Source organism: Trachinotus anak, unplaced genomic scaffold (assembly GCF_046630095.1).
Source record: "Trachinotus anak isolate AG129_WGS33_773 ecotype Australia unplaced genomic scaffold, CSIRO_AGI_Tana_v1 ptg000020l, whole genome shotgun sequence".
NCBI classification, from domain to species: Eukaryota; Metazoa; Chordata; class Actinopteri; order Carangiformes; family Carangidae; genus Trachinotus; species Trachinotus anak.
In genome coordinates, this window is record NW_027273871.1 from 2808947 (window position 1) to 2870561 (window position 61615).

At 39.9% G+C, this 61615-nt stretch overlaps 1 long non-coding RNA gene across 1 annotated transcript; it reads left to right on the top strand.

Annotated features, from left to right (window-relative positions):
- Positions 1–864: 864 nt before the first annotated feature.
- Positions 865–27640, top strand: LOC139637365 (uncharacterized). Its single transcript, XR_011694589.1, has 3 exons — positions 865–1001; positions 26915–27104; positions 27531–27640. It is a non-coding gene; the product is annotated as an uncharacterized lncRNA (long non-coding RNA).
- The last annotated feature ends 33975 nt before the right edge of the window (positions 27641–61615 follow it).

Sequence of the window (61615 nt, forward strand, 5' to 3'; positions counted from 1 at the left end):
GGCACTCTCAGCCACCTTGGCTGCTCTGTGTTTGCAGAGGATTAATGTAGACATTATGAGGTACAGTGTGCGTTACATTATTTCCAGGCAGAGCTGTGTTGTCCTGGTGTCTTATGATGTGCAGGGTTGTTGAGGCTGAGCTGCGTTGGCATTTGATGGAATGAAGATGCTGCTGGTTTAGCCAAGCTGTTGTTTTGGTGCAGTGTAGCGTCATCTGATCAAACTCTGTTAATGGCGGATCTGGAGCAACAATTATGTCAGCAAATTAATGAGAAGGGTTTATAAACTGTAACTAACGGTTAATGTAATCAATGGTTGATTCATCATTTAATATAAGGGTGGTCATAAGCCATTAATAACATCAGGCTGTTTGGCTTCTGTTAACACCCTTATAAATATTTACAACTGCACACTTGATGGATTAGTATTAACACCCCTTGTTAATGACCTATTAACATTTATCAGTGCAGATGCCTCGTTACCTTTTACTGAACGTGTTAAAGCTGTGACCCTTTACTGATCATATCATTAACATTTGTAACATCAGATTTGATCTTATTGTGAGAAACTCATGATTCTTTATTAAAGATTTTACTCTATTAATGACTTGATTTATGCTTCACATGCAAGAGATTTTGCACAACCTGGCGAACCACTGTTGTTCTCATTAAGAGCTTACACCTGATTTAAAAAGCATTAGTAAATATTTTTATACCATTAATAAAGCCATGAGTTGCCATTAGTTAGAGCTTAACTAAAGTAATGGTTAATAGATAAATTAATAACATGAAATCCCAAATCCCACAGGTTACTTCTCAGATGGTCATGATAATCTGAGTCTCTGCCTTGATGGATGGTTGGATAGCTTTGGGAAACCCCTCCCTCCACACCTTTATGCCATCGGATTAGAGGCACCTGTGTCCAACCATTTCTGCAATCCTCCAAAACCAACAGCCGGCGCTTATACCCGCTTCACACAGTGATTGGTCAGCTGTGCAGAGGTGAGAAAAAGGTGCTAGCTCTGTTTTCTCTTTTGTGTCCTTGAACAACTGAGTGCAGTATGAATGTCTTCCTAGAGAGACTGAACGCATTATCCCTGTTTTTAAATGATACCGTGCGTTCTCCTGTATATCGCAGCTTTTCACGTGTGGCGTTAAAGTGTGGCAGCTTGGAACAACAGCAAACACTTTGATTTCAATGTGGTCGACATTATATGAACCAGTGTTGATAGGATATAACTCAGTCTTTAGTTAACTGTGCAACTGGGCATGAAATGGTTTAGAGTGAACATCCCATAGTGCCAGACATGACCTGTGCTCATACACTGACAATTTCTAATTTGAACAAATGATTACAGATCAAATTTTATATTTTCCCTAGATCACTCTTCAAATAAAAAGTGATCGCCCCACTGTGCGTCAAAAACTCCCACAAAACTACATCCTCAGGACAAACATATTAAGGCTCTTACAACAGCAAAATCAGCAGTAACACTTTTATACTGTGGAATACAACAAACATCTTCAGCCTTGTCAACAAAGTTTTTAGTCTTGTGTCATAGAAAACTCAAACGGTTCTCAGAAGAATAGAGGTACACTAACACAAAGAGACCTTGCTAACAGTTTGTCAGAAGGAGGTTTTTGCCTAATTCGCGAGTGTTTGTAGTTTCCTAACATCAGAGAGAGAGACAGAGATAGAGAGAGGAGGCTACAGTGTGTAATGATAATGCAAGTGGAGATACATGTACACCACATCAAAGCAGTGGATTAGTGTGGATCAGCTGCAGACAAACTCTGTGGTAATGAGAGCTAAGTCAGAACTGCAGGGCAGCGTTTGCGCTCGACACATTAACGTCAGTGCAATCCTCACTTTAGTCAGCACTTCTTAAGCTCTCTGACTGCAGAAACCACTTTTTACTGATTCAGGCAACACAAACATGTTTGCAGGGAAAACAACTAGTAGCATTACAGTGCTAGAAGTTTATTTATACAGCCCCTTTCAAAGCATGGACTTGACAACATGCTGCCCCTGAAAGCTCTTGAGGACTGTGAGGACTGTGTGGGTATATACAGACATTTCTAGCTTGTTTGGATGGGTTGAATTAATTTGCAGCAATTTTGATATTGATTATTTCCTTCATTAAAAGAAACCACTAGTATCAGCTTGTCAAATGTGAATATAGTTTCCCAGTTTTCTGTGATAGTAAACCTGAACGTCTTTGGGTTTTTGTTTTTCAGTCAGACAAAACAAGCTATTTCAATATGTTTAACTGGGCTTTAGGTCATTTTTCACTGTTTACTGACATTTTATAGACTGAATAATCTATTAAAGAAGATGGCAGATGTGATGATAATGAAGATAACTGTTGGTGGCAGCTTTACAGTATTTCTATGAAGGAATAAAGCTACACTGAGGTTTTCTGTGTGATGACCGTGATATAAGCAAAAAACATTCAGGTCTTAACATCAGATTTTGACACAGAAGGACTGGTCGTACTTAAAGTCATACTGCAGTGGTGCAAATTTGTGATTAATCAAATTATGTAGACCCAAAGCAGCTGCTTGCTTTGTCCGGTCGGTTATCCAGCCTTGTCTTGTAGTGCAGTTTCAACTTTTAGTGGCCACAGTATTATTATAATTGCTTATGGTCATATTGATTCACTGGTAGCACTTGGTTAAGTCCATGGAAAGATTGTTGTCTGGTTTAATGCACAATGACTTAAGACACGTGTTGATTCACATTCAACTAAAACCACAGTCTTTGTGTAACCTTCACAAAAGTGCTTTTGCTGCATAAATCTAACCAGGGACAGTGAATGTAAACTCCAGGCTCTGGTGTGACAGTCGTGCGCTTTGTACGCCCACCATCTACCCCAACCATCTTAATTCAGAAATAAAAAGGCCTCTACATGTAATCCTGTCAGCGATTATGGTTGCCACCACAATGTAATTGGGAACACTTAAATATGAATGTAATTTCTAGGAGACAGGGTTGAAAAAATTATGGAAATGATGTTAAACCTCACCACTGAGATTCAAACGTAATCATATCTTCACGGAAAATACACGGCTACAGCTAAAGAGCTTGATCTGGTTGCCAGGACAAGGAAACAGTTCGGCACATAAGCCACTGTGAAACAACCAAATGTTTTTGTACATATGAAAAGGGAACTGCACCGATTTTACACGTTAAGGTCTGTTTACAGGTTTTGCAGTACGACTGCAAAACTGCGAAGTTGGCTAATAAAAATAATCTGGGAGTGTGGAGTTAGAAAGAAGCAAACTGAAGCGACTTCTGTAGCCCCCCTCCTCATCTCTGCTAGGGGCTAACACAAGGATGTATTATAACACCTGTGCACTTTAAAATTGCTTTTCTATGCTCTAGGCTAGGCTGGGAAAGTTTTACAAATATAAAGCCTTCATGGCTTAAAATTTCACAATACGAAGAGTGATGAGTTGTTTGTAGTTGTCCTGTCAACAGCTTTACAGATGTCTCTTTTATAATGGTGGTTTATTGGACCACAGAGGATTTTTTTCTGCAAGTACTGTGAGTGGCTTCAAATTGAGTCACAGCGTCATATCCAGCTCTCTTAATGCAACTATTTTTAAGTTTTTCTGTAGCTACATGACCAATGTTCGCATTAACAGTGGTTTACTTACCAGACCAGAAGAAATGTTGTGTGTACTGCGTCAAACTTTATTCCTTTACTCACCAAGTGCTGTCTCCAGCAGTGGAAAGAAACATCAAGATTAACTCTTGTCTCTATCACACCTTTTCTTCTACTGAAGTTAGCATGCTAACCAGCTAGCCTGTCTTATCACTTTCCAATAGGAACCCACTATAGCTTGTTAATGCAATGATGGCAAGAAACAACATCTGGTGGCCTAGAAAACTTACAAATGGCCCCTTTAATACATCCACGGGCTCATCGTTTCAAGATGTGTTAGTCACTAGTAGGTGGGTGGTAGGTAGGTGATTTTGTTACTGCTGGATAAAACCAGACTAGCTGTTTCTCCTTGTTTGCTGTTTCTGTGCTAAGCTAGGCTAACCAGCTACTAACTGTAGCTTTACCAATGAGGGTGGTATCAGTCTCCTTGTCTACCTCTCAAGAGAGAATAAATGTATTTGAACTTAAAGGAGTCCTTTAATATAAGCTGTTTTCCTGTTTCCTGTTTCACCCCAAGTTCCTTAATGTGTGAGTCTGTCAATTAAAAATAAATCACAGATAATAATCAATTCAGAGCCTTTTCAAGACAACCATGCTTCCTTGTTTGATTTTCTCACAAGAAAGCACATGAATGCAGAGCTGTTCATCGGTCACATTTCAGATGTCAGAACTTGTCACAAGCTCTTAAACACTCTGAGGACTGACTTCAGAACAGTTTTACCACAAACAAAATGCAGATGATGGATGATTGATACCCTATCTTAACCAAGTTTAAGTGTCTTCAAACTGATTTTTGGAATGAGCAGAAACCTGGAAGACTGGAGATCAGTCCACACACTTTGAAGTTAATGAGCTAGAACATGAAAAAGGACAAGGACTGTTGGTCCTTTAAGGGTTAACACAGTTAAGATGATTTCTTCAATGATTTGAAATATTTCTGTGAGGTTAAAACATGAGCTTTAGAATAATTTAAACAGCTGTCGAATGTGAGGGCGAAGCGTGGGTGGAGCCTCAGTAACACATGTCAGATGTCACTTTAATATAGTGGCAGTAATGACATTTCAGTTCACAGAGCTCAACCAGCTCACTTCCTCTCCTCCCTACAGCTTCTTCACATCTCTCCTGTGACCTTTCGCTGAGGAGGCAGTCTATAGATGAAATGCATGCTGGGTAAACTAAAACTAAAAGGAATGACATACAGGTACGGCAAAGGTTTGGGCTGTCTTCCATCGCCAACCAAGCTTGATGGGGAGGTATCACTGATACTAAGCCAACTGCTGCAAATGGCAAAGGACAAATGCAAACTGTATTTGAAGGGTAAACCTGTACTTACAGATTTTTTTGGCCACTTGGGGGCAGTGGAAATAAGCATTGACATATCATCACCTTATTGGTGAACATTGTTGTCAGATTGGATGGTTTTTCATTAATTTAGCTGCTTTTTATTTAATTGAGCAGGTAGAAATTGTTTTGAGAGGGTTAGGAAATCATCTCCTGTCTCTCATCTGAGTTCAGTAGACTCAGCTCAACGTGCAACCAAATGCCATGTCAAGTTCAAACCTTATTTCCTATTCCAGTTGTTATTCTTTAATGTACTAAAAGCATACATCTGTTCAAATGATTGGAAACTTTAATGCAACATTATCTAAAAGACATTTCATTTTCTTTATTTCATAACTGGGTTATGTTTTTGTCAGTCCAGTTTGAAAAAACTGATGTTGAAGTTGTTCGCAAAACATTACGCACCAGCATTATCGTTCATTTAGTGTCGTGTGTCCACCTGATGATGAAAGTCCGGTATTCACATTGGTGCTGAACTGGCAGTGTACAGTGACTTTTTAAAGCTTTTATGTTTGAAACAGCTGGGAACAATCTGAGAGAGGAAAGAGCAGAGAAGGTCATTTTGTGTCTCTTTATGGTCATTTTGCGTCTGTTCATAGTCATTTTGTATTTCTTTGTAGAAGTTTCGTCTTTTATGTCTCTTGATGGTTTCACTGACTTTCTAACGAGAAATGTTCAAAGTCACTTCAAACAGGGGCTCTGGGCCACGGCTCCAACAACCTCTTGGGCCACTTACCATTTAGTAATCCTTCTGTGGCTGAGACTGAACTGAAGCAGTAAAACTGTGAGCTAAAAGATGCCATCAAGCTTTGTCATTTTAGCTTATTGTTTTGGTTTTATGTCCCACAGCTGTTTTTGGATCATCAGCACCATTTCCAGCAGACACAGGCAGCTTTTTTTCACCAAACAAACCCCACTGTACACCACCTGCCCAGCATTTCACAGCAGACAGACAAAGTTAGTGACTAATGAGAGAACATAGTGGAGCGTGTAGCAGTTAAAGAACCAGATATATTGTTGTTTTAGAGCAATATAGTGTGAAAAAGAGGGTGAATATCAGATTTGCACCGGTGAGATGGACAAAAATATTCCAAATGGCCTAAAAAATCAGCTAACATAGGTTTAAAGTTTGTGTGTGTGTGTTTGTGACAGAGAGAGATTGATGATACTGTGCGACCTGTCTTTGCAGTTCAGCTCTTTTTATTCACCACAGCCGACAAAAGCTTGAACCAGAGGCTGTGTTTCGCTCTCAAAGATCCATCAACAAAGTCACTGCTATGACAGTGTTTCAGTGGGAAATTTCACCTTGGGGAGATTGTCTGGGGGTGAGCTGCAGTAACTGTTCCAGGCAGTGAAACAGTGCCTTGAATCGACCATGTGAAGGTGCTAGTGGGCAACATAATTTCATTTCTTTACCTTCAGTTGACTGCACCAGCCTGCTGTACCTGCAGCACATGTGAAAAGCCAGAAATATGGGAACGAGTCTGCAGTCCAATAGTTTTACACACTGTTTGCTTTGACAGTGCTGTTTTCTATCAGCATTTAAACAGACACATACAGACACACATACTTTATATAATGGTAATCCGCTCGTTTTTAACGGTCTCTTCAGAATGCAGGGAAATGCCTTGTTTTCCAAGAAAATCAATTTTCCTGTTTTCCAACACAATCATTATCATGCCAAGAAATGAGGATATTCCACCATAGATTTCATATTTGCAGCTCTAATTATGTTAAATTCATCAGTGCTGTCTTATTGATTAAGCACAGGCGGCTGCAGCCGTTCCAAGCACTCTGGGGCTCTCATGCAGATATAATTTTATACAGCAGTACGAAGCAGCAAATTCATGAATCAAACTGTGTGTATATCAAAGAGTCAGCAGCACTGTGGGCTGATTTACACATCAATATATGAGTCCAAATGGGCTGGTCTGTGAGTCAGGGGCCATGCCATGATTTCATAAATAAAGCAGATACATGTGAGCTGTTCATTCACTGAGGCATGTCCTTGTTCTCTAATTTGTTTCTCCTTTAGAATTGGTTCTGACGTGCTCCCAGCTAAATGAGGAGTACAGCTCAACACTGGACAATGAACTGAATTTGTTGAATTTCCAACATTAAGACATTTGAAAATTGAATCCTCAATGTTCAAGAGATTTTCAATAAATAACTGGTCTGAGTCTTGTGCTTTTAAACTAAGGTTAGCTCCAACGTTCAGTGACAGCCACACAGAAGTCAACTAGTGCTGAGACCATTAATCAAATAAATCAATTTAGTCAGCTGACAGGAAATTAATCATCATCAACTATGATATTCAGTCAGTTATTGTAGTCATTTACAGTATCAAGGAAAAATACCAAATACAACATTTGCTGGTTGCTAGGAATCGTTCTCTCATAATTTCACTCTTTTCTGACATTTTATAAATAAACAATTAATCAGACAAATTCAAACTCAGTTCAAACTAAATAACATGTTTTTTCTAAATAAGATTTTGTCACATTAATCTTGTTGAGGTTAACGTGAGAATTTATTGTGATACAGGTTTTAGGTCAGCCTGAGTTAAACATCACTACAAATGAGAGGTCACACAATACTGTATTTTGTATTCATCTTCAGGTTATTTAAAGTTCATATCACACAAAGAGTCTCTGCATATAAACATCTGATGCACAACTGTGAGACCTTGCAGGTTCAAATACACCCACAGATAGAATAACTAACATGCAGGTGTGAATGTTAATGAACAACAGGATCAGATTTGAAGATTTAAAGGTTCAGAAAACAAAAATAACAGAACTGAAGCAAGTTGTTATCAAAGTAGTTAAATGTTTACCAGCCTAACCAGTGAAACTAGAGTATATAGTATTTGGTCACCTGAGATGCTCACTTGTACTCCCACAAGAAGCTTCTGTACTAGAGATTAAATTCTACTTCACATTGTGGGAGTATGAAGATGCTCAGTAGATTTCATGGTGATCTCTTCACAGCAGCAGCAGCAGCAGCATCATCAGTCATCTGCATCTTTTAATTCCCAAGACTTGCTTATCCACAAACTGCTCCAATCATTTAAATCTCTCCCACTTGCCCACCAGCCATCCTCAGTTTTGCCAGTTCACCAAGGGTTTGTTCCAGTACCCACACTTGTGCTATTTGCAAGCAGTTATGTGCCTACTCGTGTGACATATTGCCAGTTATTGCCACATTGCCTGAGGGGCTGTTAGACCACGAGTATGTGGTTGTTTATCACTGCTCACTGGGACACACTTGATTAAAAAGGACATCCCGTCACTCCCATAAATACAAATACTGTTCATGGCGTAATGGAGCTCAGGTGGTTTGTTGAGACAAATAACTAAGATTAACCAAACGGAATTACAGTTACAGTCAGAGCTGAGAGGAGGGACGCAATCAATAAAGACATTAAATCAAGCTAACTAGAAGCATGTAGTTACTGTATATAAAGAATACATGACATTTTTTAAGGATGGATTAAATTCTTCAAAATCTTTGAGAGGAAATGATATTTGATAATTATCTTGATGGTGTCAGATTTGCGATATAAAGACAAACAGGTTGTTGATGTCACATGAACAGTAATAGTCAGTAGTTGTAGACTGTTGTGATCTTAATATTACTTAACTGCATTAAGTGGGGGTTAAGTGTACTGTGTGTTGGCATTTTTGACACACTTGTCAACTACCTATAATCTTAAATGCTGTAGATAGCCCCTCCCCCCCTTCCAAGATTTCCATTAACTCAAGTGTATGCCTGTTCTTTAGTTCGTTGCCAGATTGTCTGTTGGGGTCCACAGCCTCCACTGATCCTATCATAACTTTTTTGATGACCTGTTGCCTGTTATTGGACTTTTGCCTGGTTTCCTTTGCCCCTTGGGCTTGTTGGCCATCATCCTGCCCAAGTCCATCCTGTTTCAGTTCAACTAAACCTGTCTGTTCAGTCTGTGTCTGCTCCCTGAATATCAAAGTTGTTACAGATAGAGACATTGTGTTTTCAAATGTGACATTCTGTCAAAAAAGGCAAGTTGAAAGATTGTCCAAAAAAGAGCTGTTTGAGTCGATAGTTGATAGAAAATGAATTTGCAACTACTTTGGTTTTCAATGAATTGTTTTAGTCAGTCACCAATTCCAGCTTCTCAAATGTGAGTATTCAGTGCTTTTCTTCGTCAGTTATAAGGGTAAAATATCTCTGAGTTATAGCTTGTAGAATAAAACAAGTTATTTTGTTATTGTAGTTCTAGTCCAAAATACAAAGAGTTCTTCCACTGGGGAACATGAATGTCTTGTGTAGAAGTGGAAATTTTGCGATGATGATGCTGAAAATCTGGCCACTGGTTTTTGAGATGTCACAAATAGGTACAGAACATATGTTGGTTCAGAGCAATTTTGGCCTGATGGTGATTCTGGAGCAAAGGTTGGGGGTCACCAAAATCATTAGGATCCATCCTCTCAGGACCATGAATATCCATACTTCCATGGTAATAAAGCCAGTGGATTATCACCATATCTTTGCTGTGTTAGACTGATTTATAAATTGACCAACTGACTGCGATCCTTGTGGCTCCTGTGCAGCTTCAGTATCATCATCAGCAGCAGCAGTAATTTACAGTTCATCACTAAGTCTGTAAAGGTCACAACCTCATGAATGTGACTAATGAAGTCCTGCATTCTCTTGGACACATGGAGATGCTGGACAATAACCCCTAATAGCCCCACTAATAATACATGTCACCCTGTATGATTCATGGAGGAATGATTGAAAGACCTGCAGTGATTCGCTCTGTGTGTGTGTTTGCAGGTTGCTGCTGGTACATTGACAGCAACTTCCTAACTTGAAGCGTCTGCAGTGTGTGCATTGATCTGCCCTTAAGGTTCTGTTCTCGCCCTGATGTGCTCTTGCTCTTGCTATTAGAGTGAATATCAGGTGTGGTGTTTTGGCAGAAAAAGTGGAAAGGAAATCACAGTGTTCCAGGTCTGCCATAAAAATTCTCTTTGATCCGCTCCTTGTTATGTTGCACTTCTCCTCCTCCTCCCCGTTCACGAACACACCATCCATTCGTATTCTCTCCACCAGTCTGTGTCTCTTATCCTCGTTGCCCTCCCACTCTTCCTCGCCTCCTTTACTTCCCCTCCTTTTCTCATTCTGTCATCGTCTTATACCTTTTTTTACCAAACACTCCTTCCTCTTCCTCTCTGTCTCTGATTAAGCTTGCTGGTGCATTAATAAAGTGCAGCTCCCCCTCCCGCCCTCCTCCAGTGGGATTAGGCAGAGCACTAATTCCTTCTCCAGTCCTGGCCGCTTTGAAGTCGACTGCCAGGGAAACCGCCAGCTTCTTCAATTTGCCATTTGCATAATCCCACCACTGCACTCATGTATGCTCATCAGAGTGGAGGATGAGCTAATATGCCGACTAGAGCTGCATATTGGCATTATAATAATCCAGTCGTTTCTAGTAGCATCGCTTTATTCATCAGTGACACTATCAGGGATCAATGGATCACTGTCGTTATCGCCATCACAATGTCATCTTTGCTACGACCCACTTCCTCATTACTCCTGGTTAATTTCGCTGTCCTTATCATAATTTGTAATTAGCATGTGCAAATGCTAATTTTTGCTCATTGGCAGCAGCTGATTGTATTTGTGTGTTGCATTATCTTCCGAGCAGTACCGTGTGGGTAATTCCCACGTCTGTGGCGAGGCGCTGCAGTGATCCAAGAGGAGTGCCTGTGTACTCTCAAACAACACAGCAGAACTAATGTGTGAAAACAGAGCAGCTGTAAATGTATGAATAATCATCTTAGAAACCTTCCCTGTGCGGAGTAAAATGAGACGGGCAGAAAGGAAGACACTGAAGGTTCCATTTGCCTCAATGTTTCCCTAATCCATGAGTCAGCAACCTATGGTCAGCACCCATGACACTAATTTAGGGACAGCAAGCATATCCTATTAATTTTCCAAACAGCATATGATTACTTAAGTCCTCCATGCACAGGGCTAGTCTTAGTTGGGGACCTGATGCGATTTGTAATAACTGCAGTGGTAATTTGTGGAAAAAAATACCTTCCACATTTCACCAAGCGTCTACATAGTCACAGTAGTATCATTTAGCATCTCGTACTATCAACAGAACAAAAAACAAAGCAGCTGATCCTGGATGATTCTGCAAAACCCTGGTTTATGTTAGTTAACATTCAATTCTTGATTGATGTTTTTAAAAGTTATTTCTTGTAATTTCTCTGATTTGGCTCCGTTCCTATGCTGGTGGAGATTATTGAAGGTGGAAACAACAATCAAAATAGTAGCATTTGACATATTTTGGGGTTTAGTAAAGCAACCTCTGTTTGAAAAAAACAGTAAACACCATTATTTAGGGTGTTAATGCTATATAATGGTATATATATATGGAAATTATTAATGAGAGCTCTGATGCCATTTTGGATGTATTGGATATTCAGGAAGCCAATGTAAGTACACAGCATGTGTACTGTGTAATGTGCCTCAATCATACCCACAGATAATCTTTGGGATTTGATCAGGACATCTGAGTGAAACAGACTTTATTTATCCAGTGAGAGTGCATCCCACCAAACACAAACATGAGAGGTACATTTCTAAATCACATGAGGTCCCAAGGTGGTGACTAGCACTGAGAATAGATAGATTAAGCGTTAAGTATTCCAGTAGCAGCTTCTTATCTAAGTTTTGATGCTAAAGCCTTGTCTTTTGAGACAGTGAAGTAGCATTCACGCCCTTAAGAAGAGAACACATGAGCTGCTGCCTGAAAGCTGCAGGAGAAGGGTGCTATCAGTAGAGCCACAACCAGGTAGGAGGCTTTAGTGCTGAGACATCACATAAAATACTGTAATCCCACCACCCAGCAAGCACTGCTTTCTTCAAAGCAGGAGAGACACAAATGCTGAGTCAGCTTTGTTGATGTCTGGCAGGTGAAGGTACAAAGCCACAGCAGTGACCAGAGTTACACAAGACATTATGTTGATTGCTTAACTACCACCACAGGTCTCCATGGTGTATCTTATTCTAAGGGGAGGACAGGATGGTGGAGGGTGGAGGTTAAAGATGTGCAGGATGAGTGTCGGAGAAAAGGGTGATTTAATCAGCCAAGTAGTTTTTAGCCATGCTAGCTGCGTGGCTCAAGGATGACAATGTCAGTCTATCTCAACAACTGCTGGATGGATTGCCATGAAAATCTGTGCAGACATTCATGGTCCCTGTTTGGTTAGAATATTGCCATATGGCATTGATGCTCAAAGTCTGGACTCTGATCCGGATCTTGACCTGGACCCAATGGCAAGTCAATCCGGACCCAGCCCACACGTTATATTAGGAATGCATTGGTACGATACAATAAAGTGTAAGTTTACTACACTCAAAAAATGTTTTATTTTTATCAATAAATTGTTCGTTTTGTAAAATATAACAGATATTAGATATTTATGGTGATCCTGGCCCGAGATTAAGATGTAACCATGGCAACGTTGACAGCCGGCGCACATGTGATGCAATGTTGATGTGCTTCAGTTATCAGGCTTCATGTCAACATTAGCATTTGTTTAATATGTTTATTCTTGTGTGAAAACAAAGTAACTTTATTTGTTGACGCAAGAAAAGTAATTAAGTTTATAAAGTTAAAATTAAAATTTTAAGGTTTGGACCTTTGAATATCAAGTTTGAGAGCCCCTGACATATGTTGAAAAAAGCTGAGTTTGTCCCATACTTTGACCCATGACCTACAAAATAAATGTCGTTCCCATCAGCCTCAGCTGTACTTGTTGTTGAGACGTAATAGCAAGTGGTAGCATGCTAACATGATAATCTAAGAACGTAAACATGCTAACATCAGCAGGTTTGGATTGTAATTGTGAAGATGTTAGCATGCTGTTGTTAGCCAAAGTACAGCCTCACAGAGCTGCATAGCTGCTTTAGTTTTAGTATTAGGAAATAAATGATTCAGTGATTTAAAAATCATAAATTAATTACATACATTCTAGAAAAGGTAAAACTCCATTATACAATAGGTAAAATAAATGTATAAATATAAAAGACTTCAAAGATACAATAGACCTGAAACTGAGAGATATCACGATAATGACATGTGGGGCTGAGGGACCATGAGGTCTTAAGCTAACTGTAAAATTTAAAAATTGAAAACTTTTCAGATTGACCCCCTGAAGGCAACCTCAGCAGACACTTTTCCACACTGGAAAATGTAATTGATGCACTAGTCTTTAATTTGGACTTTGACAAAAGGGCTTTAAATGGAACAGGGAGCAGCTGGCTGGTTGGGACACATTAAGATTCAGGAGACACAGAATGAGCTTTAATCAAGTAAAAAGCCAAGGAAAGGCAGGTAAAGGTAAGACTGCAATGAGTGAAACGGAAGCAGTGCATTGTGGCGCGTGTGGCTGTGTTTGGTTTGGATGCTATCAGCGGTTACGCAAGAAATGACTATATTATCTTAATATATTAAAGGATGAACAAACATTTCTAATTTTAATGTAATGTATTTAAATCTTTTAGGTTGTCAAATAGACACATAATAATATGATAAAAGAATTAATTTATGTAAATGCAGATTGAAAGTTTTGGCTGTCTAGCAATTTGGTTGATCATTTAGTTGATCTGAGAGTGAGGCAAAATTATCAATATCAATGTTATGCTGTTGTGTAAAAAGTTGGAGTAAGGTTGAAGTAAAAACTTGAACTGGAGTAAGCTCAACAAGCTAACTACTAACTTCTGTGTATTAAGTACAGCACTACCTGATAAAATGATCAACAGAAATGATGAGAGAACAAAGTAGAATTACAAAAGAAGGTGCTTGTTGCTTCTGACACCTGTCCAGAGTCAAACAACCTGTACCAGCAAAGAGGAGCGCTAACATAACTGAACACTAATTCAATGGTTGCTCAATTAATGGTGATGTCCAGATAAATATCAATAATCACACATATATTTAAGCATGATTTCCATTTTGTCTGTGCACACAGAGATTTTAGAACAGTTAATGTTTTCTAACAACGCCCCTTAGCTCTTCTGAAAACACTGTAAACCACAGCCTCCTGGGGCTTATTGCTTTAGTCTATCACCCACATTGTCACAACATCTGTCAGGGTATTCTGATAATACTAATTTCTGTAGCTCAGTGTTTGATGTAGGCCAAAAAATGCTGTACCTGCACTAGAGCGCTCAAAGCAATAACTCAGCTGCACAGAGGAGCTGTCAGCTTCCTGACATCATGTCCAGGACTCCCAAAGCTCTCTTCCCCTCTGACTGATGAAAATGCATAAACACCCTTCCCTTTGTAATCAGGCAACAAACTTGAATGTACTGGTAACATAACGCAAATGGTAAGTGTTCAGGAAGAAGGTATGAAGGGAGCGGAGTCAGAAGAAATTAGCTTTTGATTGTCTCCAGGCTGCACTTTAACTCTCAGTGAAGCCAAGTGTGTTTAGATGGGGCAGGCAGACAAAAATGTGATTCCTGATCCTGTGGCTGTTGCCAGTGCTTTCTGCTGTGAACAATCTATTTTGGTGTTAATATCAGGACACAACACAAGCTGAGGCCAAGCTGACCCCAAGTCTTTCATGTGATCCTCCATGGTTATGAGTCAGTGTCAGTGATGAACAAGATGGGGTTCATGGTAGTTTGAAGCTAGAAGAAAAACAGATCACAAGGCCTGTGTCCACAGGCAGCTGTTTTTGCACTAGCGGCGTCTATTTTCGATACAAATCCTATTAAGTTCAGCATTGACGGTGCTCAATGTCCTTGGCGCAAAAACACCATCCGCATATGTCCTTTTTTTCCACTGTGCTCACGGCGCTTTCAGTTGAGAATAGTTAAACCTCTGGAACAACAATGAGTCCGTTAATAGAGTGCAACAGGGATGGCGTATTTTTGTAGGCCAACCTGGAAATTGGCATCAACCTGGTTCCCTTGATTAAAAAGTGAATGGCATTCTTACATTGGCTTTTGGATTGTTAAGAAAATAAGTAACAAATGTTTATGATACTTAAACGTTTCGTTCAGGATGACAATCTTCACAAATGGACATCACTTGGTGATTTCTGAAGCCCAGAAGTAAAAAGCTAATGTTAGGCTATAAACAAGCTAGTTTCCAACCTGTAATTTGCTTTACACCCTTACCTCTTCAACAAAAGCCTTTCGTCTAAGAAAGTTAGAGTTTGCAAGAGTGTGCGTATGAACACAATGACGCTGTGAAGGGGGACTGGTGAGTAGTTTTCATGTTCGGTGTGATGACGTTTAATGTCCCCGACAACCTCTGTAGTCTCCTCTAGTCACTAGTTAGCAACCGCTAAGAAACACTGATGCTTAAAAATCATGAGTGGCGCATTTACTGATGTATTTTATATTTTAGAATAAAATGCAAAAATGCGTTCAGCTTGTATTAACCACAGCTCTTATTCCATGCATCTAACCAAAAACCCATTCAAAACATCCATTGACTTCAGCATGAGGGAACTGGAGGTGCAGAAAGCGAATTTATGAATCGTTCCTGTAGGAGGGGTCAGGAATGATGACATCAACACTGTCAACAATTGCTGAGAAACCTATAGGAGAGATTGACCCTGAGGTATTTACGATCTAACTTTAAAGAGGTGATGGTTTTAGAAGATGGTTTTTGTAACCAGCAATGAGACGAACCATCCAACCTGGCTGTTTCAGGGGAAACTGTAATGTTAATATTATTGCAATATTACAATCGTTTAGATTTGACAAACTCATAGGAACAGTTTGGGGTGTATTTATTTTTATTGAAATGTGGTGAAATACTGTATCTGTAAGAACCCCAAAGTCCACAGAGGCCAATAAAACGCATTTATTATGTATGCAGCTTTACTTCCAGACAAACTGGTAGCAACGAATTTTACAGCATATTTCAAAATGCTACGGACAACAGAGCCAGCAGCAAATTACCAGAGGGCTTTCCGAGAGAAGACTGTTCTGCCCAGGATGACAGTGCACGTTGCCTGGCTGATCATCTCCAGGGCCGGGATGCAAGCTGCTGAGATGACTGCTGGACTCAATTGGCGGAGGGTTCCTCATGTCTCCAAAAGCATCAGAGCAAATTTTGAGACATTATTTAGATAAACTGGAAACATTTTCAACATCTAAATGGTGATTTGTTTGCTTCCATGTAAATTTGAATGAGGAAGGACACCTATGCAGAGCCAACAGAAAACTACCTTGAACATACTCTGTGTGACTGTGCCTTGCAGAATCATTCAGTGGGCTTAAATATATTTGAGAAAATGCGGCCAGTGGTGCCCTTTTCTTCCAAATACCACCTGTTGTCAAGATCTACCTGGCCTAGATTGGGATTTACAGAAAGAGAGCAGAAAGGTGCCAGCTGCTCTCATAGTTTGAGGTAAATTCACGTACATGTGGTATTTTCATTTTTCTTTTAACCTTTCCACACACGATTCTTCGGGTTGACGTTAGTCATGCAGTCAGGGTCACACAGGTTAGTTCTTACTCGTCCTTCCAGCGCCATCACTTTTCTGTGGCAAAGGAACAGTGTGAACACTTGTCTTTCAAGAGTGGTTTCCTAAGGAAAAATCAGCCGTCTGTCAATTACATTTTCTCTGGTCCCTTGAAAAGCATTTTTTCCCTACACCCCAGACCTTGAAAGGACCTGAACGTTTCTTAAGAGAAATAACAGCTGCATTCTGTATGATGCAAATAATTGGTTATGCAAAGAAGAATTACAGTGCACGATACACTGCTTTACCATGTTTTGGCGGAAGTGCAATCTTTGCTGTAGATGGAGGCATTGTTATATGCTGTAGAAACAGGCATTCATCTTTTTTATACGTGAGTGTGCATAATTTCATAAGAATATAAATTAGCCCCAAGCACAAAATTTCAGTTTCCATAACGACAGGTCTTTGAGGGTGTGTTTATCACCATATATACCCTGTCCCCCATCCCCAGTGTAACATTTTAAAGAAGATGCTGACAGTGATTAATATGTTTACAGATGAGACAGGGGTGTATGGCACCTCTCCCCCAGTTACAACACTTTTCTGGCATCAGTTTCACACCTTTCATCTGATTAAGCGCCCAGCTCTCACTTCTGGTACCGGCTGTCTTGTTGACGAGCTCTGTTGGAGGGCGCAACACTGTGAAACACCAGCAGTGCAGATATTTCTGGACTGGAGATGCCAGAAGCCAATATCTGATGTCTATATTCAATGTCCTGTAATTTCACTAAAGCATACAGCATTACAAAGAGACTGTCCCCCCAAGAAGAGGCATAGCATCAGTCATTTTAGCATGATGCATGGTTCTGGTAGACAGTCACAAACTACAGACATAGAACAATTACAGGTTTCCTAAGGGACCGACGTCATTGTTTCACCTCACAACACCAATAAGACCATTCCTTTGTTGCTTCACCATGTTTAGAGTTGGAAATGTCTAACTAAGGGAGAAAAGGGGAAAAGAAATCTGACATGCTAGTGTCTATGTCAGGTTTTTGTGAAGTTTCCTTCTATGATGCACCAGCCAAACCAAAAACACTTATTTTTATTCCACACACTCCTCATCCATCAGCCCAGACCATTATTCATATCACTATAATTATCTTGTGGGCCAACCTCAGCACAAGACCCCCACACTTATTTCTGCAAGTCTACTTATTGTTATTGTGCTCAGACGGGACACAAATCAAATTTTAGATCGCCAACAAAGTCAGTGGGAAAAAAGGTGATTAGATATGAATTCACCCAGGGCAGCATGAAATGGCTGAACTAAACACCAACACACACTCGCTACTGTAGCTTGCAGCTAATGTACAGTTGGTACTTTGGATTTTTAAGTCTAAATGTTGTATTCAATATCATTCAGTTAGTATCTGAAGTGATCGGTTGTCTATTATATTTACAGAAATTGCAGAATAAATCTTTCATTCGAGGTGAATGCAAGCTAAAGTTTTCTGCCTCGTTGTTTTTAACTTCAGCTGCAGGGTTTATGGACACACCCACCCACTTTAGTATTAATCAATTCTACAATAATCAAACTGTATCCAGTCGCACAGACAACAATAACCAGTTAGTCAGTAAATCACTGCATCTGTGTAAAGCTAACACTGTTTCCTGTCTGAAAGTAATTCCTCATGGGGGATCATTATGAAGGAAATACAGAGTGAAAAAGAGAGCACACACATTAATAGACTTAAAAGACTGAAAGAATGACTGGATGGGAGCAGAACACGAGGTGACAAAAGAGAAGAAGCGGAGAGGCTGGTTATAGGTGATATATGCCCCAGCAAGCAGTGAAGCCCTGACAGCTTTCACATCTCTGAGAAAACATTATCCAGGAGGGCATGCAAGAAGAGATGTGCCAGGACCTGCATCCTGTCCACACATTATACTGCTGTCAGCAGAGGGCCAGGCAACCACACCAACGCACAACACATGCAACACATCCAACACACAGGACAACACATGCAAGCAAACAGAAAGGTTTACGGGTTCTACATGCCATGCATACCCACACACTGTTATATGCGTGCATTTAATTTCTCTGAATTGTTGTTTCATGAGTGAAAACACTGAGCTGTGTCCTAACTCTGTACTAATTGTTTACAGGTATTTCTACATACTATTTTTTGCATCTTGTCAATGTGTACTGATTTGCATTTAATACACAAGAAGTCAACATACGTTCAATTTTACACAGTGACTGGAAATTATGCAGTGTGTGCAGATGGCCGACCAAAAAATTTACAAACATAATGGAAATGTGGCAATTGTTTGACTGTTGTTAGTTTTATGTATTTAAGGAATGTCACAGTCTCCTCATCTGTTTTCATCTGCCACTATTTTTTTGTCTCTTCAGTGGATGTTTGACTCACATGATTTGTCTTGATGATTTATTCGTTGTTTCACTCTTTGCCCCATTTTGCTTTTATCAATACATAACTTCAGCCAAGCGTCAGAAGTTTTTTAAAGATATATCAAGAAGTTTTTTGAATTTCTGGCATTTCCACTCAGGGTTTTTTTTATGCACAAATGGAACATGCATATAAAAACAGGTGGATGGAAACCTGCCTGTGGCAAAAGTGATGATTTAGGGGCTTAAAAATTCTGGGGGAACCACTGAATCTTGCCCAAAAAATGGTGAACGTTTGCCAAAGGACAAGTGATAAGACCAAAGTAAACCGGTCTGGGTCAGTTGGCAGGTAAACTCATGTCCTGTGTGTGTGTGTGTGTGTGTGTGTGTGTGTGTGGACCTGTAAATATTCTTATCTGTAAGTCTTTAGATCTAGTTGCTGCTGGTCATTTTATTTATTCAAGTTTTATTTTTGGTAATCACATCAGCTGAGGGAGATATTTCCTAAACTGAAGGTAGTTTTACAAAGTTTACTCAACACCAGTTCCCACTGTAGGCTCCATAATCGGTGTTGCCTGTGCCTCTCCATCCAGGATCTCACCCAAACTGCACCTTTTTCCTCCATCTTTGGCCTTTTCAGTACAAACCACACAACAGATATCATTATAAACAGCTTGTTTTGGTACAAAAAAATTGCTATTCTTGTGGGATTTATGGGGTCATCTAATGTCAGAACTCTATTTGTTCAGTGTGTTGTCTAGTGTATTTACTCTGTAAGGTTTGCTCCTTCGTGACTATCAAAGACCAAAAAAAAACAAACAAAAAACCTGTGCAATGGAAACAATCTGTATGTGTGGTTTGTCCAGTCTTTGTAGGGTCCAGCTAGTTCTCAGGTTTGTCTCAAGCTTAAGAGAAACAATTGCTGTGCACTGTTTAGTTTATGTCCAGAAGTTTAAGCTTATCAACCTGTGGAGAACGGTGCAACAGCAGTTATTTGACATATATCTTTCTATGTTGACATGTCTTGTATTTATAACTTAACCCCTCACAATGAACCTCAAAAACTCATTCAGTCTTCCTACAGCTTGAACCACCTCCTCACACATTTTACATCTGTGACTGACAATGTCAAAAATCAGAGCAACTGTCTGTTCTAACATGCTCAGAAGCAAGACCCAGTGCAGTCGGAATTCCCTATTCTTCCTTTGTACACTGGGAAGTAACAAGCTTTGTCTGATGCTGCACCAAAGACTTCATCTCCCATCATAACCTGGGTGGATATGCTGCCACTAGCTGTCTAGTTAGCCCCCGCTCTGAACTCTGTCTGTTAACATGTCATGCGATGTCACTGAGGTTGCTTTGGAATCTCCTTTTCATGCAGAATCAGAGCCTTTTCAAAGGCCCTCTGAAGAGATAAGCGCACCGTGCCAACCTGACTCTGGAATACAAATGCCCTTTTTAGCATAGGGAGGTGAAAAGGCAAAGATAACACACAGGAAATGTGTCAGGGAGGAGAGTCTGCATGAATGTGGACCTTATGGGAAGGAAAGCTAAGGAAGGGACGGAGATAGATATGCACATTTCGAGGAAATGTGGACATAGAGGCAAAGACAAATATGTGAAGAGAGAGGGTGTCGTGTGATGAATGGGTTTGTTGAAATATGGTATTGATTTTGGCATTTTGTTGAATATAATATTTCAGCCACTATTATCTATCTTCAGAGTGCAAATTCAAAGGAGGTTCTTTCGTGATCTCGCAAAGATACGGAAAGCCAGCAATGACATTTTCCAAGCCAAAAATCCACACATTTTTTCTTGGTCACGGTACACTTGATTCCTGAGATCACCTGCTTGGTCAACGTCCACGTTCATGTCCAAAGAAACACTATATTGGTTCTGGAAGCAAAACTTAGATCTCTGAGTCAAAATCCAGTATTTGTTGCCGTCAGATTGGTTTGGCTGAAAGTAAAGTTAGAGGAATAGTTTGACATTTTGGGATATATGCTTGTTTGTTTTCTTGCGCAGCAAACAATGAGATGAGAAGATTAACGCTGCTCTCATATGTCTGTTAAACATCAGGCTACAGCCAGCAGCTGGTTAGCTTAGTTTAGCATAAAGACTGGGATCAGGAGGAAACAGCTAACCTGGCTCTGTGCAGAAGTTACAAAATCCTCCTCTAAGGCTTAGTCGTTAATGCTTTATATCTAATTTCTTTAATCTGTTTAAAGTGTAACGGTGACATTTAGCTGTTTTACAGAAAGTTTTTGAGCATCACTATTTCTTGGCTGGGACAAGTAACCTCCTGAAGTCTCTGCTGGTTTGTGGGTAACTGCATAGCGGATCATAAAAGTCAGTAGGATTCATTGTCTTGGGACCTTAAATGTTTGTAAAAAATTTCATAGCAGTCAGTGGAACATGTAAGATAGTGAGAGAGAGTGAGAGAAAGAAAGAGACAGCACAAAGGGCTGAAATGGAAAAAAAAGATCTGCCTGGGGGCAAGACTATCAGTCAGCTCTTCAGAAGTTTAACTCCATCCAGCACAGTGATTCTGAGAGCAGGTTTCTTAGATTTCCTCTCTCACATGTTCACTCACCAATCCTATGATGCATATTAAATCACTGGGTGAATAATGAAGCCTATCGCACATAAATTAGAGAGACATGTTGAATTCCCCTCAGGTTCAATCACCATGAATATTAAAGCAAACTCACAAGGTTACAGAGAGGATTGGAGACAGGCAGAACAAGTGGAGGGTAGATGAAGAAATATATGAAGAATGAAGGACAAAGAGAGATAGCAGATAAAGAAGAGTTGGCAAGAGGTGGAAGCAGGCGTCGTAAATTTTAATCAGCGATAGCCATTTAGCTTACGTCTGAAAACAGGTTCAGAAAGGGGGTTATTAAATTACCAGTGCTACATGGTATGTCACTGTTGAATCTGTGAAGGTGATTTTTAAGTCAATAGGTGGGTTTCATAAAAAATGTGACAAAATCTTGAAATATCACAAAAAAATGTTTATGCTTAGCTGAGGTGGAAAGGTTGCATGAAACATGGGACTTAAAGGAGCTATTTGTAAATTTTTACTATTTCTACATTAGCATTAAGAAATATTTACTTGCCAGTCTAGAGAAAATGTTGCAGGTTCAGCATCAAACGTCATTCCAGTACTCACCAAGAGCCGTCTCCAATGGGGGAAAGCAAAACCAATGTTGACTCTTGTCGCTATCACTAGTTTTCTTCTACTGATGTTACCATGCTAACCAGTTAGCCCCGGCCTGTCTTATCACTTTCTGATAGCGTCTCGCCTCCAATCTGCCCTGAACATGTAGTGCTGCTCAGAGTGCATATTATAACCTCGTTTTGTAAAGGCAACAATGGCCGATGCTCTTGTCAAGCAACAATCACCACCACTCACTCCTAGCAAGAAACCACATTCGGTGGCATAGAAAACTTACAAATAGCCCCTTTAATACTCTGACTGGAAGAATTACAAATAGGTAGGTGGAGTATGAGGAGAAAAAAAAGCCCTTTACAAAATATTTGGTAGACAATTCATTTAAATGTTGCACATAAACATAGTAACTGCAAATTTTCTGATTTATATTGAGTGTTGTGACTGCCAGTTTTGTTTTGGTCTTGTGTATTAGTTACCGACAGGTGTCTTACTTAATGTCTGATATTACTGTTGCACATGTTTGGTCTTACATGGAGATAAAAGCTAACTAATATTTCAGCCTATTCCTGGACACTAAAAACTGGCTGCAGGGCTGGATATCTATCAAAGATAAATCAGAGCTACATGGAGCAAACAAAATAAAAAGCTTAAACTAAACTCTGAGGTACCAAAATCACCATGGCAACCACTGCTGCCCTGCAGGCACTAATGAGGACCCAGAGCATTGCTAAGATCTGGAACTGAAACTTTACATTAGATATAATTCTAAATTGATATTATCAACTGAGGTCAGTAGTCCTCTCTTCCTGACATCTGGTTCTTGCTCTGCTTTCCCGATCATATCGAAATTGATTGTAGCCTTCTCCTCTGCCTGTACAAAATCCCGCTTTGTATGCCTTGGTCATTAGATGGTTTATAAAGACTCATCTGTAGCCTTTTTTTTTAAAGTATCCAAGATACCGGGTTTTGCCTAGAGGCTGCAGTTCTTCTGATCTGCTAAAACCGAGCTGTCAGTAGTTCACCTACTCTACCTTAAATTGCCCCACCTTACTTTTCTAAGATTCGTAACTGACCCTAGCCTTCTCATTCCTCCCCACCTCAGCAAAAGGTGCTCTTTTTAGCCTGCTCTAACCTCAACAAAACTGCATCAAGCAGACAAATTCTGCAGTTATAATCTTTCTTATTAGAAATAAATCTTTCTTGGCAATATCCACAGTCAGGTTCAGTAGTCCTCCCCTCCTAACATCTGGCTGGACGAACCTTTGCCTCCCACTCTGTATGTCTCCTCCTTTGCTGAGGACAGCCTAAAAAAAGCACCGCCTTTTCTATCCATGATTTCTAATAGATTTTATCCTCCCCAAGCACCTGTGCTTCTTCTGAAAAGATGCAGTCATGCTGAAACTATCACAAAAACCTGGTTCAGTTAAAGTCAATGTGGCCATTTTTCTTTCCCAACACTATCCACTTGGGAGGTCAGTAGTTTTCTAACCCTGCTGACATCTGGCTACATCAAATTGTTCCTTGCACTCCTCGGTCATTATACAGTTTGTAAGAACCTGTCTGCAGCATCATCTCTCATGCTCTGGTATGACCAGCCTGGAAAATACCATGCCTCCGGCTCCTACTTTCCTCTTACGGTTTACCTGAAAAGGATTGTAGCCTCCTCAAACTCCAGCCTTTGTTACAAAAAACAATATCCACAGCTGAGGGCAGTAGTCCTCCTCTCCTGTTGACATCTGGCTAGACAAAAATGCTGCCTCACACTTCTTAGTCACCAGTTAGTTTGTAAAAACCTGTTTTCTTTCTTTTTTTTTTTTAATATTCCAACAACCTAGGTTTTTCTTCTGCAACTACAGAAGACACAGCCCTTCTGATCTGCTAATACCTGGCTTTCATTAGTTCATCTCATCTGCTTTAATATGTCCTGCCTTATGTTTCTAAGTTTCCTAACTCACTGTATCTTCACGAAGCTCCTCCCTATTTAGCAAAAGCTGCTCTTTCTAGGCTGCTGTACCACCAGCTGTGCTCTGGTCTACAGCTAGCAGGCTCATCCTGAAATCATAAACTACCTCATTAGACATAATTCTTTCTTGGCACTATCCACAGTCAAGTTCAGTAGTCCTCCGTCCTTACTGACATCTGACTGGACAAACCCTTTTCTCCCATTCCTATGTTTGTCGTCTCTTTTGCTTTTGTATCCATGTTTTCTGATGGATTGTAGCCTCCTCAAGCACCTGTCCTCATTCCAAAAAACTGCAGTCCTGCTGGAACTATTACAAAAATCTGGTCCAGTTCAAGTCACTCGTGCCTTTCTTCTTTCTTGACGATATCTTCAGTCAGGGCAAGTAGTTCTCCTCCTCTCCTACGCCACCTCCCACAACACAGCTGTTTAGTTGAACTTGTTTTTGGCTTCCTAGAGCTCCTCCCAGATCCTGACTGTTTTTTCTGGAACCACAGAAAATGCAGTGCTTTTAATCTGCTGATACCACAGCAAACTTCACTTCCGTCCTAGATCAATCAGGCTGTTCTTGTCCTGATCTGATAAACTAAAGCTCTGACAAATTTGGACTGTGGGCTAACTGCCCCTTATAAATGTCCAATTACCTCCTTTGAAACTGGTGCACACAAGTTATTTTGTTTCTGCAGCTTCCGAAGCTGCAGTCCTCCTGGTCTGATAACATAGCAAACCTCCCCATGTTTTTTATGAAGCAGGTATTTGGTAAAAAATACATTTAAAACACAAAATGTATTTTTATCAAACATTCTTCTGTCATTAACTTCACAGTCAAACAGCATCCTCTCTTATCTGCTGGTTGAATTATTTCACTATGCAGTTATGAAACAAGGATATAAACTATTAATATTCCCTGAATGAGAGGTCAATCCCACCTCCTTTCTCAAACTGGCTGGACATTGCAGTGGACATTGAGAGTCTGAGCTCTGAAAGAGAGGGGTCAGTTCATGACAGGAAGTGAATGTTCACCTTGTTCCACATAGAAATAAAGAGGAGGTGAACTAAGTTGCAGTCAGACTAGAATATACCTTGAAAAATGAAATTAAGGGGAAGCAAAACCCAGACTCCACACTGTGTCCACTGTCTTCCTGTTTCCTGTTTCACTGGCCTGCCTTGCCCCCACCGGTTGATGAACCCTGCTGCCCTTGAGTCCATTACCTGCAAAACCAGACCTTCACAGTATAGTCTAACCCATTCTCTGGCCTCAAGACAAACTTTCTGAAGTTCAGTCCCACAGCTTGTATGAGTCTAACGAGAGCAAAATAGTCTGTGTGTTGTGTTCTGATCTGGGTTTTGGTAATGAGACAGAAAAATTCCCAGCATAGCATCTCAACAAATGTATTTTCATAAGGTTGGCTGTGAATGCTGCAATACAAAATGACAGGAAACAGATGAGTCACTCTGAGTTTTTTGCCTCTATCTCTGACTTCTAATCGGATAATAGAACGGCTGCGTGCTCTCTTCTCCATCTGGCGTTCCCACACTCTCATGTCTTAATGCCCCCTGTTCACACTTAGCAACCACACAGCTGGGCCTCGAGTGACAAATTCTCACTTTTGTGGCACACAGTCAGTCACACATGCTTGACAGGACAGCTTAATATTTAGAGAAACGGACGTTCAAACAGATGACCCGAGTTTAAGCCCCAGGAACCGGAAGCATCAATCCTGCTTTAAAGGCCATTCTAATGGTTTTAGCCCATTGACATCAAATCATTTATACATCACATCACAGCTGTCTCACCATTTTAGAAACCAAATACTGGGATTTCCTACTATTCCAGGCATCCATTGGTGTCTATCACTTCTCAAATTAAAACACTTTAGCAGTCTCTTAAAACTTATGTTGTGTAATCATCACAGTGAAAGCTGCATTATGTCTGCATTATGTTTTGTCCACCATAAGAGTAACTTTATCAACCATGAATGCAGATTTGTTGTGTACTATTGACTTCATTTCACAGCTCGAGCTAACGGTAGCTTCACAGACTGACAGGACAAGCTGCTTCACTCAGTCAGAGATTTTAACGTGATATGATGACACTATGTGCTTGAAAGACAACATCAAAAAGTATAGCATTAAAATTATACAGAGCGATTTCTTTCTGTCTTCATCAATGAAACCATCCTTGGCCGAGGGTGCAGAGAGCGCATTAACCAGCCAACAACAACATCAATAACCAGGAATTTTTTTTGTTGTTTCACCAAATAACGATGGGAATCACAGCTCTTTGAAGGGAACCAGATCTTGTGGCTCTATTCCTTTCTGAAAGAATCTTTTTTTCTTTTTTGCTGTAATGAAAGGATAAGTGATGCTTTCATATGAAAACAAACAATTGTTCAAACCTTGGTATGCATACTGTAGCTTTTAGTTCAGGTTAGACTTGCTATGTTCCTATGTTCTGCTATATCTTGCTTCTCTTTTCTGCTCTAGTTACACATTATTCTATAGAGGTTGACTAACACCTTGACTTTGAGGAAATCATATGACCTCCTTTCTGGTCTGGTTTGCAAATATGAAAACCCATCATGTGATGCATTCCTCCTCAGCTCAACCGCACCATCGCTTCATTATTAAATTCAAAATGTTTGAGCCGGGGATGAGGTTTACACTGAATTATACTGGTGAATAAATTGCTGAGGTTTTCCTCAGTGATCAATTCTTTCTGCATTACAACAAAACTGCACTGCTGGAATTGTATGGCTCCATTTTCTGACTTAAATGAAAATCAAATCAATCATTAAAATAAAATAGGGTGTTGCAATTTTCAGACCATTGTTTTCGTAATTGCAGGTTTTAATTTAACATAATGTGAAATCTCTAGCTGCGTGCCCCTCACTACAATGGAGTAATCCATCCACCCACCAGCTCATTCAAGGCTCTGACAGAAAGCAGTGGTTCCCGGCCTACCAGCCTGTGGAGAATCGATTGGCTCTGGCTGGGGAGAAAAAAGAAGATCATGCTGACGGATTTGCAAAAGGCAACTTCACATGCACACACAGGAACACACTCAGGTTATTATGGAGTCAGAAATACAGACGCACTCCCAGGAATGCAAGTGAGATACATTCTTGCAGACTCCCTGTGGCACATTTGGCACCTCTGATTTTTGTAGCGCAGACTATTTTAGCAGATAAACGATGAATAAAACCCCCAGTGATCTGCTATGCACAGATCTTGCTCCTGCCATCTGTCTTTTTTTAATGCAGGAGGATGAACACCCATAGTTTTATTTTAGAATTTAATCATTCTAATTAATAGTTACCTTTGAGCCTCTAGCTTGTATTAAAAAATATCAGGACAGCCAGCTTCTGCAACAGCACTTACCCAGAGGGCGTTCATGCCCTTAACTCCTAAACACTTAATGTGCTGTTATTATTCCTCTCTGTAGCCCTGTGGCCTGTTTTCATTGTGCCTTGTTGTTTCCTCTTCTTTTGCAGGTACATGTAATTGGTGGTTAGAGCCTTTCACTTGGCCTGGCTCAGAACACCTGAGCCCGATGCCCCCAGTCAACACAAAAGCTGCCACTTTAAGTCACGGTCACATGACATTTACATTTCTGTTCAATGAAATTCTCCTGCACTCGGCCCCGAAAAGGGACACGCTGTCACTTTTCTGATGCATTATTGAATAAAAGTTGATCAGCGAAATCACAAAATATAAACAGTGTATGAGGGTGATGCTACTCTTTGTAGCCTGTTCCAAAAAATAGTGACGGAAATAACAATAAGCTATAAGTCATGATGTCACATCCAGGGCAGCCTCTGTTCCACTAACTGCTGTAAGTCAGTGCAACCTCTTATTTAGCATTTCTTTCTTCTAAAATAATAATAAAAATAAAATGTGTTCCTAGAGGGTACTTTCCATATTGGATATATTTACTGTAAGTTACTATAAGAAATTTTGATTTTAACAGTTAGAAGTTAAACAATGCTTACGAACATAAAAGTGCTACAACATAATGTTTTTCCCCTCTTGTATGTTTGTGTAGTCTGTCCTCCTCCAGGTGAAGAGGTGGTTGTGTGGCATCTGGAAGGTGCCAGATGTCCTCGCAGGTCAAATTCTTCATTGATGTTTGGCAAATTTGTGATTTGTAATTTTGGGCTACATAAATACAATTGATTTGACTTGACTATTTGCATCATTGTAACTTGGTTTCATCCATATCCATAAAACTCACCAATGTTCTCCTTTGCTCTCTGTGGATCAAATTTCATCATCTCACTGATACCTCAAACAACATGCCCCCAAAACGCAGAGGCGTCCAAATGACTAAATCCACCCTTGAGGGCTTGGAGCCAGCAATGATGAGAATACACTAAAATGTGGGCATATTGTACAAACATCATGACCAGACTGATAAGGGGGGCCAAGGGCAAAACTGTTGAACCTCTATTAACCCTCTGTTCCCATCATTTTCTCTGCATTGTGTACGGTTTCTCTAAGCTTGAATACTACCTGGCCTCTGGTCACTGCGTGGTGAATTGATTAAACAAATTAATTTAGGAAAATTCACCATTTATCCAGTCAGTAGATGAACTGGAGGGGGCCCAGTGAAGGCTTTACCAATGGACAGGGGGAATCCAGGTCAATGCTACTGGCCTGTAGTTGCTGGTGGCACTAGGACGGGTCTTCTTCAGTCCATAAACCAAGCAGGATGTCTTCCACAATACAGGGACCTTCTCCAGACATAAACAGAGGTTGAAGAGGTTGTGAATCATGACTTGTGGACGCCTTGAGAACCTTTTGGCTGATACTGTCAAGACCAGCAGCCTGGTGGAGTTTTCTCTGCACCCTCTTCACCTGGTCAGCGGAGATGATCAGCAGGTTGGAAGTGTCGTTGCTCATAGGTGGTCGTTTATGCTGCCTCAAATAGTCAATTTGAGGCAGCATGTTGAATCTCTTGAAGAAATGGTTCAACTCACTCCAGTATTCATGTTATTCTTTGCAAGTGTCTTGTAGTTTAACTAACAAATCGAGGACAGCAACAACATTTCTCTAAACGTTGTAACTGAAGTCCATCTTTCATTTGTAATGTGGCAGTGAGATGGAGGTGGAAGGTGAATTTATACAGTGTTTAATTTATTGATCTGAGTCAGCTTGATGTTTGTGATTCCATATTAATGACCCATCTCTCTCAGACAGCATCTAATTTGGTGTTATCAGAATCACTAACAGGAACACAGCTGTGCTGTCTCATCAGCCATGCCAGGGGAAAAGAAGGAAAGCGAGCTGGGACCTTAACAAATCAGCTGCAAATGACAGGACTGATTTGATTTTTTATTTTGGCATGGGAGAGGAGTACATTTTCAAGCTGAAAATGGGAAAGGGTACATTAATTCATTAGCGTGAAATATAACTTTAGGAAGAATTTGGAGTTGTTATCGTTGCTCTGGGGAGAGGCAATGCTGTGCAGGGCCTGCAGCTCAGATGAAAACCCCAGCCAAGGTTGTGCAAATTGAGTAAAAGCACACCCTGACTGACACACAGGATAGATGGCTGTTGTAGCTGGCAGTTTGCCAAGAAAGTCATACCCTACAGTCCTCTAGTCCATTGCTTTTAAATATAGAAGACCATATGTCCAGAGAAAATGGAAAAAGAGGAGACCAGTGCCAGCACCAGTGATGAGACATGCAACAAACAGGTCTGAGATATGGTTCTGACATTTTATTATTTAAATGCTTTCCTTTTATTGCATTTTATTCTATTAGCTTTCAATTATTGTAATGCATGAAATGCATTTATTATGTGATGTGAGTGATGACTTTCATGATGGCGTCTTTAATGTCTGTCAGCAGAGATGCAGTGTCTCATTAATGGTTAATGAAACAGAAGGAAGTGTTCAGTATAGAGTCTTCAGCAATTCTAATGGCTCTGTGAGACTGTCCTTGAGCTAAATGCTCACGTAAGCATGGTTACATGTTCACAATGACAATGCTAGCATACAGATGCTTAGCAGGTTTAATGTTTACCATAATCATAGTGATAGTTTGACATGTTAACATTTTCTAATTAGTACTAAACAAAAAGTACAGCCAAGGCTGCTGGAAATGTCATTAGTTTTGCAGGTGTTAGATCATAAACCAAACTATTCGACAAATTTCTTTTTAAAATTACAGTTCATCCTCTGGAAACCATGAATGTGTTCACAGCAGTCCTCACCATAATTGTCAACAAAAAACATAACTAGCTGTTGGCATTAGAGGAAAGGTCAGACCTATATCCTCAAATAACTGTAGTAACTTTGATGGCAATGTGTGTAACAGTTGTTTAGATATTTTAGTCTGGACCAAAGCAGAGGAGAGACTGACACTGCCATCCATAAAGCCATGCTACTGTCAAGGCTAAAAATAACAATTCACAGCAATGATCTTTTTTTCTGTATCACGCTAAAAGGAAGTAATAAAATTATGGGGTGACTCATTTGTTTGATGTCATACTCATCCACGTACCTGACACTGAATGGACAAAGCAATTAGACCAAAGGATATTGAATTGGCTATTTAGCCATGGATTAACTAGAACTTCACTAAATCCATTAATTTTATTCCGCTGTTGCTGTGGGCTAACAAAGTTACACAGACACAACCTGCCTTATATGTGCATCAGTATTTCCCTCAAAAGATCATTTTATATTGATTGTCAGCCAGTTCTTAGAAACACATTTTTAAAAAATTACATTTAGAACAATTACTGCATTGTTACTTGAAGATGATTTGGTTGATTGGCAAATACATGAGACCTCTGATGGATCATCATGTATTTCAGTCAGAGCTACTTGTGTTTTGACCATTTATATCAGTTTATAACAGTTAGATTGGTGAAAGAGGCTCTGGGACTTCTTTGCTGGAGAAGTAATCCCCCTCCTGACAAACACATACTATGTGAACATCCATCTCCATCAAAAAATGCGTTCTGCTTATTTCTTTTTTCTTATTTCACTTGGATGTTTGAACTTATCTGTGCAGAATGATGAATGTACAAGTGTGTGAGTTTGTTTTCACATTCATCTGCTGAAAGTTGTGCTCATCTTAAATTTGAGTTTAATGTGTACCTTCAAGCATTTTTTGTCACATTACAAATCATTTGGAAACTAGTCTTGGTTCAATATGCAACATATGCATATGTGATGTGGGGACGTGAAGCATCCAGAGCAGAAACACTGAAAATAGACTTTTCAGTGAAGCAGGAGATGTTTGAAATGAAAAATATTTACATAGTCATAGATTCAGATTTAATTCAACTTTTTTTTTAATACATCAGATCGCATTTTTACATTTAAAACATGACTTTAAATCTTCATTCAATTAACAATACTGGATGTAACTAGTCAGCTGATAGCCCCATGTATAAAAGGGCCAGTAACTGTGAAGTGAGAATAAAATAACTGAAGCCAATCAGTCACTGCAAATTTAACTTCAGACTTCACCAGAGCTACTGCTATGCTTCATGCTAAACTATCAAATCAATTTTTCAAGAGTATTTTGTGCTAATTACTACAACTACTTTCTATTTCAGATGGACAGATTATGCGGGTTCTGTTTATTAATCAGATATTTTGCAGCTAACACTTTTGCATGTAACTTATAGATAGCTGCATCATTTAGGATTAAATTAACCAACAGAATCTATATCTGTGAAGTGCTCCACTATGTTCACCAACTAGTTAAACTGTTTGTTTGCTGTTTGGTAAAGATAAAGTGTGTTATCAGAGATTTTTTCTTTGCTAAAGGCAGCTGCCTGCTGCTGGAAACAGTCCTGATGAGTGAGTTAAGAGTGAATCAAAACAGTGAAGTTGTGGGTCATAAAACCAAAATAAAGAGCTGAGACACCCTAAAATGGTTAAGGAGCTAAGAGGAGTCAGGCTAATGAAAAATATTTCAAATAAAAATATTGATTATAGCAGCTTCAACTTGGAGAGTGAGAATGTTGTATTTTAAACGCTGTTGCTGGGTCGACCACCTTGTTTACATTCTGTTCACGGATTGTCCCTTCGGTGGATTTTTATTGCTGATAAGTTTTCACTGAATCTGCTTTCCTGCAGGATATTCATAGATCACCCACAATCATGGCTAAAAGTCATGGTACAGCAAAAAATGGTAAGTTGAAATTTAACACTCAGCACTGTCTTCTGTTCTCCCTTGAGTCCATGGCATCACTTTTCATCACTATGCAGATGACACCTTAACCTCTCTGTACAGATGACTACAACTTACATGAGACCACTCAATAACCGTTATCCAGATCTAAAAATACTGAGGTTCTCCCTATATTCTTATAAATGCGATATTGCAACATTTGCAGTATCTGCTTGCACTATAATACATTTTTGCTGATGCTTGATCATTTGGCTTTCTTTCCTGATTTACTCTCGCTCTGTTTTTATCTATTTGAATTTATCTCTTGTAAATAAACTTTGCAAACTTATGTTTTATTTGAACAAGGCTAAGTTGTATGGCCATGCTAGCAACTCTGTGAGGCTGTAATTTATAGGCATAGTGATGCTTTAAGGTAAATGCTAACATCAGCATGCTAGCATGCTCCCAATGTTTACAATGTTCAACATTTTACTTTAGCATTTTAGCGTGCTAATCTATGTTACTTAGCACTTCCACAGAGTACAGCTGAGGCTACAAGGGAAGGTCATTAGCAGGTTTTTGGTCATAAACTTAAGTATTAAACAAACTTGAATTTGAACTTATGGTAGCGCAAGATCAAAGGTTTACACCTTGAATTCAATCCATCCAACAATTGTTGAGATATTTAGTTCTGGACCGACCGACTGACATTGCCATCTCTATAGCCAGATCGCTAGCATGGCTAAAAAGGGGTGAAGAAAGCTGTCATTCTTTATTATTGGAGCAATGTGTTATCACTGGAATTGGATGCTTATATTTTGTTTTGCTGTCACTCCACAGAGTCATCAAAAAAATATGTGCTATGTCAGATGCCACCAGGCTGGACTACCCTGCCTGTGCATCCTGGTCTTCAGCCTCCTCCAACCTGTGACAGTATTGCAGTTTATACAAAGAGAAGACAATACAAAAGCCTCATTTATCAGGGCTACATTTGTCCAACTGGTCCTGAAAAGATGCCTGTGTCTGCACTGCAGGCACCACCAAAGCAGCCAAGACAACTGAGCTTTGGGAAGAAGTATGAGATACTGCAGGAGAAGATCAGAACTGAGGAGGCCGAGGCTGAAGCTCAGGGAAGAAACATGTCAGAGGATCAAAAGAACACAGAGGCTGATTCTGCAGCAAGCAGCAAACCAGGACAAGGTGCTGTAAAAGCAGAGCCAAGCGCCATGTCAGGCGGTGAAGATACAGCTGATGAAACAAAACAGAAGATAAAAGAAGAGGTCACATTTACCAGTGAAAGTGACTTCAATGCTAATTATCCACTTCCTTTTGAAATCCTTGACAGTTACCCCCCAGCTCTTACTACAGGAGGGTCAGAGGAGTTTCTCTATCATTCTGAACCTTGGGAGACCACATTGGACTTAGACTTCTTGAACTGTTTGTGTATTCAGACAGATCCCTCCACCCAGTAATTGAGCCCTGCCAGACCTGCTGACATGTGCCCCACAGAAATCTGTCCTGAAATTTATGGGGCCTGAACTTGAAATATTTTCTGAATAAATATTTTGAGCAGCAATTAACCTGAGCTTTTGTGATTAAGTTGGGACCTCATCTTGAAAAAGCGCTTAAGTTTGGACACCTTTACTATTTACCAGCAGTGAAAAGTCATGAGAACACAAATACTCAAATCATCCACCTGCCAACCTCACTGAAACGGTAAACATATCTTGATTGCATATCACAAATGGCAAAATTGTGAGAGATAGATACCATTAATATTATTAACATGTATCTGTTTATTTTAATAAACTAGAAAGAAAGATCATAACATTTATATCAACAACACAACATCCCTTTGGTGCTGATTGAAGAACTGCATCAAATGAATCTTAATTACAAGGGTATTTCATGCAAAATTGCGAAACAAAGAACTGGACATAAAACAACAAATATTATACAGAGAGACACATAACAATACAATAAATGAGGGCAAAACTGATAAAATATAATAAGCTCTCACTTGTTGTACAAACAATGGTGATGATGATGAAAATTATGACACAGGCCAACTTAACCGTACATAGTTTATATGTGTAAAATTCACCAGTGTATGCTTTAATTATAGAGGAGCAGTTATCTGAATTGTAAAACTAAATATTTCTGAATTCAAGGATGTAATTTACATTTCAACTTCAGGGTAGATCTCTAATGTTCAAATCCATTACAAATAACGTCTTACAGTGGTCCGTTGTTTAACATGTTGTGTTGTAACTATCTTTGACTTGGTTTTGTTATTCATCCAAAAAAATGAAGTACAAGGAAAACTAAAGTTTACCAATGATTTGAGTTAAGTGGTGGGTATTTAAATACTGACATAATTTGAGAATGCTTTCGATTTAAAAATTTATAGAAGTGGCTGTGCACTGCTTTTTAATGAAGGTGGGAAAGTGAACTTTATGTACATTTAGTCTGTTCTCCGTTAAAACTGAAACATATTGTCAGAAAACAGACCCATTGAACGACCCCGAGGCTGAGTGCTGCCCCATCAGTCCTGCACTGACACATACTGTATGGATATGTATCGGTAAAACTTTTTATACATTGCAGTCACACATCTACAAGTGTAGTTATTGCTGCAAAACAGCAAGAGATTCATTAAGCTGCAGGGGTTGCAGTTTAAGAGTGTTTTGTGCTTCCTTGATATTGTTTGTCTAACGGTGATAGTAGCAGTAGTTGTCATGTGAAAGTGGACCCTAGACAAATATTGAGAATCGTGTTGCAACAAGAGCGGCAACCCATCACAGAAATGTTGAGGAGAGAAAACAAGTATTGTTTTTCATGAATACCTGAGAGAGATTTGTGTGGGATTTATGTTTTATCAGAGGTGTTTTCAGACTGTATGTTTTAGTAAGACAAGAGACTACAAGGATTAGGACTAAGTGGTTCGTTTTGCAAATTCTGTATTTGTTGGGTCAACCTCCCACCTCCAATTAAGGGGCAGGACGCAGCTGCTTCCTTAAGCCTAAGCATCTGCTTCTAGTTGAAAAGCTTATCCACTGCGTAGGAAACACTCTCAAATGGGGCTAGAAAATTGTTTGTGTTGATACCAAGTGATAAGATAAAGGTCAGTTCACTCAAGTGACAAAAGTATATTGTTTCTGAGATTCCTGCCTCCATAGAACTGCAGTGGAGGTTAATGGATGTTTACTGCATTGAACATTTTAACAGCAATGTTTCTGTCCAGAAGCAGTGTCTGAGTTTCTCTGAATTATCCATACAACACAGTGTAAACACTGAAGAAATAGTCTAATATGACCACAAACTCTTGTGCTGCTGCTGCTATAATGAAGCACAGGAGCACGTGTTATTTCCCTTTGTACACCTCCTGCATCCTGTACTTCTTCTCTGCCCTGCTCTTAATGACTATTGATTTCCTCCGTACAGGGTTGATTGATTTCTGAATCAGGAGGCCAGAGATTAAAGTTTTCACCCTTTCACACACCAGGAACTTATACAACTTACTCACTTGTGATGCCAAACCATGACTCTAATCATCCTAAAGGTTACGCTCTGTGTCCCAAAGACTAAAAAAGCCCTTGGGGACAAAGACCTTGGTCCTGTGGTTTTCAGTCTTGTGTCGAATAGTTTTATACAACTCGTTTTCTTGCCCTTTCTCTTTGTATCATTGCTGCTGTGGTTTTACACTGCTCTTTCAACAAGTTTTTTATCCATCAATTGATTTCAATCAGTTTCAATTTCTTTGGCCACTAGGGGAAAATATTATTACTGAACTGGGTTGTCATGGTAAATAATTGCCAACTTACTCTGAGCTTTCAATTGCATCTCAGTCGTGTACTGTTAACATACAATGTCCCCAGAGATTAATAATTATCTTCCATGCATTTGTGTTGTGATTCTTGCCTTCTAATGAAGGGCTGTAAGTCAAATATTCACTCCCCTTTTTTCACTCTCTGTTTTTGTCTCCACCAACTCCTCAAAAAATATGTGGTTCTTTAGCTGCTGAATAAGAATTAGTCGCCTATGTCGTCTGCCTAATCTGTTAAACTGAACAGGTGGTGTACGGTGAGTTCTTCACTGTTTTGTTTTTTGGTGAAAACTGTTGCCTGCTGCTGCTGGAAATGATGCTGATAAATTTATGAGAAGTAAAACCAAACCAACGAGCTAAAAGATTGATTGATTGAATTTTCACCTGTCATTTGATTCATTGTTAATATGCTAAAATATTGATTAGTGGCACCTTATGTTTTTAGCTGGCAGCATGGCTCTAGGCATGGCAGTCTCAGTCGGTCAGTCCGCTTCTTTGGTCCAGACTCAATATCTCAACATGTATTTGATAAATTACCATTAAATGTACAACACACAGTCATAACCTCCTTATGGATGAAATGTAACAACTTTGATTATCCCTTTAGCACCAAAACTGATGTCGGCTCCATCAGCCTCCAGAAGACTGGAGGCTGTTATAGCAGTGGATTAATTCCCATGGCTTTCAGATGGGTCCAATACTCATATATGGGTGTGATGCTCCGGTGTCCACTACTTTCTAAGTAGTGTATCATAAATATGGATTTTATTTCTACTCATTGCCCAGCAGCAGATTCACTTGGCCAAAACACCCTCAGATGGTACATTTGATTAAGACATTTCCCCAGTGAATACCTCAGCTGTATTTTCTCTTTTGATGGAGACCAGACCAGAGATTCTTATCTGCTGTTGATTCTCTTGCTGCCACAGACACTGTTTCTCTTCTCAAAAGACAGTAAAGGATTTATTTATTCCCGCTCCAAGGTCAGGGATAATAACTTACTAAGTGGATAACTGGATTACAGGCATTCACATTTGCTTGGTCATGCCCCCCCAACACACACACACACACACTGAAACACAGCTGAAGTGTGCTGTAAACAAACACAAACTTCGTCATCGCCAACGATTATCTTTTGCGCTCCCAACAAAGTCAGCTTCCTGACCTTTTTCGGAAGACACAGACTTTAATCCTACAAAGTCAAGCAATCGCTGAATCAAGCTGCCTGCAGTTTGTGTGATGTATTCCACTCTAATTGCCTAACTCCAATATTAATAAGTTTCCTCATCTGTGCTATAATCCCTGCAAAAAAATTATCAAGGAATTACATATGCTGCAAACAAACCTTGTGACAATTTTTTTTTTAAATAAGTGACTTATGACAAATGTCATTTCTCAAGACAGACAGAGGACAAGGCACGAAGAGGCCTCTGACTCTGCGCCTATTTCCCCAGCTGTCAAGTCTCAGACACTAAATCCAAATCTTCGCTAGCCAGAGCTCTTATGTAAAGTCTTAGTAGCAGATTGGTATGAATGGCTGCATACTGTTTAGATGCCCCGCAGAGTTTCACTGCATGAAGTGCATTGACATTGCAGTCACAGTGCAGAATTACCACTCGTACTTTAATGTGTTGTTGAAGGTTCGTAATGCCTTCTGAACAATTTCAGTATTGCAGAAATCAAGGGGATACATCATGTATTACATGTTGGGGAATTCACAGCTACGGTAACTGGTAGAAATTGGTATATTAACAGTTGATATATAAGTGAGAGGCTGACAGATGATTAAAAGGACAGGAGAGCAGCAGGACACAGAGTTATGATAGCAGCTCTGTGAGACTGTATTCACACATGGGTGATCTGTGCTAAATGCTAATGTCTGCATGCTAACACGCTCACAATGACAATGCTGACATGGTGATGTTTTTCAGGTTTATTATCTCTTAGTTTTGTGGGTTAGCATGATAACATTAGCACAACACACACAGTACATCTTAATCTAATGGCAGTTCACTAAATTTTTCAGGTATCTGGTCGTAAAACAAAGTACTGGATAAATCTAATTTATGGCCTGATCGTGGCACAAGGTGCTGGTTGTCAGAGGTGGTGCTGAATTTTTGCATCCTTTTTCCTGTCAAGAAAAGTTATCAACAGCAGGATTTACCGTGAACAGAAGTAATATGCAAGACTGTCTTCTGTCACACCACATACAGGCAAAATAGACTTTTCTTTTACACCTATCATAGTCTTAACAGAACAGATCACCTGATGTGAAGATATTGTTCCACATAAAATTAGTACATAAAATAGTTTTTCTTAGTTTTTTGGAAATAGGAAATTATATTTCCTTTGACTGTGAGCAGGCAGCCATTTTTATTTATTTCCACTGATTCATAAACTCTCCTCTTAGTGCATTTAGAGCAGAGAAAGGCTAAAAACAGTGTATCTCTTTGGCACAATTTTACCCTGTCACATCTATTATGAGCCCTGATTTCATGCCTGCTTGAAACTGATATGTGGTAACAATTTAAGATGAAAAGACCACACAATACAAAATATTTACTATCATACTAAACAATAGCAAACAGTCAATTTATGCTTTTTGATAAATTCCTATATAATTCTTATATAATTATAATTATTCTAATTATTCTTAATAATAATTCAGCTACTATGAGTTCTACTGCAAATACTTTTTGGGTCTAGACCAAATGCTGGATTATAATCATTATTGTTGCTATTGTTGAAGACGACAACAAGACACAAACCATGCATACCCCATCTCTCACACATGAACTGGTTTTGTAAAAACAGATGGTCTAGTGAGAATACATGCACCTTATATTAATTTACCAGACTTAAATGAAATGCACAGAGGTGGTGGCTTTGATTACAACATTGTGCAAAGGCTGCAGTTGTTTATCCTTTGGAAAACTTGTTTTCAAGTTTCCTTTAGGCAGTTTCACTGTAATATTTTATTCCTGAGAAGCCTCTAGGCATCCTCACCCTCCTGGATCACCATCATTCAGGTGGAGGGACTGAAGTCAGATGATAGTCCACTTCACCCCCTCTACCTGAGACTGTAGAGCATCTCCTGTAGATTATTCACCACCAAAGCTCCAACATTAGAAAGTCTCTGTGTGTGCATGCTGTCATGCTATGCTGGACACACAAAGAGGCTTCAGAAAAAGCCCAGACTGCTCATGCTCAAAGGGCTACCCTCGTCAAAACAGCAGCTGTGTCATTGGCTGTGTGGAGCTTTTTCCACAAGCGTATGTCTGGTCAGGACAGGACCCCCTGCTGACATTCGAACCCACTCTGTGTGGGGACTTGTCATCCTTGTCAGCTCTGTGCGGAGAGATGTCGCTGGAGGATGATAGCTTGGCGTCTCTGTGCCTCTCCGCTCGTTTTTATCAGTGTGATAGGTTTCAGTTCTCGATGACTCATTTGACTGTTGAATGTGCTTAGTGATGTTTGATGTTATTTTTTATTGCCTTGGTTGGCAATTCCACAGCCTCTGGTGGGCTCTACACGCCATCCATGGAGAGCCCTGAGGCTGTGATGCATTATGGATATTGTGACACATGCACACACGCTCTCATAATCACCTTTGTGCAACTGTTTGGCATCATAATAAAGTATAACTATCATTATGGCTTTATCCCCCAGCTGGAGGTCTGTATTACTGTATTAACTGTGTGGGTATGTGGTGAAGAACATGTATTTTAGTCCCTGCTAACACAGTTCAAGTTTGTGTTATTATGTGACATGGCTATTTTGACACATTGTGAACTTACTTTTCTTGACTGATTGGAAGTGTTGCATATGCTGCAAACAAACCTTTTCACAATTTTTTTTTTTTTCAATTAACCAGCATCTCTGCTTTCTCTCCCAACAGTAATACAATTTCAGCTTGAGTGGGAGTGTGTTTTCACCCCTGTCATGACTGTTTGGACCCACTCAGGGTGTTATGTGACCATGGTTCCTTCTCTCATTAGATGGTTATTGTTTAATAATAATATTTGGTCATGATTAGACCCAGCGGGGCCAGATCCAGCTGCATTCATAAAGAATAAGTTATTATCCGTTTGAGTTTATCTTAAAGGTTCTGTAACTGAGATTTGAAACAATAATGTAGCAGCAAACAACAATTTCCTATGTAAAGATGTGAGAGCATGTGAGTCCCTCCTGTTAAACCCTTGGTCGTCCTTGTGTTTACATAAAAATACAGGCACCACCCACAAGTGAGGTGGCGCAGTGCAGCACGCAGTGTTCCTCAATTTCCTCTACTCATGAAACCATGTTTTCGTCTAAAAGGGCTGTGACAAAGAGAGAGATAAGACCAGAGGACAGGTGGACTGGAAATGGGGACTTTGGCTCAAATCCCGGTCGACTGGTGGACTGTCAAACTGCCTCCGTCAGTGTCGTTTGTTCAGCCGGTCGCTGCAGATGATGGATAGATAGATATATAAAGATAGTCTGGCTTTACCAAGATGGAGAACCCTACGAGGTTCTAAGGGGCTCCACATTGTTTTTGTCTCTTCACTGTTAAAGGAACTTGATGCTACATAATGTTAGTTATATTTCCATTTTCGTTAGTGACTGGCTAACTTGCTGTTGCCAATATTTTGTTCGGCAAATGTTGCTACCGCTAGCCTCTAACTGTCAGCATTGCTGTGGAGCATATTGAGGCAATGCCAGCGCGGGCTAATGGTTGTGGGTAGACTGTTTTTTGTTGGCTCTCATGTACACATGGTAACTTTATTCAGTTGGGCCTCTTGTTGTGTGTTAGTGCGTGTTTCCCTGTGACTTCTTAACACCTCACAGAGAAGCATTTGTTTCGGTCTGGGATGCTGGTAATCTACTTCAACATCTAGTGGAAGTGATGATCATCTACAGAACCTTTAATAATACACTCATATACCTGTATGTATATTGAAACAATTATTGGTCATCTCTGACTAAATAGTTTCCTTGTTTAGCTGAAGCTGAAGCTGAAGCCATTATGGACAGGAGGCTTGAGCTGTTTTAGACCAAAACTGGATGTTAACAAGGTCGGTTGCCGATTCCTTATAAAACAACACATGTTGTTGGCTCTGAGGCAGCCTGAGTAGCATGAGTGTTGTGTGATATTATGAAAAAGTCCCTGAATTATGTCCCTCTGTATCAATTATCATGCATGTGAATGTCCCACAATTAGTGTGTGAACCATTAACACCAGCTACTTGAACATTTAAAATTTCAGACGGCTGCACATGGCTCTATTATGTCTCTGCAATTCTCATAGTGAGTGGATATTTAATACAGTGGAAAAGCCTCTTTCCTCTGGGGAGATGTCACTCTCTTTGGTACCTTTTATTAAGCTGTAGAAATAGTAGTAGCAGCTTTGTCCGTGTTCCCAGTCAGACTGAATTTGCAGGTATTAGTCTGAAAAATGGTGAAGTGTAAAGTGTGTAATCGGATGAACTGGTGTCAATACATGAAAGTTGTAAAGTATTGATAGTTCCTGCAAAGTTGTGAGAGCTAGAAGGTCGGTAAACACAAGCAACTGTATATGAGCAATCAAATATATCTGTGCCATCCATTCAATGTGCGATTAACTGGCTCAAACCATCCCAGGGCAGGATTCTCATTTGTATGGCAGGGCTAATGAAGGGTTGGCAGTGCAAAGGCAATCAGCTGAAATATGTCAATTTTATAAAAAGGGAATTATTCTAATGCGTATTATGGGTGAGTCACCACTATGAGGCCACATTTGCAACTCGCTCCTTGTTATCTCCTTTCTGTTAATTAAGATTGGTGAACTAAAGAGCCGGGGAACTAGTTTTCTCTCTGAATTAAACATACAAATGTGAACCTGGCCTGTAGTAAGGCTTTTTATTGTCCTTAAAACAGCTCTGGGTAACACTTAAGATTACAACCTGCAAATTAAAGAGTAAATATTTTGTACATATTGGATATGAATAATACTAGTAAGGAGGGAAGAAGTACAGGGAATAATGTGGGAACAATTTTTCACTTTGGTGATACCTAGAAATAAATGACTAAAAATGACTGTGAGCATAAATTCATTACAGGTACATTCAGAGGGACATGGCGTGGAATATGGATTAGCCTGTATGTTTTTACAATATTTAGATTGTGAAAAGGGGCCAAACTTTGTTACATTGACTTATTGTACACGCACCTGATGAGGGAAACGCGTTTTTACCTGAAGGCCACCGTAGCTTTTCCTACAAGTTTGGAGAGGGAGGGGTTTTGAGCTGGTTGCAGTCTGCAACTCACTGCTAGATGCCACTAAATGCATGGTTATTATTCTCATGGTAATAAATCCAATACCGAACACAATGCAGGGTCTACTAACCTAGACTGAGAGCTGTAAATGCCCAGACTAATCGTAAAAAAATTTGTAACGCTGTAGTCACTACAATTGTTGATGTTGAACTGCAAAATCTGATATTTTGGTGGAAAACTAAAAATCTGTGACCAATTTACAACAATATATATTAATGACTTATCCTCTCTTATAGAAAATGTAATTTGATCACAATTATGTTTCATACAAAACATATTTGCTGCTGCACTTTTAGTTGTATATAAAGAAGATTTCTTGGAGGCAGGGTTGCACAAGGGGAAAGATATTGGAGCTAAGTCCCCAGGGCCCAGACATGGAGAGGGCCCCCTAAAAGCCTGGGATTGAAAGTTTTTGTCTTTGTTTTTTTACCTGAAATTTTGGAATTTACATTATTAGCGTTATAAGTAAACTATCCATGTTGGCTGAACCAATATTTTGTCAAACTATCACTTGTATCAAAAGCAATATTAGATCATCTCAGGGATCTCCCGTCCTCTCTGAAAGGTGCACATGGTTGACAAGAGCAGTTTCTCTCCAGAAGCAGTAGACTAACTGAGCCGATGCTTAAGATGTCAGGAGAAGCAATCATGTCATTTAAACATGAGCCAAATCAGGCTGCAAAAAGAGAAAAGAAAGATAAGAACCAGAGGGGAAACAGCTGTTGACAAAATTCAGTAAAAAAAAAAAAAGCTTTATTAGTTTTGATAAATGAAGCAGTGTTGGCCACAGTTTGAGAAACAGTCAGAGTGAATCAGCTGCAGGTTCATCATCATCTAATCAAGTTACTGACACAATGAGCTCAGAGAAGATACTCAAAGTGACTTCAAATTGTCACTTACACCAGTTTACACTGAGGAGACTTTTTACATACTCCTGCACATTTTTAAGATGCCTGTGTGTAAAGTTGACTGAAACTTTTTGATCAGATTTACTTTTGTATTTGTAAACATTGCTGATGCAAAGATATAATATCAGATTTTATAATGGTGACCCAGAGGTGCCATACACAACAATGTCAGACAATAACAAAAGAGAAAACAAAATATTGTAGTGTTTTGCGCCACCATATGTTATTGACCATTATTCCCTGTATCAAGGTCAGTCAGTAAAGTTTCTGAAGTTTAATTCTGTGACTTCTTCTGTATGTTGAAGAATCTGTATCTGGACCTGCACTTGTTGGAGAGTAATTCATCTTTATCATCTAAGAAATCTTTCCCGAGTGAAGGGCCCCTGACTTTAGTCTTATGACCAGGTTAATGAGACCTTGAAAATTGAGGCCTTGAAAAAATATGACAGAAACTATGACAAAAGTTCACATTGTGCAAACACTTTATCACTGATTACCCTGATTTTTTGGTTTGTTTTTATTGATTCATTGATTTGCACAGGTGTGAGAAGGAACATATTAAATGTATTATGATTTTTTTGGTAAACCATTGCCTTAATCCGACACACAGCACCATCGTGGGCGGTGAAGGTGGAAAAGAAAGAGCTTGAGTAGCACCTGAGGTGTCTGTGTGAGCATCCTCCAGTCACTCCTTACATATGGAGGACTGCACAACAAATGGAAAACATTTTGTAGTGATGGGCCCTTGAGGCTACCCTTGTCCTTTGTTTGCATCAGCCTTTGGCAGCTCATATCAGAGGCCTCGGTTATGTTCATCTTGGCTGTGTTTGTAAGTCTGACATTTGGCAGCACTGGACAAGATCACAAACAAGCTAATAAAGGCTGACAGATGGTGAGTCTGTCTGGAAGAGGGGCTGAAGGGGCAAGACTCTGTCCATTTTCTGCAAAAATGTTTGTCAGACACAGTGCTGCATTTTTTAATTGGAGCCATATGTATGATTTTGATTGAAACATTTGTTTGAACATCATGATACATGAGTGTAATGAAAACAAATGAGACCACCATCATTACAAGTCATTACATCATTATTATCATCGCTACCAGACTGATAATATCTGATCTAAACATCAAGAAGACGCCTTTCCTGCAGACTGTACACTGTAAGTCAAATTGGACGTGTCGGTTAGTGTAAAAATAAGTGGCAACAGTGTTTAAAATCACCTGATGTGGCTGTGAACGCATGAGGCTGACAGATTAGCTGATGAGTGACAGCAGAGATGACATCAGCTGCCACTCTGCTGTCAGTGGGCAGCTCTAACGTGGACATGGATGGAAGCTCTGTCCTTGCACCGTTGTCCCGCTGTGTTGTGGCCAGAAGCAGCAGCTCCAACCACATTCCTGCTTACAGGAGAGGAGAGCAAGTAGTGACTGCAGTACTGAGACTACGCAAACAAGAAACACTGTGTCATGCATAATGTATGCATGCAGCCAGTAGGTAAAAAGTGAGTGCGCTACAATAAAGTTTGCAGATCAGCTGCACTGGACCAGCTAACATTAAATTCAATTAAATCAAATCGATAGTTCCAAGAAGGAAAACCAGCACAGTGATAGATGAACACAATAAAGAGTGGATGTTAAATGAACTGCTGCTGCACAGAGTCACTGCACTGTTGATGAGTCATTTACAAGAGTGAAGTTACCTCGGGTTCAGTGGCGTCCGAATCCTCCACCTGCTCTGTATCGTATCAGCATCTGCCGGACGAGTCGCTCAGTCTGGGTCAGCTCGCTCTCACCAGCTTGTGTTTCATTATGACCAGGCTTTTTGGCTTTGGAAGTTAATTTTTTGACGTATAATGTAATTCTGTTTTAAATAACTACAATTATATATTTTTTGGAGTCAGTCTGTAATCTTGCAAGGCAGCTGGATTTCTCACAAACGAGAACCCATCCTGCCAGGCTCCAAACAGCGGCCTACGAGGGAGGAGCTACTGGCAGCTACAGAAAAGTGACTGCTTTGGTATTCGTGCCTTTTATGTTGAAATTTTCCTTTCAAAGATGGAAAGAATATTCTGTCGACATGCTAACTAGCTTTCAAAGCTCCTCAGACTGTGGACTTCATAGACAGATGGTTCATCCAATCACCTGTGGCGTTTATGTTTTCTGAGTGTCTGCCCTCTTTGTTTGTCCAACTGCACTTTCAACAAGCTTTATTTAACATGCAAGTACACCTACTGTAGAAGGCAGTCCTGGTCCCTGATTGGATAACGAGCTACTGCTTGTTAAATCAGGATCTAATTACATACAGACTAAAATTTAATGAAAAGGCACAGTGCAAATTAAACGTACACAAATCCGGTTCTTAGAGGAGAGCACCAACTGAGACATTTAATGAAGGTATATGTTGCAATATGTTGCAATCCCAATCTGTTTTTTGCATCCAAATTTTAGTTAATAAACAGGCATGAGAGTAGGCGAGGGGGTGGGGGGGGGTTGAGTGGGCTTAGTGTGGGACTTGAAATTTCATTTAGCCACACTAGGGTCTTGGTATGACAATGTCGCAACAACTACTGGATGGATGCCATGAAATATGGTACAAATATTCATGATTCCCAGATGATGCGTCCTGATGCATTTAAACCACGAATGTCAATCATGACAAATGATTGACATTTGTGGATGAATTGTAATAACTATGCTTAACTTTTCATCTAGTGCTATTTGATACTTGCAAAACACTTCCACTGGCTTCAGTTGTAGGCGACTAACTTCCTCAATACATGATCAGCAAATGTTAGCATACTCACATGCTAAGCTGAATTGGTGGCCATGGTAAATGCTACCTGATAAGCATCAATTTCCGTTAGCATTAAATGCAAAGTGCAAAGTCCAGCCTAGCAGAGCCACTAGTATGACTGCCTGTGCTTTTATTCATCAATGCAGATGAACATGTTAAGGTTATTTTTCTAATATTTTTATTCTGTTGTTATGCAACACAGGCAACAATGTGAAAGGTGTATTGTGACGAAAGCTTCTGTTGCATTGTTACCCGTGACTCTGTGTGTCCCTGAAGAGTAAATATATGCACCATTTCCTATTTAGGCAGAGTTTATCTGTGACATACACAGCATCAGAAGCAGCCTTACCATAGACAGCTAGGAAAGAGAGTGATGACCTGAATGAACGGTCCAAGAATAGAGTTTTGCAGAAATCAATACTTCGTTCTGTCCCAAACTCTTAAAAAGCCAGCCGTTTTGCTCTTTGTGCTCTCGCGGAACATACAGGGGGGGATGTGTAGCCTGGTGCACACCTGCTGAGTGCTCCTGTGCCCTCTGCCAGCAAGAAGAATAGCTCTGACAAGGTGAGTGGCTCCAAAGAAAAGAATTCAAATCAAACCTCATGAGCCCTGCTCGACCAGCTTGTCCAGATGACAAAAGACCAAATGGCAGGCTTTACATGAAAAGTCACAGCCTGTCAGCATTGTCATCTTTTTTCATTTCTTTCTTTCTTTATTTTTTAAAGATTTATTCAGTCTAAGGATGGAGATGCTCAGATTATAGGAGGCCTGAAGTGAACTCTTGGGCAGACATACTCTACACTTTACTGTCATTTTAAAACAACCACATGGAAATGTTTATTTGTGTCTGTCAAACTTAGACAGAGACCTTGTCTGTGGTCAGTGGAGGTGGTTAGGATTAGTAAATACTGAGTAAGTGTGTAAGAGCTTCCTCTCTGAAACTGGTTGGTGAACTAGTGAATTTATTTGACATTTTTCTGATGTGTGGGCTTATACCCTTGGTACACCTTTAGATTTTTAACTATTCTGCCAAGCAATAAAGAACTCCCACGACGGTGCTAATGCTGTTTTTGAGGCTTTTAAAACTGCAATTAAATGTGTCTGCCTGTCTGGTGTGCAGCCTCCCTGAGCACACCACTCTCCACTCTGCTTCACTCCACTGGCTCCCTGTGGCAGCTTCAGTTTAAGGCTGTGGTGCCTGCAGGGAAGTAAACTGCTCCTTCCCACCTCCTAGCTCGGATCAAACCTTGCCCTGATCCAGAATCATGATATGATTGACATCTCTTGGACGAAGAACATGTCAGTGACTCAAGATCTCCTTAAAGTCCATTGTTGGGAAAAACGTTCTACATAAAAGCTCAGTGAGTGGTGATGGTAGACTGTGAAAAGTAATAAGAAGAGATGATTTACTATTTTTCACAAAACATCTCCTTCTTTGAAGTCAGTACAAACAATGTAAAATCAAAGATGGCAAAGGACTTCTTCGTCTGTGGACCGAGGACAAATCTTGCAATAACCCTACCTTTATGAAGTGACACCATTTTGACAACAGTGTTGCCGATTTGTTCCCATGTGTCATTTTCATGTCCCAGAAACTCATTAAAGACATGTCATGAAGAAGTGAGACGTCTGAGAACACGACAATCAGGTTATCCTCCATTTCATTTAAAGCTGCAGTGTTGAACTTTTGTCTTTTGAGAGTAATTACACAAACAGCGCTCACAATAGGAAAATCCACAGCCATGGTAATCTGTGATTGTCCTTGCTGTTAATTGCTTTATTTTTCAGACTGTCATCCTTCCTTTTAAGTTTCTTTTTTATCTGTAGCATCACAAACTTTTCCTGGCCAAACTTTTCTTAGGTTCTTGTGAGAGGCTTCCCACTACTAATAGGAAGCCTTGTTGCCACGTTGGCTCCCCTCTTCAGCTCTGGGAAACTAAACATTGCTGGTTGACGTAAATTGCATCAGTGCTAGTGGGCCAGAGCAGAAAAGTTGCCACAGACACCAGACTTGAAACGCCAGCATACTGTGAAATTCAGAGACATTTACCTGGTGGCAGTTGGCTTAATCAGCATTGTGTGAACTCATCTGGCAATGGCTTAAACGTAATGGACGTTCGTTTATATGTAAAAGCTCCACACTCCTTAGTGCAGTGGAGTGGACATCTCTGTGCTTTAATTTGCACTAGAATCAAGATGATTACGATTAGCTCTCACTTGGCTGCAGCTCGCGCTGCGTTTGAGCATATTTGCATGAAGCTGAGTCTTTCTTGACTTTCCCCTGAAGTGTAGCTGAGTTCTGTATCTGTGTAACCATTAGTCGAACTCTAAACTGTTGCATGACTGTTGCTCTTCTCTGTGTCTGGACTATGGGCTGCTCTGCCACTAAGAAGGCTCTGTGGTCGCTCAGCTCAGTCTCTCACCACCAATTTTCTGCCAAACGTCTCATCACAAAAAATAAATAAATAAATAAAAATTCACTCATATTGCAATTGATTGGGAGGAATGCAGATAAATTTTTGATGACATCTTACTTTTTAGTGTAAGTTGCTTTGGATGACAACATTGTAATGAAATAAAATGAAAAATCAGTGATTTTCACAGAATGGCTTTCATGGAAAAACTTGTCTGTCAAAGTAAAAATAATCATAAAGAAAAATTATTTAAAAAACTGTATAGAGTGTTTGAGCTTCAAATAGTGTTTTTCAAATCACCTGGATTCTGTATTATTGTTCTTTTTTAATCCAGTCTTAACACATTGTTTAATATTCAACATAAATAAATAAATAAAGAGATTTTATTCAGAAAAAATATAAACTGAGAACATTGAGCCTTAAGTATCTGCCCAATCAGTCACATCAGGGTTAGCATTGTTTTTGGATGCTTTCTTTGAAAAATCATCTCAACATGAAGCTTGGACCAATTTCCCAGCAGCCACTTCCACTTTCCCTCTTCTGTTCCTCTTCCTCACGTCATACGGTGGTCAGGCTTACTCGACAAGCGCATCCTGACATGCACTGCATCATGAGCAGCTCTGCAACCGCGACGCGCCATGAATAATGATTGTGGCGTGTATTGATGATGCTAACTTGTGTGAGCACCAGAACCTCCGCTCGCTGTCAGTTGTCTGGGCTGTTTCTGCGACCCCGGCTTGTGGGAGCGTTCTTGTGGGAATGCAGCAGATGATGAAAGCTGCTTCCTGTGCGAGCACAATTACTTTAACAGGCCTACACGAGCATGCAGGCCTTAAATCGTTAACGCATACAGCCTTCTGAGTCATTACAAATGTACTGATGCAAATTAAAAGCAGCATTTGGTGGAATATGTGCAGCAGATCCTGATCTCAACTTGGTTTTTATCATTTGCTACTTGCAGCATCCCTCCTTCCCCCTCACCTCTGTCTCTCAAAGTTATTACAGCAGTGTCCTCCTTTCCCTCTGCTCTGAGCAGATAACAAGCAGCTACACTCATCTGCTGACTCCTCTTCACCCAAAGCAAAGCTTATCGTTCTTAAACACACTGCTCCTGTGAAACTAATTATTGTGCTGGCTTTCTGCCGCATGTGTCGCTGGACCCGTAACGTGAAGAGTGTGAGGATTTTCAACCCAGCCCGTCCTTTTGACTTCTCTCTGAATCCCGGTCAGATGATAATTCACATGCTTCAGTGTTAGAATCACACTGTGGAAGAGTCAGACTGAGTTCCCCTCCTCTTATAGTAAACACAAAAATGCTCCAGACTCTTCGGTGTTTCACACTTGTGGACGGGAGGAGACGCTGCCAAACATGTCGTAGTAGTAAGAGGAAATGAATCCAAACTCACCCTCCCACACACTGCAAGACATTTACACATTTTATTTGCTCTCTCCCATATGTTTGAAAAAAAGAGAGAAAAGAAATGATGATTCCCTCTCTTTTCCTCTCTCTTATCGATTAACCTTTGCCCAGGGACAAATATTTGCAGTAGCATCCCTGTTGTACGGTGGCCCTGAGAGCTCAACACTCTGCAACTTATGAAAACACCTGCAAATAGACAAAACACAAACAAACAAAGACAACATCTTCACCAATCTGACAACATAAAAGTGAGAAAACACAACCAAACACAGATACACTGTGAGCATCAATGGAAATGAGTTTCAAAGTGGAAGCAGCTGCGACTCGCTTCTTGTTGCCATGGTGACTCATGAAGTTAATGAATTAGACTATCCAGTCAGCTAAAACGTTAAATTTGTTTATTTAAACATTCTAATTGCATGACTCAGATATTATTCCAGATATCTTGAGGCGTGTATCAGTAAGCCGGTTCAACTCAGTCTGGCTTAACTGATCCTGGATAACTTGAACCATGAGGCTGGTTATCATCTGGCTTTGTTGGGCCTGGTTTTACCTACGAGCCTGTTCCTGTGAAAGAGGCACAGTTTTTAATTACGAGCCACATTTTAGAAACACAAATGAATTTAATATGATATGTGGCAAAAACAGCAACACCTGTAAATTAAAGAAGGTGAAATGTAAACAACATGATCACATCACTCGAATATCAGAAACATCTTTAGGAACAGTAGAAATCATTTCCAATTAAAGTAAATAAAGGTATATAAAGCTATAGTCTAAATAAGTGCAGGAATTATTATATAGGCTATGTTTTTAAGTACAGAGTCAGTATTACATCTATAACATCACCTGATGCCAAAGTGGAGATCGAGGAGAGAGGAGGAGAAAACTAGTTAATGTCTGATAAAGTCTGTCTGTCTGAAATGTTGCATTTCTAATCATGGGAAATATTTAACAATGTGTGGGTTCTCTTGTTTCCAAAAGACAGCAGAGCAATTAGTTTTTATTTCCAATTATCGTCACAAAGTCTCCTCATTTTATTGTAATCTGCAGTGATAGAAGAAGAATGAAAACTTATCAACCCTGTCAACAGTCCTGATGGGAATGAAAGAATCTTTGTGCAATTAAAATGCATCTGTAATCATCATTATGTAGTTATCTAGATTGTTGAAATCTAAAAAATATCTGCTGCTCTTTTTTATTTGTCACTTTGTTGTAAACCCTTTTGTCCATGTCAGGATCCTGTAGGAATGATGACTCTGTTTTTCCAGTGATCTGATTGGTCAGTCGTCAGGCTGTTGGCAGGTTTGATCTGATCCTCTGAGGTGAACCTGCCCCTGAGCAATTTTCTAGTCTTAAATATCAACACAACACTTATGATATTTTTATTAAATTAAGTTTTGGCATCTATGTTAAATTAATATGCACATTAATTAATTCCAACTTATTGATTAAAAAGAAATAGGAATATCTTTCTCTGTCCTGCCTCCTCTCTAAACTCTGTGTATCTACATATTTCAACACATTACTCGAAACATAAGTGTAGTATAAACAGAATCAGGTGGGGAAATGAGAAATGGGATGAGACTGAGGGTCAGACAGTGTTTGTTTTACCTCAGAGCTACAGTGGGCAGTGGAGTGTGGAGGCTCAAGACGGGAACAGGGCTGTTCTTATGCAGTAAGCAATAGGACACAATGAAAGCTCACAGAGTGAAAAATAGATGGGAAAATCACCTCCAATGTGTCTGTCCCCAGAACCATAGGAAAGCAAAGGGATTTATGGGAAATGTGGTTTTTACTTGGAGACACACTGCAGAAAAATATTACATTTTATTTGGTACATCGTTTGCATGTTGTGCATGCTGCAGTTTCATTTTTAAACAAACACACAGATGATAGGTTGCGTATAAGAACGGCTGCATCACCGTGTGAGCTGTCATTAATGCTGCACACTCCCTGCTGAGCCGAGACGCCGGGCTTTGCATGCATCTGTATTTTGTGGAGATAGTCTGACTTTGGCTTCCTGCGCTGCAAAGCCTGATTGAAATCTGATGGATAATTTATGTTGTCGAGGTGAGCCTGTAATTTCCAGGGGAGCAGTAGTCTATGTGCTTGGCTGGCCACCATGAATGATTAATACGTAAACATTATTCATAACTTTCTGTCATAAATTTAGCTGGTCATTAATTCTGCCAACCTCCTCACAGGTCGAGAGCGAAGGGGAAGCGTATGAGTTCCGGGCTGAGGTGTGAAACGGCGGAGAATGTGTGCAGACTAGAAAAGCAAACAGAGGAAAAGAACGTCATGTGATTCTTACTGTCCCCTGTTCAGTTCTGGCTAACCCACGTTTGTCTTTGTGTTGTTTTTGGAAGAGCAATCTAATGTGGTGGTTAAACATGCTGTTGACATTTTCAGTCCAGCGGTTTGAACTAATTAGGCACTAATTAGCCTTCGTCTGTGTTGTCCTCTGAGAGATGCTTCTCTGTGGTTTTTCCAGAAAGAGGGGCCTCAGACTGCGGCGGATCAGAGGTGAGAGGCTTTTGACAGAAAGATGAGGAGACTGTCCTGATTGTCCTGAGTAATTCTCATTGTCTAAGGCTGAGAGTTTGCTTACGCATCTACTCTGTGCACACATAAAAGGAAAAGTGTTTTTAATTGCAGTACACTGATAAGGATTTCACTCCTTTTCCCAGATTTTAATGCCTCCACGAAGGAGAAAACCAGGGGCTGGAGACAGCCAGGGGCCGGAGGCATTATGTTTTCAGGTTGTCCGTCCATATGTCCCATTCTTGTGGACACGATATCTCAGTAAAGCTTTGACAGAACGTCTTCAAATTGGGCACCAAGATTCATTAGGACTCAAGGATGAACTCATTAGATTTTGGTGATCAAAGGTCAAAGGTCGAGGTCGCGTTGACTTCACAAACCTCGGTTTTAGCCTTCTGAATACAATGTCTCAGGGATGACTTGAGTGATTTTCTTCAAATTTGGCACAAGTGTCCACTTGGACTCAAGGATGATCTGATTTGATGGTCAAAGGTCAAAGGTCACCGTGACCTCACAAGACACTTTTTGCCCAAATTCATTCACTAGTTATGACACAAACTCCAACTCCAATTTAAATATCTATAAAGATAAAATTATATCCAAAAGGTCAAAGGTCAACCTCACTGTGACATCATAATGCTCTGCAAAAATACTCCTGGTCATTATTCAGTGCTGGAGATTGTGACCATGTTTCCCGCCACTTGCCTGGTTGGCGGAGTCGTACAAGCGTGACGCGGGAATTCTAGTTTTAAATCAACCATTTTCATGTACTGACATAGATGTTGTGTGAGAGATTATTGCTTGGCTTTTGGTGAGGCCAGGAGCACAGAGGATGATAAGACACACTGCATCCACTGTCAAGACAGGTTCAGGTTCAACTTAGCCTCGTTTCAAAGTTATAAAATGTAACTTCTCTGCTTTAAAAATGCCTAGACCTATGGTATATATTTTGTGTCCTTAAATTATTCAAAATGTTTTCAGCAATTTTCAAGCCTAGAGAAATCCTGTTTCAACTGTTTCATTCAATGTCAATGGCGTCATTCCCCATTTGCATGCCTCAGCGTTTTGGCTGTCGGCCATACACTCTTAAAATTAACTTTTTATCCACATTTTTAAAATCCACTTCTTAGATTTTGGTAGTTTTAACAATATATTTTAACCAGATGAAGGATTTTAGTCTGGATCATAAGTTATCAGCCAAACAAGCTGAAAAACATTAGCCGCAGTTTGACTCCTAACCCCTCCCTGCTGTCCTGTGTCTGCTGAACAGGGTCTGATTTTTGACGTGAAACTGATTTAATCATTGGGTCTGTTTGTTTTGGAGAGAAGGAGACCTCTGTGAATAATTCAGCTCCTGGTAAAAACTCTGGATTACAAGTTATCATAAATTATCGACACTGAAGGAATCCTAACCAGGATTTGCTGACTTCAATGATGCCATGACCATGATCGCTTATTGTTTTGATTGAGAGACCCCTCACAACAAACCTCTGAACGTTCGGGTCAAGATAAAGATTATGGAATCAGTATGTCTTTTGTCCTCTAATGTTCAAAGTATTGTAAAGTGTTTTAAAAAATGTTAGAACATCTCTTTTACTATTTTCGTGCCAATGTTCACCTTAGGGTTTGCAAGAAAAATATACCTCTATAAATCATGCATAGAGCTTATCTTCAGACTGAAAATTAAAATACAGACAGTTTTCATTTTGCTATGTCAGCTATGTCCTTTTTACTGTAGCTCTGTAATATTTCTCCAAAGCTGACATCATAAAACTAATAGAGAGAAGTTTTCCTTTGTGGTATAACTCAGCAAAAATGAATAACCCTGTGTTTTCAGAAGCACCAATGCAGATCTGCTCATAAAAGATAAAGATTCCCCTTTTCTGGTGCTGTTATCTCTTGTGTTGGAGCTTCAAGGCTCATTTTACTGTTCTGAAGCAGTGACAGAAAACCACATCTATCATGATGTTTGAAGCAATTTAATGCAACAATGGACTATGACTCTGGGCCCCTGGACATGGACATGTAAAAAATGTGTGTCTCTCTGTGGTTGTTCTGCTTCTCTCTGTGGTGGTTATGTGTTTCTGTAGCTGTTTTGAATCTTGATGTTTTTGTCTCTTTGGGGTCATTTTGTGTCTATTTGTAGTTCTTGTGTTTCTTCTTCTTTGTCGTGCTTTTGTGTTTCTGTAGCTGTGTGTCTCCTTGTGGACATTTTGTGTCTTTCTGTGGTCATTTCTTTCTCTTTGTAGTTGTTCTGTTTCTCTTTGTGTTAATTTTTTGTCTCTTTGTAATGATTTGATTGACTTTCCAACATGAGATGTCAGAAGTCACTTTTAACAAAGACTCAGACTCATGGGCCCTATGGTCCCTTGGGCCCCTGGGCCTATTCCCAGTCAGCGTGTTCAGTAATCCTTCCATGATTTATTTCTTGTGAACCTGTTGAAAGTGGCTCGAACCACTGACCAGTTCCCTGTGTCAGACACACACTTGGTTGGTTGGTTGTAGTGGTAGAGTCATTAGGAACTGCAGAAGCACGTTTCGAAAGATTTGGTTGCTGATTCTGCCAATACAACAGATAATAATCATATCTGTCCAACTACAAAGTGAGTGTGCTGTGGGTTTGGATGTCATTCCCTTCACCATTTTTTTTTTTTTTTTTTTTTTTTTGTGCTTTATCAAACTGGAGTCAGTTTGTGATTTCTCTCCAGCCCTGACCTGATTGGCTGGTTTAAACTGGGAAGGTGGGCTCTTCTAAGAGTACAATGAGGCAGGGCGGGGTTGTTTATCACCTGCTGAGGTTTTATATTTGAAAACACACTATATTTTTCCCCACAGTTTGGAGGGAAAAAGTCTTGATGCCAGTGTCAATGATTTTCCTTCTCTGTGCTGCCTTTCACCACAGCTTACAACAACCAGCTACGTTCATCAACAGTGAAGCTGAACCTGATCTGGACCAACAGGTATGGTTTAATATTACCACATGCTATGGTGTAATGTGCAGGTATTTGGCTGCAGTTTATCTAATGTTATTGCCTAAACATGTAGCCTTAGATAAATGGCCTGCTGGGTTTAGCCATGTGTGATTTATGCTGCTGCGGTTTCTTTGCTGTGGAGATGTAAGAAAATATTGCTGTCGATGAGAAATTACCCTTCAGTAAGGTTTTAATGTGTCTGAAGAAAGAACATCCTTTTCTTATTAAAGGAAAGATGAACTAAAATTTAAGGCCAGGTCACATGGATTTCATATTTTGCTGCTTTGGACTCATTTATATTGTGGTGTTTAAGATGAGGATACAGGACAATTAAGATCTCATTTTCAATGCAGACCACCAGTTATTGTCTCCAGTGTTTATTTTAAATACAGTGTAGAATGGGGACCAGGACAGATCCATTGTTAAGTATCTCATGGCCTTTTATGGACACTGTTTAATCACAGTAAAAATGCTCCATCACTGTAAACACACACTTCTTCTGTTAAATTATGACTTTCACTGATGAATCACTGCAGGTTATAGACCAGGCCAGATTAAATTTCATTCACTTTTAAGGAGCAGTTCCACTATCTTTTGATGACGATACTGGTTCATTGCCATGCCACATATAGTATCTTCAGATTTGTCATGATAACCAGTCAAAACACAGTCTCTTGATTATTGTGACTTTGACACTCAACATTTTTTTTTTTAGAAAAAGACTCTTGTGACTGAACTTTACTGAGACTTTACAAGGCTGGTCATGTTTACCAACCTAGCTTGGCCATGAAGCTTTCCAGAAAGTACCAGAAAGGTGATGATGAGATGACTCCAACTTTCCAAACTTTGTCTCTCACTTTATTTTAGTTATATTTAGGAAATCATACCTGTTTATGCATCTTAACTGCATTTTATCTGTTGTCCTTGAATGTATCCTAACTGGATATGGTGTATAATCTCATTATTTTGTAATGTGTGGCATGTGTTTTAGTCTGTTTTAGGTTCTTTGTTGGACCATTTTGTTATGCTTCCCTGTTGCCCAGGACTTTCTTGAAAAAGATATTTTAATCACAACGAGACTTTCACCTGGTTAAATAATAGAAAATGGATGAGACATTTTGATTTTTGCTCTTTTCAGTCTTTTCTTTCCCCCCCAGCCTTTTGATTGATGATTCTCTGTGCAGAGAAGATTTCCCATTAGTGTGCGTACCGACAGCACTGACTTTAATTTAGCCAGATGGTGCAAATTTACAGGGTCTCAGTTCAAGTATGAGGGACACGCTTCACTGTCGCAGCCCTGCTCTGTGATTCAGAGTGTCAATGAAAGTCCTGCCTAGATCAGCTTTAACTACACTACATATGGAGAATTGATGCATTTGCCTCTCTGCCTGCATCCTTCAGCAGCACAGCCTTCCTCTGGCACTAATCTTAATTACTCACCCATGATGCAATTCTTTTTGAGAATGAGATTCTTATGAGAACTTTGCATTTTACTATGGAATAGCTACACCTTATAAAGAGATGCAGATTGATTGGGTGTTAGTATGTGGCGCACTTATTTGCAATGTATAAAATCACCCACACACACAAAAATGTATGCGCACACCTTAGATCTGTGTATGTGTGTGTTTTTCATTGGCTGATCATTAATGCAGGAGCTTGTGTTTCTCCTGGCTGTGAATCAATAGAGGTTTAGACACATGCAGCTCTTAAGTTGGCAGGCCTATAAATAACCCAGTTTGAGGTTTAGCCCGTGACTGGATGGGGTGATGGATGGCTGAGGGGATGGCAATTTTCGCTAGTGAATGTGATATAAAAGCTTCAAAAGACCAACTCTCTGGGGCATCTTGGGAAGGTTGGGCACTTTAACCAGAGGGTGCAATATTTTACATGCACCTTAAGTAGCTGCCAAACTGTTCCCTGTCTTCCCTTTTTCATTTGCTCTCATTTAAAATGAAGCAGACCTGACTTCAGATCAGCTGCATAGCCAACACATCATTACCTGGAGAAGCTCCATTTCTCAGGCGCTGAACAGCAAAATGAGCCTCTGCTGCCACTCATTTGAAGTTGTCAAAGTTTCCCTAAACAACACTGATTGACTTTTCACTGACTTTGCACTGGGCTTGTTATCAGGGCTGGATGTGCTGACTCCAGCTCACACTCATCATGTAACAACTCAGCCCTCTCTACGCTTCTGCATTAGCACTTTAAAGCACATCTGTTGGCTGCCAGGGCAATTACTGCCACAGATATGATCAGTTCACATGAAGATTTTTCCCAATCATAGACGGAAAATGAGGTTGGAATTTTAAAGATGAAGGAAGTAAAGATGGAAGTGGGAACTTTTAGACTGGAAAAAAGATGCACAGTGGGAAAAAAAACCCTAGAGATTTTATGCAGGGAATATATCAGCCAGCATGAATCTTACGTCCTGTTTTTCTCAACTATGTACTTTGTTTGTGCTGACCCACATTTCCGGTTGGTTTGCCTTGGAGGACTTGGCTTTGTTTTCAGGGCTGCATCTCTCCGTCTGGCCATTTCAAACAAAATAGGCCTTTTTAAACAAAGCCATATGCTGCACTGGAGTCCTATCTATTCCCATCATTCAGAAACATGCACACAAGCAGCACTCGTGGTAAAGAGCCACAGTTGAACATGATCACTTTGACTGCCAGTTCTGAGATACAGTTTTTGCATTTTGTATCAACTATTTCATGAAATATACTACACAAATGATTACTAACGGCAACAATAACACACTTACTGGGAGTAGCTCTGACCATGTGGTTTTGTTGCTGCGCTCATCGTTGTGTGTCCACTCTGCTGTCCAGTGTGGCACGCCGCCGGCTGACACTCAGTTTAAGTGGATCTCCGTTGTTATGGACTCATAATCAGTAGCATATCAGTACAGTTTTGAAGTGCATCCAGGTATCACATAGATGCCCCCCCCCCTGCTCACTGCTCACTGGTGTTATCTCCCACTGTGAAACCTCACCCACTCCGAGTCTCAGTTTGTGGCAGAATCACACAGGTTTATATTTCAAATTTAAAAAGGCAAAACTGGCTGAAGACATTCTGTGACCTGGACGTACAGGGCTTTTAAACTCGGCTCCTAATTTAGAAACTGTTCTCACATCCAAGGACACATTAATATTAATCTAGCTGTGGTCATGGAGAAACCTATAAACTGTAAATCCAAGCCCTATTTTGTATGTGGATAATCTGCACCAAACAATTACCCAGAATTACTGTTAATTGCATATGCTGATATGGAAATTAGACTTTTTAATTGGCACTATTCATGCATCACAATACCCATTAATGAATTAAAGTTAAAGGCAGAATGTTTCTGTTCAGTTTGTCCACTGCTGTTTTTGTGCAAACTCTTTTTCAGACTTGTTTAAATGTTTGTAATGTGTTTGGAAAAGTTTTGTCTGTATGAGTGTTAACCCCTGTTGACCTGACTTTTAACTGCCATAATATAATGTTATATATTGCCTGTACAGTATAGTGAACTCAAAGCAGTGCTACAGACCTTTTAGCCTCACATAGTGACTTTGTGAAATGTTTGCTTCAGTCTCTGATAAACTCTGATAAACCCACTGTACGCAGCCTGTTGAGCACCAAACAATACACAAACAAACCGGTTTCAACAAATTGGTCACGAAAGTTGTGCATCTAGCAGCTACTGATATTGTCTGTCCGTCCCATTCTCATGGACATGATATCTCAGTAATGCATTAATGGAACCTCTTCAAATTTGGCACAAACATTCACTGATTAGATTTTGTTGGTCAAATGTCAGAGGTCAAGGCCGTGGTGTCCTCACAAAACATCATTTTGGCCTTGTGAATGCAACAGCCCGAACTCCTCCAGGGAATCCCTTCAAATTTGGCACAAATCTCCATTTGGACTCAAGGACGAACTGATTAGACTTGGTGGTCAAAGGTCAAAGGTAACGATAACCTCACAAAACACTTTTTAGCCATTATTCAAGACTTCACAGCAGCAATTAGGACAAAATTTCACACAATTGGTTAAAATTGTATATGACTCTGGATAAACATGTATGTAATCGGAAACCACATACGTCCATACACATGCTGCATCAAGCATCTGAACTCTCAGTGCCATCTCTGAATGATATAAATTTTTAGTCTCGTTGGAAATCCTCTCAGGTTAGTCAGCCATGAGTTCGTTAGTTCATGGAGAGCTAGCTAACTAGCCTGCTAAACTGTTGTTGTTGTTGTAACTAAACTGGTGCACAAGTTGTTCTTCTACTGGCATTTTTGGCTTTTACCAAACATCTTCAGGTGCATTACCACCATCCTCTATCTATTCGAGATGGTCTGGAGAGGGTCAGACCTTGATTTGCATGTAGCTGCGGAAAACCAAGAACATTTGTGATCTGGTGATGTGGTTAAGAGTAAACAAAAGTGTGTTAACTCGCATCAGGATTTTGTTCAGATACTTGAAATAATAAATGGGGCCAGTGTTGTTCTTTGTATGCTGGATCTGTGGGGTTACAAGCTGCATAAGGCAGTAGTAGGGCTTTGTGTCTCTTACCTTGTTTCTCTTCCCCCGAAGAGCCAAAAACTGTTAAATGCAGCTTTAAGTTGGACCAAACTAAGTAACGTGACTGTAAAAGTGAAGAATGTCTTTGTCACATAACATAACTTGTCATGTATTATAAAATAATACAGTAATGCCTGAAGTAGTTTTCTCCAGAGGTTGTTTTACACAGATGTTAACAAACAATATTGCATAATGGCTTGTTCATACAGCAGCTCGGTGCATACATGCCCGTAATAGATCAGGGTGTCATTGAAAACTTGGCAGCAAGGCCAGCTCTACATTGTAATTTCAACCCAGCCTCCTGAGTCTTCAGAGCACCAGAGGAGACAGGTGCCAATTCAGACTGCCTCACATCTCTGCTGTGATGGATGAGCCTGCCTCCTTCTCTCACCTTGCTCATGTAATTGAGGCTTCAGTTGTTGTCAAACCACATAGTTGCAATCATAAAGGAAACAACGCCGCCCTGCTCTCTAAGGCAGCACCTGTGAAAATCGAAAGTTTGGTTGTATCAGTTTTTCAACTGCTGAAATTAATTGGAATATGCAGTACCAGTCTCCTCAGCTGTTTGAGTTATGATATCTTGTTGGAAAATGTGTTCACACAATTTGACCGAGCCAAGGGCACCTAGCCCTACAGTTTTAAGGACCTTTTGATCTGATGTCTTATTTCCAGGAAGTTAGCAGAAGAAAAGTTCTAGGTAACACAGTATTTCAGTTTAGTTTCAGCTGAACAGGATGCCTTTGTAATCATTTTAGCCTTGCTAACTGCATGACTATAGTGGCAACATCACTCTGGTGGTAGGCCCACTGTTTTGAGCCAGACTGAAATATCTCAACAACTATCGCCATGAAATTTTGTCATTTCTGATGCATCCTGACTTTGGTGATCCCCAGACTTTTCCTTTTGTGCCTCCAGTGAAATATTCAGTAACTAAGTACCTTTACTCAAGCAGGATACAGTACTTAATTGCAGTTTTGAAGAACTTGTATATTACTTGAGTATTCCCACCAAAACTAATGACATTCCCACCAGACTCAGTCTAACATGCTTGAATAAGATGACAAACATGTTAATGTTTGTGCATGCCAATTATCAACATGTTAGCATTTTCACTGTGCTGATGTTTACATTTAGCACAGTTTCATGGAGCTGTTAGCATAGCTGAGGACCACACAGGCTACCCGACGGCTCACGTTTCACTCGCGCTGTGGATGCACTACCACGACTCAGCATATTTTTACACTTCAGTATCTATCATGTGTTTATATCCAGGTGATGAAGGTGACCTTTGTTCAGTTCTGTGCCTGAACACACACTGTGCTAACACCGACGCGAGGCTGAAGCTGCCGCTGCTATTATGCGGGTTGTTACGTTGTGTTGTTATACAGGCTGTGTGAACATGTGTTGTTAGTGTTGGAAGATGTTTTATTTCTCAAGTTTTACACATTGCACTTATCCATGGAGATGTATGTGTAATAAAAAATGTATTTTATTTCACTTTAATGGAGAAATATTTATGCATCTCAACTGTTTGGAAGAGATTCATAATTAAAAAACTTTGTGTCCCAAAAAAAAAAAAAAAAAAGAAATGCTAAATTTTTTCATTGCTTTTTATTGGGAAGGACCAGTAAAGCAATTAACCTCAACATGCAACAGGCGAGTGAAACCTCTCGTCCCTGACAAATCATCCATCCTC